We start from the raw sequence: 72,089 nt of genomic DNA, 5'->3' as shown, positions 1-72,089 counted from the left end.
GTGCCTTGCTTCCACCTCCTCCAAGCAGTGCTGCTTGTTTCCCTTTCTCTGTTCCAAGTTCTGCAAGCATCTGCTTAATGTCTCCACTCACATTGATGTTATATGTTGGATCTGATTCCATTTTTTTCAGTTCTGATCAAGAGTAAAATATGTCAAAACCTAACCAAAGAAGCAAAAACAACCTACAAGCAAGAATTTAGTTTAGACTTGTATAATACCTTCATCGTCAAGCTGCAAGCCTTTTTTTACATGATCAAACTCATTTAGAACTTTTTTGGCATCAAGTTCATTAGGATTCTGCACACAGATTCCAGAAATGTTAGTGGAGTTAGTAGAGACAATAAGCATAATTCAAGAGCATGCATACAGAAGAATGTTTATATAGCTAAGTCACCTGAATTGTTATAAGATCATCCCTGGTAAATGGTTCCTCTGTGAGCAGCTCTTTCCAATTCTTCGTTTTGATGTTCAACTCTTTAATTGCCTGTACAAGTAATGCATTCATACTAAGATGTAGGTAGCTTTTTGAGCATATATAGAACTTGCAAACGCATCAGAGTATCCTTGAAGTTCCAATATCTTATTGTTACAATATCTTGGTAAAATATTTAGGGGTTGTTACAAGTTATCAGGAAAAGAAAAGAAAATCAAGTCTCTCAAATCCCTTTATAATTGTTTGGGTTCACGCTTATATGGTTCTCTTTCACCCTTTCGCCTTAATAGGTTCTCCCCGGAATTTAGATTCCCTCTATTTGGACTATTAAGGTACCACCCAACATGTTAGCACTGCCGCCAGTAATCGCCATGCTATACCAGCAGTGCCACCCTACAATCGTACCCCATCATAACCTATATTCTAACTCTTATACCCAACATAACTACAAACCCTAACCAACATACACCAACAATCTACCATCTGCTTAACCTTTCAATCTTCATCCACCTCCCTAAGACCAGCAACCTTTCATTTGCTTAATTAAAAAGCCACCGCAAAAACCAAATATACAGAGAAGGGGAGAATTAACCTGACCAAGATTAAAGAGAGATAGTTATCCAACTAGCTTCGGACTTCAGATTTCCAAAGTAATATTTTTTCGATAGGAGCAAGCGTGTAAAATAAGAAAAAGTGTACTGCTGACATGGTCATTCTCAATATGCATGCCAAAAAATATGAACATTTTTTTCGTAAAGGAATTGTTCATGGTGAAGTATGCCTATTATTTGAGCTAGAATACCATACTTAAAACAGGAATCAAACTCCCTCTATTTGTTGGAGAGGAAAACAAGACCACACATCCCTATCTCTATGTTCCAAAAGATTAAAAAGATAAACTACAATTCATTTATCAAACTTTAGTCAATAAAGACAGCAAAGTCTTTATTTTAATGTGACTTCTTCTCCAGGGTTGTTTGTTATCACGCATTAAATGTTTTACCACATAAAATTAATTTTAGCAAGGAACTGTAAAAATTACATTCTTTTCTCAGGAGTTAAATCACAAATTTCAACAAAACCATTTAAAATATCTGAGTTAGAAATGCAAATCAGTGAACATTTGGGTTTCCAGCAGTTCTCCATATCTATCAACACCCTTAACTAGTAAAATGTTCAGTAAACTAGGAGTCTAATGCCTTGTCTAAAAACCATTGTTATCCTACAACTTATTATGGAAATGTTTGAAAGGAAAGAGAATAAAAATAAACCAACCTCGTAACAAAATACATTTCCAGTAGTCTTCACAGCAACTATGTGAGTGAATTCAGTGAAAACCTTGTTCAAAACTGGGCAATGGAATTCCCCTAAAAAAAACAATAAAATCAAAAAATCGTCAAACTCTGCAATGACACGCACGCATAATAAAGCATCAAACTGAAAACAGTTGCAAAAAAAAAAACTTCTATCCACTCCTTAGTACTATTCAGATTTTGTTATCTGCTAACAAGCACTACTCAAAGTTGCTAATACCAAACAAAACCTCAGCCTAAATCAAGCATAGATCTTATACTCAGATAGCAATTGCTGATCAGCACATGGAGCTGAAACAAACAACTTCAATTGTCAATTGCCAATTGCCAATTTCATTTCATAGTGAAAGAAAGTGAATTGCTGAACCTCACCCCAACCATATACACCAACTAAACATGGAATGCACGATAATCCAACACGGAGGAGGTCGCATTTGCCAATACATATTATTAATCCATGTTTTATCTGACAATCAAATACTCTGATGCAAGAGCAGATAAACGTATTTGACTCTCATTCATATTGATAAATTAGTTGCAAGTGAATAAGATATCACTAGTTGTTAAGAAATTCACCTTCAGAATTCTTGTAAATGAAGGAATAAGATCCCCAAGCTTAAGCGGCGCTCCGGTAACTGGGTTTTTCCCATACTTCCTGATGTAAGGTATTATATGCCTACAAGTACCACCCACAAATTTCAAAAAAAAAATAGTAACAGTAAATTCAATTCTCAACATCCTCAACAACAACAACAACAACAACAACAACAAAAAATAGATAGAGAAACTAACATTGTATCAAAAACGCAGCCATCCTTAGTGCAAACTGGAATCTCAAAGGGTGTAAAAGTGAGACTGAAAGATCAAATATGAAAAAACAAGCACAAAAAAGATGAGAAATTGGAATCTATAACGAACAAATGATATATAGAGAGAGAAAGAAGGAGGTATAAATTACGCGCAGCAATAAAAAGGAAGGCGTTTGAAAGGAGTACGAAGTTCTTTGGACTTGGCACCACCCCATTCAGTAGCCCACTCTGTGGTGGTGATGTACATCCGATCTTTGCTATGCTGCTTCTTCCCCATCTTTCTCCAATTTCGCCCAAGATTTTACCAATTGATTAAACTTCTCTAGGGTTCCGGTGATACTTCGCCGGATTTATTTCTAGAGCGGACGCTGTCAGCGAAACACTGATAACCAGGAGAGTAGTGGTTAAGATTGAGGTGTTGTGAAGCATCGGTCATAACGGGACCAAACCAGCCGACTAGGAGCAGCCTTATTAGTTATTACTCTTCCCTTCTCAATAATTGGATTTTGTTTCGTCTTTTTTTCTTCTTCTCATTGAGCCGTCACTCGATTGGAGCTTGGCTAGGCGTTGAACCGTTTGAGTTTCTTAGGGGATTCAAATAGGGGCAATTTGGTCATTTTATGTGTTGGAAATTTCACGCGCGCGTGACAAGGTTTTGCTTGGTACCAATGCTAGGTTATAATGGTACCATTATCCGAAAATATTGATATCAAAGTAAGGTTTGCTTGGTACCAGTCCCGATAACAATTTGGTACCAATGTCAGGTTATAATGGTACCATTGTATTTTTTTTGGGTGTTTGAGTCTCTTTTGGACTCAAACAGTTGGTTACAAAGGCTTTCTCACTCGATTGCGTTATATGAGATATGAATTGAATCCTATATTTTGTTATAGAAGTAAATAATGTTATATATATAGTTATAAAATGTTATAAGGTATCGAAAATGTGACCTCTTAAATGAAAAGTGACAGTTTAACATTGATCCAACATAATATTATTATTATTTAGTATTTTAAAATAAAATATAATAAGATCTTGTAATTACATTTCATTAAAAAACTTACCCAAATAGTTATATACATAGCATATTAATGGTAATGATAGTAGACTTCTGTAGATATAAACTCGTACTCTAATTTCTTGTATTCTTCAAATTATGACATCAACTTTTTCCTCACAAGACAAAAATTTACGAAAAGAAACAAGGTAGGACATCGCTGGATACACTAGTGGTGTCAAAACAGGTTAGTAAACAGGTTCTGGGTATACCCACGGCGAACCAGGTCATACCCGGACAGGTCAGGATTCTGATTGTCAGTGCCCCGGGTCATGACTGGTCAGGTTTTGTTCAACTGGGTCGAACACATTTGAATCATTGGATTCCCGGGTGCCGGACAGGTCTGAACGTTCCATTTACAAGTCGATCCATTCCCGGGTATAATCGTCCATTGACATTTTTTTTGACGGGTTTGCGAAGGTCGTATTTAAGTTCCATGTACGGTTGAGTTAAGTGAAATGTACTCGGGTTGAATTAGGAATGACCTTAGTTCGATCATTGTGAAACATCGGGTCCATTCGCTATTGTACGCCAATTCAGCTTCGGGTAACTCCTGGTCGGGTCATCTTGATTTTGTTATGTATTTTGTAAACGAATCATATTAATAAAAGTATTAAGATCGATATATATATGTGTGTGTGTGTGTGCGCGCGCGCGTGTATAAGGATGACAACGAAAAATCAATAAAAACACTATTGATTACCGTTATTTTAATGTATTCTTTAGTCAACTCTTATTTCTAATAATCAACTGCGTAAAACGACTCTAATGAGTAAAGGAGTATAACGACTCTTCATATTTTTAATATTATATATTATAACCAACGACAATAATCGAGTATACGATCAATTCCAAACTTCATATAAATGATTTATTATTATAAGCTTATGATATATACAAGTTTGTAAATAGCTATGATGGTAATGAGAACAATACTACAAATAAACATCAAATGAAAATGATAATAGTTAATCATAAGAACATGTAACAAGTAACAACCATAAGTTAAGTAAAATAGTTAATCATAACTTATTAAAATAAGTTAACTGTTAACAATAACAATCATAAGTTAACTAAAATAGTTAACAAGTAGTAACTTGTTAGCATTTAACAACCATATAGTTTGATACTAGTACAATATTAACAACAATAACACTCCCTTGTCTTTATAAGCTATAAGATTATTTTAAGTTAATTGTTTTTATGTTATACTATAGTTTAATACTAGTATAGTATTTGTGGTCTTCTCTTAACTTTGTATATATATGTAACGAATCGTATTAATAAAAGTATTTGTGGTCTTCTCTTAACTTCTCTTAGTCAACTCTTATTTCGATAATCAATTGCGTAAAATCACTCTAATGAGTAAAGAAGTAGAACGACTCTTCATATGTTTTAATATTACCTATTATAACCAACGATAATAATAACGAGTAGACAATTAATTTCAAACTTTATATTGATGATTTATTATTATAAGCATTATGATTGATATATAAGTTTGTAAAATAGCCATGATGGTAATGAGAATAATAATACTAATAAACATAAAGCGACAATGATAATAGGTAAAAATACAAATAATAACAGTAATAATAACAAGGCTAACAATAGCAATAGGAATACAAATAAGAACATGAATACTAACAATAACAATATAATTACTAATATGTTGAATCATTTTAATATAAGATTGATATCAAAATAATTGCAAAACCAGTCTAATACACTATTGATTATAAATTAGTATAACGAATCTTAATATGTTATAATACTATAACAAATGTCAATCATACATCCATGTGTTTACAACGACGGTTATGTTAGGCCTAAGTGATTATAATGAGGTCGTATTCATAAGTAGCACAACCATATAGTAACCTAACTCTTAGTCAGTTACTCGGTTATTCCCTTGTCCATAAACATTATCATTTTTTAAATCTCATATCATTAACCAAAAAACAATACGAGTATAATGTGATCACAATTGGTGATAATGATGGTTAAAGTCGATCAACACAAGCTAATACGAGTAGAACGCGACGGAAGCCAATGTAAGGGGTAATAATCACTAGGCTAAACTAAATTAGTATATAGATTAATGTATTTTAGATAGTAGTCTTCATGTTAAATTTAGAAACTCAATTCACAATTATAATTAAATAATAATAATAATAATAATAATAATAATATGCTAATTAATAAATGATAGTTATGGCTTAAATACTAATCATAATAATTTCAATAAAAAAAACCAAAATTTCAAATTAAAGTTAGTAAGTTACTAAACCAAGACAATAACTAGTAAGATTATAACTCATAATTAAATAATAATACTTAAACACTAATCACAATAATTTCAATAAAAATACTTATACACTAATCATAATAATTTCAATCAAAATAACCAAAATTTCAAATTAATAAAATAATTGACTAATTATTAAAGTTTGAAGTTACTAAACCAAGATAAGAATTAGTAAGAATATAAAAAATATAAGATTGTCAATTATGTGATAAGTCATCAATCCATATGTTAGATAATTTTCTTTTCCTATTGGCCAAAGATTAATGTCATGGATCATGAATTACAACCCTTGATTTGAGAAGGAACAAAATCTAACCATCAATTTCTCCAAGACTCAAACTCATCTTCCATTTCTGATTTTCCTTCTCTCTTCCATCTCTCCTTTCTAAAACCCTAATCCCCATCCCTCTTTCATCCAACCACCCTTTATTCCTTCTGTCATTCTCTCTCCCCATCCTACCACCCTCACAATCACCCCACGACGCTACCCCCTCCCACTCCATCCCTTGTCGATCTTCGTTCGTCGCTTGTCGTCGTCGGTCTTCACTCGTCTTCGCTCGTCGTTGGTCTTCACTCGTCGTTGGTCTTCACTCGTCTTCGCTCGTCGTCGGTCTTCACTCGTCTTCGCTCGTCGTCGTCGTCGGCCTTCGCTCGTCGTCGGTCTTCGCTGGTCGGTCTTCGCTCGTCACTGGTCGGTCTTCACTCCTCGCTGGTCGGTCTTCACTCGTCGCTGGTCGGTCTTCGCTCGTCGCCTTCGGTCTTCTCTTGTCGCTCGCCGTCGTCGTCGCTTCGTCCGGCCAGATCTAGTTTTGTTCAAGTTTTTTTCGATTTTTTAGTTTGATTTGTTAATTTTTGTGTTGATTAATTTTGTTTTTTGTGTAATATGTTCAATTTTGTCCCCAGATTTATTGATTTTTATGTAATTTCATATAATTTCACATTTATTCTTTTTGTGTGATTTTTATTTAATTTCACTAAACTTTGATTTTTTAAATATAATTTATTATAATTGCAGATTTTTTATGAGCTCATATGTTGTTGTTTAGTATAGTGTTACGAGCATGTGAGATATTATTTGGTAGAATATTAAAATTGGATAATTTGGTAGAAAAATGAGGAAAATTTAGTAGAATATTAAAATGAAATAATAAATTTGGTATATAGGATTTAATAAGATATTTTTTAATATTATTTGAGAATGGGGACATTAGATAATTATAGATAATATAAACAAGTAAATGATATTTCAAGTTTAACTCTTAAATTAAATATAATTTTTTTTTTATTTAACTAAATTATTAAGTATAACAAAATTTATAAATTTATATATTAAATGATTTTATAGATATAAAAAAATAATTGAATTTTAGTAATATCTGGTTAAGTACTGTCGGGTTTGAGTTTTAATGCAGGTCTGTCTGGTCAGGTCAACATATAATCTTGCCAGGTGCCGGTCAGGTCTGGGTAATCCCAGGTCAGGTTTCGGTCAGGTCTGGGGACTGACCCTCACAGGTCGAACCAGGTTCAAGTCAGGTCAGAATCAGGTTGACCCAGCGGTCAGATCTGTTTCTGACACCACTAGGATACACTCACTAGTTTCAACTTCATTCCTCAGTTGCAAACCAACATACTATGTCTTTATATGGTATGTGCTCTTTACTTTATTTTTACTTGACTTATCTTATCTTTTTTATTTGACAAATGTTGGTATGTTGGCTTTTTGGTCGGAATTCATGCGTAACGTACTGATTATTTTTTTAAAAAAAATCCCTAACTAAAATACTATTTTCAAAATAAAACAGTATAGGTATCAGTTGACAGATTCAGCGTTATAAAAAGTTCTAACTGACAATTTGCTCTAAAATATATTGTTGGGTCAGTCTTTAAATGTATTTCAAAATGTCATTTTTTAAATAAGTTTTTACTAATTAATAATTAAAAATATCAATAATCAAATTAGTGATTTGTCATGCGTAATAATCAACAAGTTGCATGTATTTAGAAACGGGATGAGTACATTTTATGAAAGCTCAACTCTAACTTTAATAGTTACAGAGAACGTATTGTGTCGGACGACTTTCAGGTGGTTCCAATTTTTGTTCAGGTACTCTTCATTTTTTTTTCAGGTAGTCTTCTTTTTTTTTTAGGTAGTCTTCATTTTGTTTTCAGTTAGTCTTCTTTGTTTTTCAGTTGGTTTTTGTGCTTCAGTTAGACTTACTTGGGTTTCAGTTGGTCTTTATTCTTTTTCAGGTAGTCTTCATTTTTCTTCAGGTAGTCTTCATTTTGTTTCAGTTAGTCCAACTGAAAGAAAACAAAGTCCAACTGAAAGAACACAAAGTCCAACTGAAAGAACACAAAGTCCAACTGAAAGAAAACAAAGTCCAACTGAAAGAAACAAAAGTCCAACTGAAAGAAAACAAAGTCCACCTGAAAGAAAACAAAGTCCAACTGAAAAGAAAACTAACCTCTGCTTTCTCTCACTTTCTCCTTCTTCTTCATTCCTTATAAATACTCTTCCGCACAGGCCTCGTTAGCTCATTATCATTAGCTTCTACAATTGCATCTTCTTTTATCAGAAAACTGGGATCAGAATTTTTGTGCTTCCCTCTCCATGGCTTCACCTTCGTTGTCGTTTGTTGTTGTTTAGCACTTGCACTTAGATGAACTGGTATGAAATTATTTAACTACTTTCAAGGCTTGCAAATGTTTCCTATTTGTTCACGTGAACAAGTAACCACAACAGGCTAATATTTAAGTTTGTAGACTACTGGTATGGATCCACTTACTAGAAGACATGTTTGGGACATTATAGAAAGTTCAAAAAGAGGGCGAGCCATTGTTCTAACAACACATTCGATGGAAGAAGCTGATGTTCTAAGCAGAGGGGTAGATGAGGGTGTGTAAGGAGTCCAACAGCACAGGGGCCCCAAAATTATAAAGGCCCCAAAATATATTATTTCGAAAATTTTACTTCATATTTGAAGAAATCACCCTTGTTTCTCACCCTTAATAAATTTGTTTATGATTTATCTTGGGATTTTCAACTTTCTATCTTTAGAACTCTAACCTTCCATCTTTATTTTTTATAAATTTAGGGGTCCAATTTTCATGTTAGAACCGGGGCCCCAAAATCTTCAAGACGGCCCTGGTTCTAAGTGATCTGTAGTGTCGCATCGAGAACTGAGGTGGTGGCGGTGGAGATGGATGAGGCTTTGTAATGTGGTGGTGGTGGTTGTGGTGGTGGTGGTGGGTTTTATGTAGGAATGGTGGAGAATCCTTCGACCGCCGTCGTTGCTGTATATTATAGTACTGGGCTCAGCCCGTCTGACGAGAATATTGGGTCAGACGGTCTGACCCAATACTTTCATATAGTTACATTACAAACTATTTAAAATATTACAACACAAAAGCAATAAACTTTCAGGAAGTTGCAGCCTTAAACAACCTTCATTATTAGAGGATCATATTGTGGTCGTACTGTGGATTTTTGGAGTTGCAACATGTGGATAAAAGATTTACTTGTGTTATTTGATTAAGTCTATAGGTGTTCGATAATGGATTTGAGATAATAGGGATCATAGAGTCGAAGGAAACCTTTGAACGAATTTCTTTGAGGTAGACTACGCCAAACTTTTTGATGGAAGATGAGATAACTAATTTGCTTAAAGAGCAATCCCATGTAGGGGTGTGCACAAACCGGTCTAGACCGAAATTTGGACCGGAGATTTCAGTCTGGTCCTCGGTCCACAAAAAATCCCGTTTATGGGTTTTGAGTCTGGTCCGGACCGGGCTGGTTGGACCAGAATTTTATTATTTTAGTAAAAAGAAGGTTAGATTCGTTAATATTTACTAATACTTAATTAATTATATTTAAGGACAGGAAGTATAATTTTTTTTCACACTCTCATATAAGAATTGGTCTTGCAGTAATTATCTTTAACTAATATATATTCCATTTTGGTTAAGTTATAATGATTTTGTTCCTTGCAGGGCTGATCTTTTAAGAGTATTACATTTTTTGTCTAAATGAATATTATGTAATGTCTAAAACATGATTGTATTTTTACCAAAATGGATTATTGTACCATTTTTCTCACGTTCTCATGTAAAAGTTGTTTACACATTAGCTTTATTCACTATACTGATGTAAGTTATACAGATTGCTAACATACATCCATGGGAACTCATTGAACTAACGCCAATAGATATCCAAACATTGATTACATTTAAATAAGTAATACTCCATCTGTTATGTTTTAAATTAAATATTGGGTGACATGAAACTATTCATTGATCAATTTTGACTCTAATTTATCGCCATTATATATATAAAAAAAGGTAATCAAGTGAGATCTTGTTAGATTCGTCTCGATGTATACTATCAAATTATAACTTTTTTATATTTTTTTATATGTACACAACTAAGGGGGCGTTTGGTTAAGGGGTTACAGGAAAGGGAAAGGGAATTAGTTGATTCCATTCCCTTAAATATTGTTTGGATTGGGGGTTTTGTTTCCCCTCTTTTCCCTCCATTACCCCAAATCCCTCTATTTTGATTCCCCACTACCCCCTCCACTTAGAAATGGGGGAATGAAAACCCTTGACCATCACCTTTGACCACCCAACCTTATAAACAACCACCTCCACCACCCCACTTCTATCACACCACCCTACCTCTGTCAACCCAACCCTACCCCTACCTTCACCACCGCACCTACCTTCACCACTGCCACAACACCCATAAAACCAAAGTTTGCCCAAACTCGCCACCACAACCACTGCCACAACAACCACCTAGCCTCTCCCCCAAAAACCACCCGCAACCCATGAAAAACCACCCAAAACCTCCCGAAACCAACCCCTTCCCACCAGAAAAGCACCCCAGACCGCTGATGTCCCACCCCTACCATTCGACGACCCACCCCAGCCCATCGATGACCCACCCAGACCCACGAAAAAAGATCCCAACTGCACCATGGATCTGTTTCGTTGCCGGAGAGAGAGAGGGAGGCGACGCGGAAAGTAGCCGGCGAGAGTTGGTTGCCACCGGAGAAGAGAGATGGCTGTCAAAAGAAGAAGAGAGGGGAGGGGTTTTTTTTAAAACCCTTTCCCTTGTTTTTACTACCAAACATGTGTTTTAATTGAGGGATTTTTGATTCCTTTCCCCTCCTAACCCATACTTGATTCCTTTCCTTTTCCCCTCTTCTAACCAAACGCCCCCTAAATATATTTATGAATAAAGAAGTGATTGCGTGAAAAAAAAACGTTTCATTTAAAACAAAACCTAAAAAGTATGTAAAGAAAGTTACACTCACGTACTCACTTTAGATTTTGTTCGATTTGCTTTATTGTAAACTTTTAGATTATAATCTTTCGATAACATTTACTTATACTTAATTAATTATATTAATGATTAAATATGTGCATTAAAGACTATGCAAAAATATATGAATTAGAAAAATTCGACGAGAGTAACTAATTGTTTTTTAACCTAGTAAATGGGGGAAAGACGCAAATTAGATGGTAGACACGAGTCTACCATCTAAATGGTGCGCACCATTATATACGGTGTCTTTTCGCATTATAATACAATCAACAAATTAAAACAACATCCTCAATGAACTAACCAAGGAACATGAAGATGAAAATAGAACAAAAGAACAACACACGAGACTCAATGAAAATCTGAATCAGTAATGAACAACAAAGAAAAAAAGATGAATATAAGAGAAAATATCTAATAAACAACCACTCAGCCTAATGAACCGACAAATAAAACACAATGAACAAAGAAATATTTACAATAAACAAACTAAGAAACATAAAAATAAGGTCAACAAAGTAGAATCGTCGAGATCGATGTTGCTTGAAAAATAGTTAATGTACATTAGTTTCACATGTTCATTGGAGAACCGCTAATATACATTAATTTCAACCGTTTTATGTTTTTTGAGTTGCGTTTTGGCCCGTGTAATCCACCATCTACCAATTGGGGAAAAGTAGAGGAAAGCAAGAGCCCAAAAGAAGTGGAGACAAAGAGAGAGTACACAGTAGCACTCTAGCAGCATGGAACACGAACATCACAGCAGCAGCAGTGAAGATGAAGACGGCGATGAGCAATGGAAAGCCGCCATTAACGCCGCTGCGTCCGCCTTTTTGGGTACTCCTACTCCCACTCCTGCGTCTGATGACGATGGTGTAGACGCCAAATCTCTTCAACCCCACCCCATCAAACACTATCAAATCAAGGTCACTTTCTCCCTCTTACTTTATTTGTATTAATACTATCGCCAAATTATTCTACTTTCGTTGCATAACAAACTAAAACTCACCCATTTTTGTATTTTTAACTGTTTTTTAATGTATACAGTTGAGATGTTAGAGGCAATTGTATTAGTACTACTAAGCAGGTTTATGAAATTAATCACGCATTCTAGCAAGATGATATCTTTGAAGTTTCTTTCCTAAAATGCGACTGTGTTTGTCATTAGATGTTCCACTTGGGCAAAAGTGGCTAAAATGGTAGGAAGTGTCAGTCATTTTTCCACATTAACTTTAAGGGAAGTTATTTAGGGTGTCAAATCAATTTCCAAGGTTTTCTATAGTCCATATTAGCCTTATGGATTTACTGCAACAGAAATCGCCTTCGAATTGCTGATGACTACGAGATATATATATTTTTTGAGGCTTGGTGGAAAATTGTTTAGGGATGTACATATGCATGGGCGTGGATTGCTTGATGAACATCCAGGACATTTATTGGCACCAAAATCATGATTGCTTACCATTGTATTTTTGTAAGTTAGAGGGATTTGTTATACGATGATAAGAACTCGTTCAAGGATCCCTGGTGGTATGGCGTTGGCCTAAATTTGCTTTAGAATACCCTTTTTGAAGGTTATACTTCTTCCTATGAGAGCCTTTTTTGGGGCTATTGAAGATCTTGAAGTTAATAGGACAGGATTTTCATCTAGTAGCCTTTTTCCTGAATTGTAGACATACTTCTTGTGGGCGATTGGGAAACCTATGATATCCCTTGTTGTAAATAATAGTCATCTATACAGTCGATGACACAGCCTAGAAATGTTTGAGAAAGCCCATTCTAGAGGGTATAACTCTTGCTCGAAAGACTCTTTTGGGGTAGTGAACATTGCAATGAAGTACGAATAAACACTCCTTGGCTAGCTCAATGGCCATCACCCACCAGGACCATCGGCTGTATCTATTCAAGATTAATTAACCCGCGAGTGTGATAGGCTGTAAGTTAAGTTATAAATTAGCAGAGTTGTTCTAAAGGCCTAGTCAGAAACCAATGCAGAGTTTGAAGATAAGTTACAAGAAGCTGCCTGGGTACCTCAGTCTGATTTAAAATTATGCAAAGCTCTTTGAGGTGTAATTGCGTATGGGATCCTTGCAGATGAGGTTTGAAGTGTTAGGAAAAGGCGGTTGATGTATGTGATGCACAATTTTCTTAAACAAAATTATTTGCATCATATGCCTATTGTGTAGCAGAGCTGCAGGCCTTAGTTACTTTTAGTTTGTGCAAAATTTTGATGATAAAAGGAATCCAAAGCTGGCAAATCTTCGGCCATTGGCGTACAAAGTTAAGGTTGTTTTTCTTTAAGGACCAAAAACCCTAACATTTCACTGTTAGTTCTCTTTGGTTGAAGGCTTAATTATGAACGTGGAACCATATCTTTAAAAAATTTGCTAGCCGACCAAAATTTTGCTTGAAGTAAAGTGGGAGAGAAAGGAGATAGTCAAAAGTGAGATACAGAATAGACTAATGATAAACTGAGAGATTTGAGAGAGAGGCTCCTTAAATTGAAGATCTGGTCATCAGTGGATTGCTCTTGGTAGTTTAGTCACTTGGACACATGTCAAATGTATATTGTTAATGTTGAATTACTAGTTCATAGTGGTACTGTTTCAAACTTTCAGTGAATCATAGTTAAGGAAGAAAATAGAATGTGGGTTGTTTTGTCAGCCAGGGTTTATAAAATTGTCAATTTCCTAAATAGATCTTACCCCTTGGTGAATGTGACCGTTTCTTTATAATGATTGTGGTATTCAAAGCGTCTGAATATGTTCTCGACACCAAGCTGTAGGGGCTTTGAGGCAAAGTGCACTTCGCAAAGGAAATTGATAGGGAGCTACCAGTAATTACCAACAAGTTCATTAGGGCATCTATCTTTTACTTGCAGTCAGCCTTTGGATAGTTGTTGTTTCATTTGGTAAATCTGATCATGGAAATGCTGGGGAAGCTAATCAAAGTGTCTCTCGAGTTCTTAGTTTCATGCTTCAGAGTATTATGTTCAGGAAGAAGTAGCTTAAAATGTTCAATTGGCTGGAGAACTTGTACAAAGTTAAGTTCTGGCTTGTGAGAGGGGGGTATCTTCCCTTTGCTGGATGTGTAAGATGATATCTCAAATAAAGGTCGTGGAAACAAGGCTAGATGACAAAGGCACACCTGTTGTCTTGCCCGGTTTCCCCAATACTCTTCCTTGACTCGCTCTGCCTAGCTCTCACGCAATGAGGCTAATGCCTCTCTGTTCCCTGGACCTCGCTTTTGAAACTAGGATGACTATGTATTTTGGGGTATTAAGAGGATAGCTGTGCTATAGACTAGTAAGATTCTATCACAAACAAGAATTAAGCAACAAACACAAGAGGAAAAGATTGAGAGAAGAGAAAGATTGTATTTTGTATTTCAAATACCAAGAAAAAGTTCAAAGCTTTCCAGTGGCTGGTTCATCCTCAATGATTACTCTAATATTCTCCAATCTTCTTGATGCCTTTCATTGGTTCCTTCCCCCTTATTTATAGATCCTAGAAATATCATTCCCTCTCACATTCTGACCCCGAGATATTTCCCCATGTCACCGTCCTCAACGTTGCTATTCTCCTAACTAACTTCATATGGAATCCCAAAACTGCCTTTTCCCTTGTTGCGTCTAACATATGTGAATCTTATGGATGATTTGGCTGGTGCATGACAAGCTGCCTTTTTTTTTTTACCTATCCAAAATATATAGAGAGTGATAGAGGGAATATCTTGATCACATACGGACATACCTCTATGCTCTCAAGTGTTGTCCTTGTGCATATTTTCGAACACCGTGTGTAGTGTGCCCCTGTATTTGCTCATGTTTATGCACCATCTATGCATGTACCTTTTATTAAAAAATATTTAAATTTTGTTTCCCATCAATGGTAATTTGTCTAAAGTCACATAGTGCATGAACATAAGATTTACTTAATAGCATCGGGTACAACCATACAAGTGAAAAATTCTACAAAGGAAAGTAGTGTTCATTTGATCTTATCTTTTGTTCTCACTCTGCTTGGTACTATATTAGAAATAGAAAGAAAGTAGGGACTTAAGGAGAAAAAACTCAAATTAGATCCAAGAACTAGAAATTCTCGAAGTTCTCATAACAAAACTTATTGTTCATGAAGATTTGAACGTTTACCAAAAATTTATATGCAGGTCTAGCACCCCTTTATTTGACAAATGAGATTAAGAGTTACCTAATAGTAAAGGGAACAAATAAAACATCCACACACACACACACACACAAAAAAAAGGAAGAAATATATACAGCAACTTATCATAATTGTATCCTTTGTTCTGACTACTTTTTGGTATTCATTGGAATTGGAAGGAATATAGAGATTCGAGGGAGGAAAATCAAGGTGAAAAGCTATGAATTTTTTAATTAGAAATTGATTTGTAGACTTGAAACTAAAAGAGATACATAGGTTATCAGGATTTAATGTCTACATGTATGCGTGACTCCAAAGTAATATACATTATTTGCAATAAATGATGATCGTCTAATTTGTTTGCTAACTGTTTGTATTCAAACTGGCAGGCACAAAAGGTCTTGGATGATATATTGATGAAATCTTTAGACATGGTAAAGAACTCAGAACCCGTTGATAATGTTGATGATCCTTCTGTAACAAATGGAGGTGGCATTCGTTTATTCAAGCAAGCTCCTGTTGGGATAGTGTTTGATCATACAGGTATACTTGTAACTCTTTTGTAACTTGTCTGCTTCTTCATATGCTGGATTTAGGCCTGGAGTTTTCAGAATGAATTCTATCATTGTCTTTCAGATGAATACAATGGACCAAAAAGGAAACCGAGAATTCTTCCTGGAGAGGATGTCAACGAAAAATCTAAGAAGGTTTTTTCTTTCACTCCTTAGTTCTCCTCCGTTCTCAAATAGATGTTCCATTTGACTTTTGACGGTTTCCAATGCACACCTTTGACCATTTATAATTTTAGTCACGTATGAAAGAAATTACTATAGAAGTTGATGTTTTGGATATACACGTCGAATTCTTACAAGATTGCACATGATAATGTTATATGAAGAGTATTTGATTGTTTGAAAATATAGCAAAAGTTTATGAACTTTGATTATAAATAATCAAGTGGAACATCTATATATGAGACTTGAGGGAGCTTATAGTTTTTTTTTTTTTTAGTTTCATTTGCTTAGACGGCACACTTCAGAGTATGAGTGGCTACTGAATCTCTGGACTTATGTTTGGTGGCAGTTCAAAAGAAGATTGCAGTGTGTTGTGGTAGAAGGAATGGAAATCTTAGAGACTGCAAAAGTCTCATGCCAAAAATCTCTATCTAAATTGAAGGCCAAAGAAGCAGCTGCAAAAGAAGCTGCTAAGAGAGAGGAAGAAAGAGTGGCGCAGCTGAAGAAAATCAGGGGGGAGAGATGGCTGCCATCAATTGCTAGAGAGATGCAGGTGAAGTCCAGAGTTCGTTAGTTCAGGCGCAATTTTGAGATGAAATACGCATAGAACCATCCACAAATGCTGAAAGGATGCCATTATGTTCCTTGGTGCATCACCTATATGATTTAGCATGTTATTGAGATTAAAAATTCTTGTAGGCTAGGCAGGGCCGGCTTTTAACATGTGAAACAGGTCCCCTTAATTGTGAGGGCATCAAAATGGAGAAAGTCGAAGTAGTAAAAAGAAAAGGTTTGTTGACTTTTCAGTTCCCACAATAGGCGTATTTCTAATCTTCTAATTCTCAAAACCATTCACCTTCTCATTTTTTTGGGAAATGCATTCACTTTATATTGATTATTATTAATTCAAGCCTCTAGTTATCACATCAACATAATTTTTCAATCCATATTTCCAATTAACCTCAAATGAAACACCGAAAAATATTGTTTAAACTGGGAAATCTTATTATTACATATTTATTTGCAATTCATTTTCACTTACATTTATCTTATAATCATTAAAAAAAATGGTGTCCAAATAATATACTTATTTGGGCTACTCTTTTTTCATAATCTGATTATATGAAGAATCATGAATGGACGAACTATTACATTATTAAATTCTTTAAATATGAATTTGCACAGGATCTCTATATAGTTCGAGACGAGTCTCTAGCTAGGCAAAATATATTAACAAAGCTAGGTGATTCGTGAAGTATGGTCTTACAATGGTTTCAATATGGAGTTTTGAGCTTAACTTGAATAGAAAAAACATCAGACTATCCCGTTTTCGGATCGAGACAAATGAACTGGAAGAGAAAGGGTATATCTCTCTCACCCTCCATGTATTGTAATTTGTAATGAATTATACACTCTAAAAGTTGCAAATTAATGTGAGTGAGATAAGGTAATAATCTATGCAATAACTTCTCATTTTAGGTGTTCCCCACTTGAGGAGGTCTCCTAATGTTTTTGTTTTTCCTTTAAAAAATACAACTAAAATAAGTTACAAAAAGAAAACTCCTCATATATAGGAAATAATTTTTCATGTGAAGTTGGTATTTTATGAATAAGTTATAAAAAGTCGAGCTATTACAGAATAATGTGATGAAAGAATGGCTCAATAGCATTTGAATTTTGAATAATACGTTTACTACTTCATCCGTCTAAAATAAGTGAGATACTTCTCACAAAAAACTCTTATATAAAAGAAAAAAGTGTTTTAATTATTTCTGAACGGAGAAATTTAATATATGATTATTATAATACCCTTGGTATAGGCAAACTAGGCTTATCTTTGCTCTAAATAATTCAGAGCTTTTCCTTTCCACTTTAAAATAATACATAGTGGAGTGTTAGTGTTAGTCTTACTGTTCTTTTATTCTGTCTTAGTGTCTTGAACCTCATAAAAGATGGAAAACACCTTCTGCTAAAACACATACAAGATTCCCAACTGATATCCTCCTCCTCCTCCTCCTCCCTCTCCTTCCCTTCCTCCCTCCACGCACAATGGCAATCTCGCTATCGAGCATCGTCGGAGGTCTGGGTTACTGTATGACTACACTTTGGGGACTGCAAGAGAGGAGATTCTCTGTAGTGTATGAAGTTGTAAGTTCAGGTGCAAGATGTATGACTATGGGGCTCATTTTCTGTTTCGTTTCACTTCAAACAAGAGAACTGGGTTATGCATTCTTGTGATCTTGATTCTTGATATTCCATTGCATCAAATGTAACATTTTTTTTGTCTTTTTTTTTTTGCAAATTTGACTTTATTCAAATAAGAGTTCGCCTAATCAATAATCACCTAGTAGTCAAACATCTAACAGGAAATGAAATGTCATTTGTGCTTTTACGCCATCACTGTTTAATGCTTTGATGCCGTAACATAGCAGAATCAAATTCTCAGCTACATCAACCATTTTCAAGCACTTCTTAACATTTTTGGAGTCCGACCTGCAAAACAAGCTGCATTGTTCACCACTGCCCGCAGCTGGACCGGAAAGGAGGGGGACAGCAAACCGCTTTCAGGAGAGTCCCCCAGATCGATAGTTGAACAAGATTGACCCACGAGTGAAATCTATCCTTTCATTTATGGATGATTTGATTTCTCATACACTGGCCCTTGATTATAGGGGTATATGTTTAATGTTTCACTACATTTTGCTCATTAAGAGCATTTCATCCCTGTTAGTTGCCTAACTATTTAGACAAATAGACTTTCTTCATAGCAGGAGTACTTTTGCCTTTTTTGAGGCATAAGCAAAGTAGAAAATGACTATCATGCCCTCTTGTGCTCAGATGCAGAATGCCACTTCACTACTTGACCATATGTTTATACAGATGATTGTAATGCATTGGGTAATTTTCCAAATGATTGATAATTTACATACTTTACATGGATACAATGATAATCAATAGAACCTGACCAGATATAAACTTCTTTATTCATGTGTGCACGACATTAACTACAGAAAATATTGAACCTCTGCTCTAATTTCATGCTAGCGGGAGAAATGTTCCCCACGATCAGCTAATACATCGAATTACGATGACCAAGAGAGGCTCATGAAACTTGCCTAAAATTACAGGTGTAGGAAACGAGTAGTTTCCCATTTCAAAACACAAAAAATTGTGGGAAAATAAGTTTATTCGGACTATAAACAGGTACACAGGTAGGTCTTGCACCAGAATATCACGATACGTCACATTAGGCCTGCAAGTATCCATGTTCTTCCAAATATGATACTACAATTTCAGCCATTTCACATGGAGAAGTGCAAGTATCTGGCTTCTGTTGCAAGACGATCTGCAAAATATGATTATTATATGCATGAAGACTATGACTTTGTATAGGACTTGGAAAAAAAAAACTAAAAGAAAAAAACGATGTTTAACATCTAATCTAGAGAACTGTGAATATAGTTGGTCAAGTGAAGAACTCAGATTAGAGCATTTACACATTGTCAATGTCACATGACTGATTGTGTGTATTTTTTAGATAGATAAGATAAATGACCCAGCTGGACCTGACCCCTCAGTCCAGCCTCTAGTGAGTCAGGCTCCTTGGAAGCAGAGGGAAAGGGTAAAGGAATCCCCATCCCCGAAGTGCCTATAGTGGGTTTTCGATCCCACAAGTCACAACCTCCAAGTAATGAGACATAAGCCTGATCACTAGACCAATTACTCCTCAGTATCAACGGATCAGCTTCATGACTTCCAGAAAGATGACCACCTCTCATTTGTACATATATCCCGGAATCCAATTTGGATTTAATTGATTGTGGTTCTCAAATCAACATAGATGAAAATTCAATGTTAAAGGAGCAGAAAACAAGATAAAGACCATTGAAGAATAGCTCAGACCTCAGATCATTCTCCTCAAAAAAAAAAAAAAAGAATAGCTCAGATTATTGTACCTCACAATTTAGTGGTCTTTCATAAGGATCATCTACCCCAGTGAAACCTGCAAGTTGTGCACAATGAATGTCATTTGAAATTTCCATTTCATAAAAGCCACAAAATCAAAATGATACAGCTACTTGTCATGTGCCATTGCCTTGCAGACTTGCCAAAGATATCGACAGTGCAGGTTCTACAATTTGACTAGAACATCCAAAATGGTCACAGCCATCATAGTATCAAGCAAAAATGAGCAAGAAAAAAATCACAAGATATGCCTGCTTTGCAGGAGTCTGATCATAACTCATAAGGCAGCAAGGACAGATCGCCTAACAATTTAACAGTCTAATTATACAATAATTCGGATATAACATGTATTTAATTTTTTATCAACGGAAACTGAACAAAATTAGGAAAGCTTTCCCTCAAAATTGTGCCCTAATCGATCTAAACTAAAAAAAAAAAAAAAGAATTTACAATTCAATCGGGGTCAATGTCTTGAGTAGTCGTGAAAAAATTCCCGAAAGAGGCAAGATCGTCAGCTCAAAATTGGCAGCTTTAGTAAAAGCTTTTGTTCCTTTTTTTATTTTGTCACTTGAGTAGAATAACAGCTTGAGCTAGTATAGCAAAACAGAACCGACTTTTGAGTAAGACAGCTTTTGATTATGACAGAAGCTAACAAAACTCAAGCCTCACCTTGTATCAATTCATACAGAACTGAGTTCCAACTCCATTTTGGGTTTAGCAACAAGTAACAAGCACTCAGATTCACCTGGGGCCATGGCTTTAACTATTCTACAGGGTATAATTTTCTGAGCTACTGATAGCAATTCAATCCTTACTAATAACCCACCTTGATCAAGTGCTTAATCTGGTCACATAGAGTTCTTACTTCAAGTCATCAATTGGATATATCATCAAAGGACCCCACAGATCTGTGTAATACGTTTGGTTGGGAAACAAAGCAGCCAGCTTCAAGTAGATACTCATCTTTTGACTTTACGTTAAATCTTTTACTCCATTAACTTTTAACTAGATTTAGCCAAAGGAGGAGACTGACAAAAGACACCATACAAGCAGTGAGACAAACACCAAAACACCCACTAAAACAATTGCAGAAAGTACCTTTAATTTTTCCAGCTCGTGCCAACTTGTACAGGCCCTTTGGGTCCCTGGCTTCACAAAGTTGAAGTGGAACATCCATGAAAACCTGTGAAGTTGATTGGTGAGTCATTGTACAACCAACACCATAGTAAATCTCTCTTTTCAACTATAGAAAACAGCAAGAAGACAAACCACCTAAAAAGGAGAAGCATACCTCAATGAAGTCTCCCTTCTGTAATAGAGCACGGCAGGCATCACGGTCCTTTCTATAAGGAGATATCAAACTAGCGATGCAAATGACACCAGCATCTGCAAAGAGCTTGGCTACCTCACCTGGAAACATAAAATATTAGTTGTGGTTATATGAAGAAGAAAAAATTGATTTAAAAAATAAAGTAAAATTCAACAAAGCACCCACCAACTCTTCTTATATTTTCTGCACGATCTTCTGCTCCAAAACTAAGATTCTTGTTTAAACCATGCCTAATATTATCACCATCTAGGACATAAGTCAATTTTCCCCTTGAGTGCAAGCTATGACTCAATGCACAAGCTAATGTGCTCTTCCCTATGATAAAAGCATGCAGTCAAATCAAGGAAGAAACAAATGACAATATATCAAGAAAAGTTGTTGAATAATGAGGTAGGACCACAAGAGAAAATCACTAATGCAGAAACAGAATACAAAATCATGATAAACTACTTTAGCTTGTAGCTAGACCAGTCTTTCTCTGAGTTCTTATTATTTATCTCCCACTGGAAATCCTATCTAAGCATCACTGAGTTTACAATGGGTGGACGATGATTCATAGTTATTCGATATGGATCCCCATAAAAGAGTCAGTAGGTATTCATTTATATAGTACCCCTGGGTTCTTAAAAAATATATATATAAAAAAAGCAACTAAGATAGAAGGCCCGGACAGAAGTCACAAACACATTACACTGCAGTAAAATGGACTGCTTGTATATCACAGCTACTATAGTAGACAACAAAATCTGAAAGCATTAACATGTGGAGCTAGAACCACCAAGTGAAGATATCACTGTGGAACTTTCCTAACAGACAGTCAGGTGCATACAGAATACCGTAGAATGCGAAGAACCAGACTAATGGAAAGAGGTGCTATTCATATTGCATTATTATTCAGTAGAAACATCTTGAGAAAGACCAAAGAGAGTTAGATGAGAAAGAGGAAAAGAGATGCTATAAATTGAGGAGGGTGAAAAGAGAGGGAGGCATATAGAAAATTAAGTTGTAATTCAGATTCGTTTAGCCTACTCTGGATATGAGTCAAGCCACTCAGAAGCTTAATAGTCTACCTTTATAATCTTTGATTTCCAATATTATAATCAAAATCATCATCTTCTTCCCTTAATTTCTATACCCTAATCTCAGCTTCCACCTAGAACTTGCAAACAGCAACGTGCTTTAAAAAGCCACTTCTCAATTTTTCATCTAGCATATACTATTTTTACTTGGGAAAATTAAAAGTTAAACCCTTCTTAGCACTGAATTTACTCGTGCATCTCATACACATTTATAGGATACCACATCAACATGATGCAGACGACAGAGCTTGAACAAGCTTGAATGGTCATTTTCGTTAAACAAACTTGTTCTTTTTAAAAAAAAATATTCAACAGATAAAACCACCACGATCACCTTCTATGACTCCTCCTACTAAGGGTAGGGACGTAGGGCAGAGAGAACCTGATACCAGACCTTACCCCTCACAAGAAAATTTTAAACAAAAGATGTACAATCACTACAAAATTCTAAATGCAATAGCACCAAGATTACAAGTGTCCATAGACAAACCTGAACCACTGAGACCAGTTATCCATATTACACAGCCTTTTTGTTGTAGTAATTGTTCTCTGTCGTGTTTTTTGACTGAACATTCATGCCATAAGATGTTGGTAGAATTCTCTACTGTTGACATCTGCTTTCGTATTGTACCTAGTCAGTAATCTTTTATCAGTTCCCATGATCATTAACTTAAATACCTGTATAATTGGGGCTTCAGTATATATCTACATAACCAGTATTCAGGAAACATAGTGAAGCAACAACAGTTAGGCATTAGTCTACATTGAGGTGGTAACTGGTAAGAGATGGAATAGTGCTCTGGAGACAAAAACTCTCTTGAATACTCACAAAAAGTGACCATAATTCTAGCACATCCTAGACAGTCATGAGACAATGAAAACTTACCCATTGTCAACAAACAACCATCTAATCTATCGATTAACTCTTAACTAGCAGAACGTATGTATTACATCGGTAATGGACCTACAGAAGCACTCATAGACCAGAGCTTCAGTTGGTCCGCGACAGTTCACCTCATTAACTGATCAAAACTTCTATTCAGGGACCAAGTTGGCCCTCTATTATACAAACTGGGACAGCAAAAAGTCGGAATTCGAATCAACGCTGAATCAGAATCATAAACTCCTGTGCAACAACATACTCAAACTATTTCCACATCCAATAAAATCAGATTAAAAGTAAAATCAAGCATGATTAAAGGTGCTTACATCTATGTAGGGACATTCCTCATCATTTCTAAGTCACAGAAAATAGCAGAAACTAACACAGAACCATATCACTTACAAAATCAGCCATACAATCAGCCAAAGTTTCGATTGTTTTAATTCGATTTCCGAATCATCTTTAAAACAATCTGATCCCCCAATAAAACTCATTAATCATCCAATAAAAAATTACACAAAAAAATATTCCATATAAGATACACCACATAATTTTATTACAAAAAAAAAAAAAAAAAAAAAAAAACACCATTAAAGAAGAAGACAGAAATCTATAACTCAGAAATTTCTTCTCGATCACATATCAAGAAAAATCTTTTAAAAAAAAAATCAGTGGCGATGAAATAAAAATATTTAAAATAAAAAAAGAGAGCAAATTTACCAACTTTTTCGCTAAGTTGAGAAACACAACAAAAATTGCAGTGGAAGTCAAACAAAAGCTAGAATTTCCCCTTTTTTTATGTTGAGTAATTTCCAAACGAATCACCAAAAAAAAAAATTACTAAATTTACTTATATTCTGGAATATATATATTCCTTTTTGTTCTTTTCCATTGTATTAAAAACAATATTCTCTTTATAAAAAAAAGAATTTAATAATTTTCAGGATTATCATGAATATAAATTTTCAAACTAAAAGAAAAATAAGGACTAAAATAAACACTTACCATTTCTGTTAGGAAAGCCGTTGATAAAGTCAGGATCTGCTTGACCATAAATATAATGAAACGATGACGTTTCATCTACCTTAACCACCGCTTTGACTAGCTTGAATTTCTCCCCAATCTTTTTCTTCTTCTTTTGTTGAATAAAATCAGAACCAAATCGAAAACAATTACTCGCCGGAAAATTCGGAAACCCTAACTCCGGCGAAGTAACGCCGTCACGAGATCGAGTTCCGATCGACGGCAGTACCTTTAAAGACACCGCCATTTCACTTTCTCTCTCCTCTCGTAACGACGGTGAGATCGGAAGATTCAAAAGTGCCGACAAAAGTAACGAATTTGATGAACTTAAATTAAATTCGTGGGGTTGAGGGGGAGGAGAGAGAATGAGACGAGGGCAGAAGTAGAAGGTTAAGCGAATACGGCTGGCGGGAAATAATTTGTCACGCACCGTTTAATAAATATACAATCATCAATAATCAATAAGTACACATATATATACTGATGTAGTAATGTTTGCTGCTCATTTTTTAATTTTTTTTGGCAACGTGCTAATGCTATTCAAGATTCCTTGTTCGATATAAGTTGCGGGAATAAAGGGGAATCTAACTTGTTAAGGATGAGAATCGATCACATGACCTCTTGAACCGACAGGAAAGCTCTAACCACTAAATGATCCCTCACTTAATTATTGAATAATATAACTAAATTACAAATATTCAAAAGCTAACTTGAAAATCTTTGTGGAATTAATATTGATTAGTGGTTAGGAGTTCCATTTCAAATGAGTTGACTGAGAGGATCTTGAGCTTGATAGGAAAGATTTCTCGTTAAGGTTGGGAGAATGCTCTCTTCTAACCTTGTAAAGTTCTTCTTGTCAATCTTAAAAAAATGAGTAAATAAATCTATGAATGTATCATGTGATATTTGACTTTTCTTTTCTATGAATGGCTCTCCTACTAAAGCAGAATATCGTTTCATGACTGCTATTACTTGTAAGTTTAAGTGGTTGAAGGACTTTTATTGAGTTTGGGAGTTCATCATCCTAAGTCTTCCTCGTTTCTGGATAGTCAACTTGCTCTTCATCTTGCTAAAAATCCTATTATATTGAAGCTAATTGTCACTTTGTGGTGAATGTCATTATTGGCAGTCTTATTGAACCTTTTTACGTGTCTACTTCAGTTCAGCTAGCAAATATTTTTACTAAGATCCTTGAGAAGTCTCAGTTCAATTTTTGTTGTCCAGGTTGGATATTCTTCAACCTAATGCTCCAAATTGAGGGAGGGTGTGTATAGAATATAAGAAATATATAGCTTCTAAACAAGAGTTGTATATGTATATTAGGAATTTTTTTCATTATAAAATTCCTAAAATAGCTTGTACTATATATTGTGATAACTGATAATCTAATGAGAATACACAATTTTTGAGCCCTAATCTTATTTTTGCATTGAAAAGCCATGGAAGTTGACCAAGAATTACACTTACAAATCAGGTTTAGAATATATCAAAGTGCACGAATTGTTTTATTTGGACCTGGCCCGTTTGCAAAACAATCTAATTCAACAATAGTAGTCAATATGGTCATTCATTTCATCACCCAAAACAGAGAACACGCCATGATTGAAATCTTAGAAGAGGGTAAAATAATATGGATAAGATACAAGGAACAAATGATACAATTAGGTTCATAATTTGATAAAAAAAAATGGCAATATGTATTTTTCTTAAAAAAGAAAATTATATAAAGCAGATTAAAAAAGTAAGAAAAAATTTCATACAACTACCTTTTATAGTCGATTTTTTTTTCAAAAAACTACTTTTTAAAAAATTTCTTTCAAAAAACGACCTTATATAACAACTTTCTTTAAATATTCTACTACTAGCAATTTATGCACGCGATGCATGCTTTAATTACTTTTTTTGTTGGTTATTATTTCACAGTAAATCCTTTGAATTTTTTCTTTCCAAGTCAATTTTCTATAGCATTTGAATAACTTCTTCTTCTTGATTATGCTATTTTATGAATAAATAATTTCAAATCAATGAAGCACGTATAATGCATAAAGCAATTAGAAATTATATATCTCTAATTTTAGTTGTTTTCAACATAAAGTTAGAGTTGAAACTATGTGATGGTTCGATAATGTTACTTTCGATAAAAAGTCTTATTTTATTGATAATCAATATAAGTTTCTAAATACATTATAAATCATCATCAAGTTTTTACATACTACTATATTATTGTCGATAAAGTAATTCAACAACACACTTCTAATTTTGGTTATGGACTTTTCTGATCAATGTATAATCATATGTATGTGTCATTTTAAATTTATGTTAAATTTCCTTATATAAAAATTATTTTGTCAATTTTATGTTGATTATGACGACTTTGAAATGTTTGGGAATTTCCTTTCATAAATTAATTTTGTCAATTTTTTGTTGATATGCATTGATTGTGCTGATGACTTTGAGTTGTTTAGGAGTGTTGTTTAAAGTATTGTTCTTAAATATAAATTATTTAACAGGGGTAAAAATGTGATTTCAGATGGGGACATTGCTGCTCCCATCTTCCCTTAGAGTATAGAGATTTTAACGCAAATGGGGTTTAATCACTAATAAGTGAGTCACCGTAAATATTTTTTTTTATTCCCCCCTCGATTCTCTCCTCTTTTCTCGTTGCCCCAACGGCAGCACCACCTACATTGATTGAAATCTATTGATTAGTACTAAATATAAACGTAAAATGATATTATATTGAAAGGAATTGTTATATAAGGTAGTTTTTGAAAAAAAAAAAATTATAAGGTAGTTTTTCGAAAAAAGTTGGTTATATAAGATAGTTTTTTGAAATTTTGCCAAAAAATAATATACTTCCTCCGTTTCTAAATAAGTGCAACATTTGCATAGTGTTTACTATTCACAGTTTATACTTTAATTAGCTTTGGTGATTTACATTTTAGGAAAAACATAGTCATGTGTGATCTTGTTAGATTCGTCTGAATGTGAATTTTTTTAATATCAACTTTTTATAATTTTTTTTTTTTTTTTTGAATAGTAAAATTAATTCATAAATAAAAAGTCATACGACATCTACATAAGCAATCGAATCAAACAAATACATAAGTTGAATCAAACAAAAATTTCCTTCATAAAAACTACGATCGTCAAACAAATCTTGCAATGTGGAACATCTCCCGCTTATATCGCTGGAAAATACAGCCTTGTTGGAGAGACAATCTAACGATCCCTTGTAGTCGAGAGGATGATTTCCGTCGGATTCATCTAACCGTATTCGAAAAATTGATAACCTTTGAGATCCCGCATAATTCTTCACCAACAAAATAATTTCACGGCAATCCATTAGATCTAGTATCCCGGATTGTAACCTGTAGAAATTCCCCCTCTAAAAGAGGAGAAAAACCCTGTCTTTCGAAGGAGGTCGAAAAACCTTGTCTTTCGAAGGAGATCGAAAAACCTTTTCTTACGAAGGAGATCGAAAACCCTGTCTTTCGAGGGAGAAATTGTTATTGGAAACCTAAAAACAAATTAAAAACCAAAGGTGGGGGCTTTCCAACGGTAAAAACCGATGGAAGCCCCTTTGAAAATCAACAATGGAGGCTAGGGTTTTTGAAAGTAGAGAGGAGAGAGGGGAGAGAGAAAAAAAGGGTATAAACGCTTGATTTACTTACAACTTTTTATAATTTTTACTTATTGATAATGGAAGATATTAATGGTTAAAATAATGCATTGGCAAACGTGAAAACAAGAAATGTTGCACTTATTTAGAAACAGAGGAAGTATATAGTAAGATATGTTCTTTTGACAAAGTGACTCAATAATAATACTCCCTCCATTTCATGTTAATTTACTCAGTTCACTTTGGGGGAGAACCAAGGAAGAAGTACAAAAGTATGAGAGAGAAACTGAAAATGTGGAGAGATAAACTGAAAACAGAGAGAGAAACAAAAAAGCGGATTAAAATATTAAAAAGTGAATGACATGGGTGGAAAAAAAGGAGAAAGTAGATGTGATATGTTGCCAAATATAGAAAAAGCAACATTGTGTAGATTAAAAAGAAACGGACTAAAAAGGAAAGTGTGTAGATTAAAAAGAAACTGAGGGAGTAATAACAACTAGTTTCTAACCGGTTACGCTCTGAATAATATTATTTTTTATCTATCAATATTTTACTTTAAAATAATAACATCAAGTATTATTTAATTTAATGATTAAATTATATATGTTTATAATCACGAATCGAATCTTACACAATGCCTCCTAATAGATGCAAACTAGTTATTAGCCCGGGCTATGCCCTGGGTAAGAAAAAAATTTATTTATTAATATAATATTTTATGATAATAACAGTAAATACAATTTAGCTTAGTGGTTCAAACTTTAGTATATGCACTTGAGGTTTCGAGATCAAATCCTATACAGCTATACTATGTAATTTCTTAATTTTTTTAGTGTACATGAATTAAAACTCTCTAGAGAGAGCGCCACGTAACACAAAATATTATTTTCACACGTCTTTTAATATATTTGTGTAAATGTATTACTATACATCATGATAATATATTTGTCATATTATTATTATTGTTTAATTTGTAAATAAAGAGAACCACAACTCCACAAGTCTACAACCACGACTATCGCGTGGGTTGACAGGCTGTTTCTATTATGGTGTATGACCCCAGTATATTTATTATTTAATTATTTTGTAGCAGGTGGTGGCCTATTTCTGTGTTGGGCCAGTATCTTGTATTGGTGAGCTTCATAAATCTGATTATGAGTGCAAACTTTGTTTTTTGGTTGACGTGTCATCCTTTCAAGCATTATGATTTATGCATCCCTTGTTGGCTTGTTGCCCAGCGACTCAGGAGTGCTTATCGATTGAGCCGAGCTTGAATTTTATCAGATCGACTCGTGTTCATTTAAGTTTATTCGAATTTGCACCGAACTTAAAATTTGACGAATCGAGTTGTGACATAGCCGAGTTTTGACCAACTTTGACCGAGCCGTTATTGAATTATTCACTAACAAACTTGACCTATTATTATCTTTAGTTTACTCGTCTGTTTCTTTTTTTGAATATTTTTATTTTTTGAGTTTAATCTTTCACAATAAAACTATTAACTTATTATTGTGTAATATATAGAATAAATATATCTATGTATATATACATAATACATTATTTCCATGTATAAAAATGGGTAATTCTGCATGTTCACGATTTTTTTATGTCGAGCTTGTCATAACTTCTAGGTTTTGAGCCGAGACGAGCCAAGTTTTGACCAAATCGAGCTCGAATTATCCCAAACAAGTCAGACTTATTATCACCCGTATATAAAACTACTCACTATAGGTGAGAAATATTGACAATATTGTTTCATTTGTAAGTTGGATAGATCGAAAAGTTGAAAATGGAAAGCATCAAGCATGTCTAAGGTCCAGAAAATAAATCTTTGGGCATAAGCTGAAAAGTAGTCAGCCAGCCACACCCCAATAAAGGCAGTTTTGTTTTAGGAGCAATCTTGTATTCCACTTTTTATGTTTTTCTACTTGTAATATTTTTCAATTTTTTATAAAGAATGTAATATTTTCTATTTAGGAAGTTGCATATAATATTACTTGCAGAATTAACATTTTGACAATAGATTATCTTTTTCCCTAGCACATGGAGGTCCTTTTCTTGATTTTTTTTCTCTCTTCTCCCCTTAAATTTTGTGTCAAATTTTAATATTGCAAGTAAAAAACTAAAGGAAGTATATACTACTCCCTCCGTTTCCTAAAGATCTTCCTTCTTTCCGTTTAAGGGTGTTTTCAAAAGATCTTCCCTCTTTTGCTTTATTCCTTATTTGGCAAAACAAATTTCCCTATTTAACCTCTCATGTCACTATCATATGGTCCACCATTACATTATTAATTCAATTTTACTCCCTTTCTCTCTCCTACTTTAACCCCTTTTTATTTGTTTATTTATCTTAACCCATTTCTCTCTTCCACTTTACTCACACCATGCCCCACACAACTTGATTTTCCTTGGTATCTGTAGAAACAGTAAGTGGGAAGATCTTTAGGAAACGGAGGGAGTATATACTAAAATGGTTATATGTTTTTTAATCAAATTAATAAAAACAAATGCTATATGTAATACGGTGAAGTTGGTTTTAAGGTCTGTTTTCCCTAGCTTATTTTCAATTCAATTCAGTTCAGCTCTGGACAATACTTTTACTCTTACATATCACTATTTATTTCGGTTAAGTTCAATTCAATTCACCTATTTTATGTCGAAGAAAATAGGCTCTTAATTAAATATTTTATTAGTCAAATTTGTTGTTGTAAAGTGCAAACACAAAAGTATTGAAGGTAAAAAACTATCAAAGGACCAATACAACTAAAAACAAATGCTATATGTAATACGGTGAAGTTGGTTTTAGGGTCTGTTTTCCCTAGCTTATTTTCAATTCAATTCAGTTCAGCTCTGGACAATACTTTTACTCTTACATATCACTGTTTATTTCGGTTAAGTTCAATTCAATTCACCTATTTTATGTCGAAGAAAATAGGCTCTTAATTAAATATTATATTAGTCAAATTTGTTGTTGTAAAGTGCAAACACAAAAGTATTGAAGGTAAAAAACTGTCAAAGGACCAATACAACAAAAAACTTAAACTTATGGTTGAGAGGTGGATGAGATTTGAACCTGTGACCTATTTGTCACGCTCGCTCTGATACCATGTCAAATGACCAATTCAACTAAAAGCTTAAGCTTATGTTGAGGCCCAAGGAATAGATTTATACTCTATAAAAACAAAGAAAGTATATCAAAATAGTAACACGATTTTGCTACATTTATTGATTTTAGTTAGCTATATAAAAATCAGAAAGAGACATAGATTCCATTCAGAACGAATGACAAAAAATGCCCAAATAACCAGCTAATTGGATAAAGAATCTGGCTAATCAAAATATAGCCATATGAGTTATAATCGAGCTTTCAAGTTTTAAGAACAAAAAAGAAAACAAAGAAGTCGTGGCACGTCATTGAATGATTAATGGTAATTGTGATTAGTACCTTGGCTGATTGTGAGATCTGCATGTTTCTCCACTAATTTAGTTGGCCAAGATATATTTTTTCCAAATTGGTGGGTCCATGTAGACTCACATAGTCACGCTATCTTCTGCAAAAACAAATTTAGATATGATATGATTTTGATGAAGTAATCGGAGCAAATTAATTGATTAAAAAGTTTTATAACGGATGTGAGAGAGAAACAAATAATGAATTCAAAAGCAATAAAAACAGACAACAGATTTACGTGGTTCACCAATTTGGCTACGTCCACGGCAGAGAGAGGGAGAATATTTTATTGATGATGATGAGAGGAATACAGAGTTACTGAAGTTATATAGACTATCTTGTCAAATAAACGACCTAGGGCTAATCGGAAATTTAACCCGTCTAATAACAATTAATGAAAATACGCGTCGCAACTTATCCACAAAACCGCGAGTCGCGGTCAGCTCTTCGTAAAACGATCATAACTTTCTCGTTTCTCAGCGGAATTGAGCATATGACCTATCGTTGGAAAGCTCTTGGAACAAGCTATCACCTCCAATTTGAATCATAGCAAAACCATTTATAGATTGAGAGATATGTGCATTCAAAGTCAGCCTTATGTCATTCCTTCTTCACGGATTCTACCAAACACCTTCAAGCTAAGGCACCATTCAAGGCACTATTCTTACAAATCTCCACCTTGACTTGAATCCTCTCATCATAAACTCCAAAACAGATGCATTGATCACAACGCCCAGAATCTCCCTTCAACCAGATTTGTCCCAAACGACAACCAGAACAGATTAGTCCTAGGTCGTTTATTTGACAAGATAGTCTATATAACTTCAGTAACTCTGTATTCCTCTCATCATCATCAATAAAATATTCTCCCTCTCTCTGCCGTGGACGTAGCCAAATTGGTGAACCACGTAAATCTGTTGTCTGTTTTTATTGCTTTTGAATTCATTATTTGTTTCTCTCTCACATCCGTTATAACAAATTGGTATCAAGAGCTTTGGTGATCGATCTGAGTGAGAAAGATGTCTGGGATGAATGTCAAAATTGATAAATTTACTGGGAGGAATAGTTTTAGTCTGTGGCAAATCAAGATGCGGGCTTTACTGAAGCAACAGGGGTTGTGGGCACCGTTGGCCAAGAAGGCAACGGATTCAGTTACCGCTGAGATGGAAATTCTGGAGGAGAAAGCGCATTCAACAATTATGTTGTGTCTGTCTGACGACATAATTACTGAAGTTGCGGAGCAGGACACTGCTGCTGGTCTGTGGTTGCAGTTAGAGAGCTTGTACATGACGAAATCTCTAACCAACAAGTTGCTTTTGAAGCAACGTCTGTTCAGCCTGCGTATGCAGGAAGGTACGTCCCTAAGAGATCACTTAGATAAATTAAATACCATCTTACTAGATCTGCGAAATATTGATGTTAAAGTAGATGATGAGAGGAATACAGAGTTACTGAAGTTATATAGACTATCTTGTCAAATAAACGACCTAGGGCTAATCGGAAATTTAACCCGTCTAATAACAATTAATGAAAATACGCGTCGCAACTTATCCACAAAACCGCGAGTCGCGGTCAGCTCTTCGTAAAACGATCATAACTTTCTCGTTTCTCAGCGGAATTGAGCATATGACCTATCGTTGGAAAGCTCTTGGAACAAGCTATCACCTCCAATTTGAATCATAGCAAAACCATTTATAGATTGAGAGATATGTGTATTCAAAGTCAGCCTTATGTCATTCCTTCTTCACGGATTCTACCAAACACCTTCAAGCTAAGGCACCATTCAAGGCACTATTCTTACAAAAAGCATGAATCTTGAATTGAGATTAAATGGGGTACTCATATAGTAAGTCTAAAATTGAACGTGGACCTCATGAATTCACGATATTGCGTAAGATTTAGATGTCATGGATAACTTCTACTTGGCCTTAAAATCAGCACTAAGCGAAAGATTATTAATGAGGATGCAAAATTTCCATACATTTAAGTCGTGTATAATGCTTTTTCACAAATTGGTGTTTCACTAACGAAGAATGTTTTGATCTATTGGTTGAAATTGAAGTGTTGTAAATGATAGGTCACATGTTCCAATTCCTTTTCCCTTATGTGTACTTTGTACTGCCTTCGTGGTTCATATGGATTAAAAAAAATGTTTCACTTAGAGTATATACTACTCCACTGTAAGTCCAACGCTATAAGACCTAAGGGATATGAGATGGGAAGCGATGCCACTACTCCACCACTAGTAACCACCTTAACCTCAATTCGACTTGTTACATGCTAATTCATATAATACCTCCATTTTTTAAAAAATGATTATAGTTTGACATTTATACTATTAAAAAAATTCACTTTGACAATCGTTTGTGATTTATAAGTGAATAACAACATATATAGTCATGCTATCTTGTTAGATTTGTTTTAATATGTACTTTTTATAATTTTTTTACAAATACAAAATTAAAGATATATATCATCATTGACATCCGTGACAATTAGTGGATGTCATAAATAATAAATATTAAGTTATTTAGACTTTGGTGTATGGTAATATACAATGAATAGTACTAATATTAGTTGATGTCATGATTAAGTTTTGTATGTTTTGTTCTTCTGAAATTTATGGAGAAAATTGCATATATGAAATAAAGTTATACTACGACAATAGTATTGACGTGAGATTCTATTTACAAAATGATATTATTCATATGTACAATTGAAAATGAACAAATAAAAATTATTATTATTTCTCTATTCTATTCTAAATAAAACGTAAGATTATGACACGCGGATTAATTTAGGATAGAAGAGAGATAAATAGAATAAAATTATGTGAGATTCTATTTACAAAATGATATTATCCATACGTACAATTGGAAATGAACAAGTAAAAATTATTATTTCTCTGTTGTATTCTAAATAAAACGTAAGGTTTTGGCACAATGATTTAGGATAGAAGAGAGATAAATAGAAAGAAAAACAATTGCCTGCTTATTGAAGCAATTGATAGTTCCTTACTTCTTTACCACGACTTATCCAACGTTCCAAATGGCTATACAAGCAATCCATATGAGCCACGAAGGCAGTACACAAAATACAAAGAAGGGGAGGAGGGATTCGAACATGTGACCCATCGTTCACAACACTTCGATCTTAACCATTAAGCCAAAACATCCTTGATATATAAGCTTATTATTACTACTACACTATTTTATTATCTTTTAATATGTCATTGATGTCTTGCATGTCCAAGCTATATAAAGGCAATGATGAATATGAATCTTTTTATCCAAATTTTAAAATCAAGAAAATAACTATAAGGGGCATGTCATAATTAAATAAAGAAATATTTCTTAAATAAGTATTTTTATGATTCTATTATAATCCTATAGAATCAAATCAGGATGGTTTACCTTTCTTTTCTCCATCACTTATCTTTATAATTATATTGTCACATCTAAAATTGGAAAGAATAGAATCCAATACACTCTTTAATCTATACATTTCTTGTCTCCTATCTATACATTTTCAATCGTTGATATAAGAAATAATATTGATAAGATCCACATAATAATAATAATAAAAAGCCTTAGTGCTACGAAAAAGCAATAATTACTTTTTTTTTCAGGTTAACAAGCAATAACTACTCATGTAGAGTGCTATTTCAATAACATTTTGACAAAATCATGCGTCAGTTTAAGGCTATAACGATCTTCCGTGAATAATTTTTTTGCTCTTGAACTTATTCTGCCTGAAAGTTGGAATAAGTTGACTCAAGCGAAATAATAACTCTCTACTTGCTTAGTGTAATCGTCGTACTTTATTCTTTGAGGATTTCCTCCGTTTCATAAAATTACGGGAATCTTTATAGTAAACTTAGGTGTATCATGTTCATGTACATCCAAGGCTATTTTTGCCAAATAAGTAAAATGGGCAAATGAGCAAATGAACAAAATGAGCAAATGAACAAAATGAGCAAATGAGCAAATGAATAAAATGAGCAAGTATTTTTACTCATTCAAGAAAATGAACAAACACTTTTACCCAAATGAGCAACCTTTGTCATTTTCTTATCATCATCTTCCTCACTTTCAGATCTGGAATTTTTTTTTTTTTTTGCGAATTTTAAATCTCCATTGTTGGAAGATTTGGAAGGAGGAGAGAGAAGAATTGAAACAACAACAACCGAACAACAACAGCAGAACAATTGAACAAATGAGCAACGATTAAAACAACAACAATCGAACAAATGTGCAACAATGGCGTCTGAAAACCCTAAACCCTCAATCATCATGAGAAATTTCTTAAAATTAAGAAAAATGGCGAAAAAAAATTGGGGAAAAATGATGAGAGAGAAAACGAAGAAGAAGCAGGAGAAGAAGTGGAGGTACTGGAATGAAAATGAAAAGTCGAAAAAACTCGCATCGTCATTAATGAACAATATTGGAACTGGAGAGCAAATGAAATGTAGGAGAGAGAAAGAGATTGATTCGTTGATGATGATGATTAATACGAATTGCGGTGATAATCAGCGTCATGTTTCGAGATTTCATGGAGATTTAGATGAAGAAATGGATGAAGAAGATGATGATGGTGGTGAAAGATGCCGGAAAGAACAAATTAGGAAATTGAAGTTTTAATTAATTACGAAAATGCCCCTGGGTGCACCATGAGTGGACTCTAAAATTACTCCTTCCCTTTCATAATATTACTCCATGTCTCTATCCGTCTCGTAATTCTATTTTTACACGGGATTAACAAAAAATAAGAATTGAACATTAATGTTGCATGTTTGTGTAGAGGAGTTCAATAAGGTAAAAGATTTCATTTTATCATTAATAATGGTACATTGGAAGCTGAAATTATGAGGACTTTTTGAAAATTAAATTACTTTCATGAGGGTATTTTGGGAATAATTATTGATTAAAATAGAAACATGGCTTATATTTTGGGATAATACTTTAAAAGAGAGACTTATATTATAGGACGGATGGAGTACAATAATAATAATAATAATAATAATAATAATAATAATAATAATTATAATAATAATAATAATTATAATAATAATAATAATTATTATTATTATTATTATTATTATTATTATTATTATTATTATTATTATTATTATTATTATTATTATATGGGAAATTTCCTCAGGTACCCCTGAGGTTTGGCGTAATTCCCAAATTACCCCTCATATTTGGGGAATTCCTCAGATACCCCTGAGGTTTGTGTTTGTGCTCAAAATACCTTTATTATGGATGGAAACCTAACGCTGTTAGATTTTCTTCTCCTTCTCCCCAACTTTCTTTTTCCCTCTCCATCCATCATCATCCATTGATGAACATGGAAGCTTTCTCTCTCTTCCCACCCCACTCTAAATCCCTAACCACCCAACCCCCACCACCTCCCCTTCCCCCCACCCCCTGCGTCGCGCTCAGTCGCAGCCCCTGCCTCGGCCGCCGCTCGCCGGAGCTTCGTCGACCACCAACATCCTCGTACTCTCTCTCTCTCCTTCGTCGCACACTCTCTCTCGCTCCTCTCCTTCGTCGATTTGGACGGGTTGGGGTGGGGGGCTGCGGGGGAAGACCACAAGTGAGGCGAGAGAGAGTTGCGAGCTCCGGCGAACGGCAAGCGAGCAGCAGCGGTGGTCTCCGACGGTGTGGCGCGCGCGGGTCACCGGTGGTGCTGTACGTACAGCAGCTCGACGAAGGAGAGGAGCGAGCGAGAGAGAGAGTGCGACGAAGGAGATAGAGTACGAGGTTGGTGGTGGCCGGCGAAGCTCCGGAGAGCGGCGGCCGAGGCAGGGGCTGCGAGAAAATTGGGGAAAGTTTGGAGGATGGTGAGGGATGGTGGGAGGAGAGAAAAAGCTTGGAGATTCATCCATGGAGGAGGGTGGGAGGAAGGAGAGAAACTGAAGAAAGAAAGAAAAAAAAGTTAACGGCGTTAGGGTTCCGTCAAGAGTAAGGGTATTTTACACCCAAACACAAACCTCAGGGGTATCTGAGGAATTCCCCAAATGTGAGGGGTAATTTGGGAATTACGTCAAACCTCAGGGGTACCTGAGGAAATTTCCCTATTATTATTAGTTGAGTTTCTTTTAGGATTGACAATCAGGTCGAGTTGGGTCAATTTCAGGTTAACCTGATTTATATTTAGGTCATTTACCCAGAATCCAACCCAATTCTAATTTCAGGTCGAAAATCATAACCGAAACCCGATCTTACCGATTTTGGGTTGACCCGAAACCAACCCAAAATGACCTGAAATGATATTCAACTATACACGCTAAGTTATGAAAGTATGGGTTAATGACCTAAAATGAAATTTAGGTGATCCAAGAAATGGGTTTGGCCCAATACAAATAAGAATAACAAAAGATAGGTTGTTTAAGTTATGAAAATTTGGGTTAATTTTAGGTTGACCCGACATGAAAATAATCCGACTTCTAAATCAAGTTATTCAGATTATTTTGCGGTTCAAAAAGTCAAACCGAACCTAACCCATTATATTTTCAGGTCGGGTTGGGTCGACCTATTTTTTATTTCAGGTCGAAAATCTCAACTCAAACCCATAATTTTCAGGTCAGTTTCAGGTCGGGTTATCGAGTTGGGTCAACCTTTACCAGCTCTTGTATCTTCTGATTTAAAAGAACAATAACTTAATAAATGTTAAAACTGGCGAGAATTTTTTGGAATTTCAACTTTGCAAATTTTACTTTTCACCTTTACAAAATTGGCACCACTTGAAATTTCACCTTTTTCGTCACAAAACTGAAATTTTACCATCTTTTAAGGCTCTTTTTGAATTGAGAGAACGAAACGGAAATGAACTAAATTAAACTAAATTGAACAGAAATAATGAATTAAATTGAACTAAACTGAACAGAAAAATTGAACTAAATCGAATAAACTGAAATAAACTAAATTGAAAACAAATTAAAAAAAAAAACATAGTGTAATGCTCATACAAAACATGTGAGAATTCAACTTGACAATCATTATTCAGAACCCCATGGAATTTGTACCGTCTACTTTTTCAAAAGAAACAAAAAAAATTGCACCATTATCTTGGAGATTGGCATCAGATCCTACATTTACTCAAAGTGCAGTATCAATTCAGCCTGGAGAATGGCCTAGTTCAACCACATCATCATGAGGAGGGCTCAGCAATGAAAAAACAACGACTTGTCCTTAAGTTTCTTGATAAATGAATTTTTTTAATACCCGAGACATAGCTCGGATCTAATAACTAGTTTAATATTTGTTAGAGGTGATCATGGGCCGGGCCGGGTTCGGGCCGGGCCGCGGCCAAAAAAATTTGCCCATTGGCCGGGCCGGGCCTAAATTCGGGCCGAAATTTTGTGTCCAAAGCCCGCTATTTCGGGCTTTAAATAGCGGGCTTTTCCGGGCCAAAACGGGCCGGGCTAAAAATAAGACTAAAAAGTCGTTTTTAGCTTGTCCAAAGCCCGCCCAAAGCCGAAAAAATTCCGACTGGGCCGGGCCCCCGGACCCAAAAATTCTGCCCAAAGCCCGGCCAAAAAACGGGCCGGGCCAAAATGATCACCTCTAATATTTGTAAGTAGTAAGTCATTCCTTAGTGTCTACTGTTATAGTGCTACCTACTACCTATTTGTCTACTGCTCATGTATTAATTTAAAAAATGTGATTAAAACTACAAACTAGGAAAGACTCATTTAGGACTCGTGAGTCGTGAACCCACTAAACCCAACAAATCTAGATACGGGTCTGAAATTTCTAGACCCGACAGATTTAGAACGGGTATGAATCTGTGAAAAATAAATGAGTTTGGCGGACCCGACTCATTGCCATCTCTAGTACAAAGTCCTATAAGTTGGGAGTCCTTATCATGAGTTGGGCCAACCATGATATTGGCACGTTTAATTCATTAACCCTTGACCACGGTGTTGTTTAAAACCTCTGAGAACTTATAACAATTACAACCACAAACTTTAAACACGACAACCAGGCCCAACTGTTGGAGGGAGAATTTTTTTGCCCAAACGTTCAAACTAACGGTGGTCCACAACACCAAATAATAATAATAATAATAATAATATTAATAATAATAACTTAAATTACCATGACAACAAACTAAGTAAAATTGAAAGTTCGATATACGGTTTGAAATAAGGCCTAATCTAATTCGCTACAAATACTAAAATCTAAACTTGGACTACTGGTAAGGAAATAATTTTCCAACCTCAAGGCTCAAGGTTGGGACTTGGGAGTTTGATCCTCACTTGGGGCACTTTGGGAGAGGGTTTCCCCATACCATCCCCCAAGTCTCAAAGTCTTTGCCTACAAACTCATATTGGGTTAACTTGTGAGAGGTTTAAGTTTGATAGATCAATTCATCTTACCACGGGGTTACCCAACGGGAACCAAAAAAAAAAAAAAATTGATCCTAACAAAATTTGAATTTTAAATTTCCAACCCAAATGCAAACTAATTAGAGTTTGAGTACAAATCAATCCAATAAGGATCCTTTTTACGATTTATCTGGTTTTTTAATCTATTTTATTTCGATAGAATAATTTGGCACAAACATCAAAATAAAGTGTTCAATAATAAAAGTTTTTCATATAATCCCATAAAAATTCATTAATCAACTAATAAAGTTTTTCAGTACAAACTTATAATTTATTATAATAGAAGCTTCAACAACAGACAACATAACAACATGTACAACTATATAGCAGGTTCAACTTTACAATTCAAGTTAGGGTTATAATTTTTAGGGGAAAGGAAGGGATGACAAACCATTTGGGCTTTTTTAAAAAAAAAAACAATTAAGCCCAATCAACAAATGTAAAATATATGGCCTATTAACTATTCGAATGTTTTGGATTTTTGGATCCAATCACCCTCAATCCAATCCTATCTGAAAATCCTATTTTTCATAACGATAGTTCCAATCCGAAAACTTCCATTCCTAAAACTAAGAATGAATTCTTTTCCTAGGTTTTCCTTTCCTTGTTAAAAAAGAATGAATTCTTTTCACCTTAAAAAAAAAGTTTCATGTTAATAAGTTCAAATAAGTTTTAACACCCCGACAATTCTCTATTTTTCAAAATACCTTTTCAATATAAAACTTAGAAAATTATCAATGTATTATCGCCCGTGTGATAACTTATCAGCTTATTCAAAATTTTGCAACGGAAAACAAAATAAATAAACTTTATGAATAAAACTTAGTCAAACAAATAGCCAAGTCTAAAAGTCAACCTCAAAAGTCAAAGTCAATAACAATAGTCAAAGATGAAAAGTATAAGTCAAATAAAATATATAGTGAACACAAGCTCTCCAATCCCGAATCCATGATGCATCATCTTCAAATCAATGGACGATGCATTATTGATCCCTAGAGATGGCTCAACAAATGGGTCATCACAGGATCAATAAGACATAACCATGATCAACACATACACACAAAGCACGTAATCAACAAAGCTGAGTACTACATAATAAATAAATAAATAATCCTAACATGATACTAATATATAAGAAAATAAGCAGGGATAAATAATAATAAAATAACATTGCAGACTACTTTTACTGAATTAAACTTCACAACTAATAGATTAATATATTAATTTAGATGAAATAGTCAATAGAACGAGTTGTCTAAACCAAAACTAGTCTTCAATTTAGAAGACGAAATACGGACGCGACTTCGTATTCCCCTGGCCTACTATATCGAGGAACCTTTAAAAAAAAATTAGGACACGGTAATCAATCTGGTCCCAATTCAAGAAAAGCTATGGGCTACCACTATGTACTCCAACCCGTACTTTTCCAACACTTCAAACGTGCACAAGTTTAAAGCTATTGTTATTCATGTTCCACTTTATATGATTAATAATTTATATTCACTTGTTATGACTCACAAGTAGGACAAATGATATAATCATCAAACAATCATAAAATCCATTTTTATATTAAGATTAGATAAGGTGATCAATAACTTACAACACAAGATTAATTCCAACTTTTAATCCATAATCTTCCTTTATTCGTTGAACCAAGTCAATAACTAACCAACCTTTCATAGGTACAATAATCCACTCACCAAATAAGGCACTCGTTCCTCCTAAAGTAATTAAATAATCCAAAGGAAACAACATGATTCAATCATGATCCAAACCAGTATAGATATTAATCCCTCATGTGAATTAATAAAAGTAAAGTTCCCAATCACGTATGCTTGCATCAAAATTCCATACAAATATATATAAATATCATAACCAACATGATTCATACAAAGGCATAAAACATCCAAATCCAATTTAATACAAATCACATATGAACTAGAAATAGTTCCACATACATGTTACTACATAATTCTCATCCTTAGGACATGATACTAATCTAATCACACATAGGTATGTACGTAACATGTGCAAACAACTCGAGAGACCACTTTCATAACCATAAAAGTCGCCTAAAGAAAAATATCCACCTAAAAATAACCAATAATATATGATCCCCAATAAATACTTTATAAATTTCAAGCAATAATAAATTACTTTAAATCCTTCTTAAAAGTGTTTATAAACCTTTTCCATCTTTAGAACTTAATTAGTAAAACCTCATAGTATAATACTACTACACTAGTTGTTCAAAATCCTAAAAAGCTTATATTTAAATCATAAAAAACTCCATCATCAATATCCTTTTTAAATTTTCAGCAACATATAATATAATAAAACTCTTTTTAAGCATACTTAAACATACTTAAAATCATAAGAATACTCAATTTCATAAACTTTAATATACTACTATGATTTTTCAACTCATAAAATCCTAAAAATCCATACTTTGATAAGTAAATTTCCAATTCAAGCATAATTAGTAAATTCGAAATTTAATTACTTCATTAAATAGAAATATAATCTTATATTTATAATTAAATCACCAAACTACAACTTTTAAACATAAACATATTAAAACAAACCCTTAAAAATAAAATATTTGCATTAAAATAGAACTTATGAGTAGGAAGAAATAACCAACAAAGAAGAGGAGGAAAGGGACGCCAGAGAGGCAGAGAGGCAGAGATGATGGCCGACTGGCTGCTGCAAGTGGTGGTCTGATCGCACGAAGGAAGAGGAGGATCGAAGGAAGAGAGAGGAAGAAAAAAAGAAAAGAGATAGAGGAAACAAGACGAGGGCCGAAAAATATGAGGGAGAAGGAGGAAAGAGAAAATAGTGTGTGTGGAAATTTTGGGGTTAAGGGGGTTTATATAGTTTTCTCCTTTTAGGTTAGAAAAATATGATTGGGCCAAAACTAATATTTGATGATTAATAATGATTCGAGTGACATGAGTTCCTCATTATACCCAATTTAAAAATCCTTTTCACAAGCCAAAAAGTGTTTTAAGCTTTTCAAATATATTTCAAAGTATGACTAAATAAAATGTTTGACTTATTTAAATCATTAAAAATAATTCATTTACCTTTCAAATAGTCAACCTTTGAAGAAATAAATTGTTTGAACACTAAATATACTTAATTATATATAAATATACACTAAAAATATATTCATAAAATTCATAAATTTACGGAGACTTACATAAACTGTTACAATAAGTTTATGAAAGATAATAAGGTTAATATGTATAGTTGTTCAAATAAGAATTTATTTAAACTTCTAATTACTTATACAAAATCTAAAGATTGATAATACACAAACTTGCACTAGGGAAAGAAAGCTGTAAATTTAACTCAACCAACACACACATATGTAGCTTAACAAATACAATCTTGTTTCTGTACTACAAATTAAGGCAATGGATTAGAAAAAAAAGTAAGTAAGCCTATAAAAAGAATAAAAATCTAAGATTTAACATCAATATCCTCTGAGCTTAGAATTACTAGAAACACCAAAAGCATTTCTTAAACCCCTAATAAACCTCTGCCCAAAATTCTTCTTGACAACTTTGGACGAACTTTGACCATTAGTATCTTCCAAACACGAAGATGAACCAATCTTGATATCACAAAAATCAATACTATTATTACTACTAACACTCCCTCCAAACCTCAAAAAACTTGAAGAAACAGAACCTCTTTCTCCTCTGATCACCTTATTCTGATTATTAGCGTTACTAAAACGGCAACTAGAAGACATCCTTTGATCATGGTCTAACAAAATACTTGATGATCCCATTTGTTGTTTATCTCTCTCTGACTCCAAAAGAAGTTTCTTCATGCCAGTAAGTTCTTTCTCTAGGGAATTGATCCTAGAACAAGTGGTGTCGATGGCAGCTCGCAGCTGCGTCACCTGGCGGAGGGCTGCGTCGCGCTCGAGGATCGCCCCCAGGGTGGCTGGGGAGTCTGATTGAGAGGCGAAGTTGTGGCGGGGGACGGTGGTGGTGGTGGTGGAGGTGTTAAGGACGGAAAATAGAGAGCGGTGTGTGTTGAGCTGTTCAATGAGCATGGCTTGTACGATGAATCTTAGAGGCATACGAGGGTTTTGTACGGCGTGCATTAGAAGGGAAGCTGATAGAATGCTGCAGTCTATGCAGCTTGTGATCTGTGTTTTCTCATCTTCTGACATTTTCCCATTGTATACCTGTATATACATAATACATTAGATAAGATATTCATCAACATGTGATTATTAGTATTTACATGCATGTACGCCAACTAATAGCATGCAAGCCAAATTGCCAACTAATAATCCAGTTAGGAACAAATAAAAGGAGTGTATTCTCAATCATCACTCCATATTTGTATTTGTACTCGTTATCAGTTAGTAGTTAAATTTGTAAATTAGGCTCCGATCCATTTGGTAGGGCATAAAATATTTTCAGTGTAAAATGATTTTCATGGAAAATAATTTACAATGAAAAACACAATTCCAAAATTAGTTTTCCGTTGTTTGATTCGATGTAAGAAAAATGATGAAATGAAAGAAAAATGAAAGGGAAAGTAAGGAGGTAGTGAGAGCCTGAGAGGAGTGTACAAGGGAGATAAGGAAAATAGTTTTCCCTTCATGTTGAAAGGAAAATGGTTTTCCATCATTAGAAGAGTAATTTTAATTTACCCCAAGGGAAAATGGTTTTACACTCTTTTGCCAACCAAATAATGTAAAACTGAAAATAGAGGAAAACAGTTTTCTGGAAAAATGTTTTACGCCCTATCAAACAGAGTCTTAAAGTCTTACAGAAGTGATATAGTAATTAAAACTCAAATTTAATTCACTTTTATATATGAAGGCTTAGGTGATGCCGTACTTTAATATTGTTCAAAATGATGCATAGATGAATATACAATTATACTTTGATTGTTATACTTCTTTGTATCGAATACTCGTTACACTTTCAAAATTCCACTATTTATCTATAAGGCTTGAGTGCTTGACCATGCATTATTTATTATTAGATAAAATCAAATGTTACTGTATGGGTATGACCCAAGTTTGCTAGCGGACATTACTCGTTGGCCGGGAACAAACCAAGATGACGTGGGCTCACAAAAGGGGAGACAACATTTTTTACCTTCGGGTCGAGACTGCCGTCACGGTCACAGAAAATGACAAAGCAAAGGGAATCTTTCCTCTGACAGATTAATCACAACAGTACAAGTGTCACAAGATTACACGCCCTGTCAGGTGAATAGTACGCCTATAAATAGTCATCCAGTACTATTCCTGCAGGTACATTCTCTCATACTAAAAATAGCCTATCTCTCTCTAGAATTCTCTTAAGCATTTAGCTGACTTGAGCGTCGGAGGGGGTTTCCTCGAAACACCCCCGAGGGTAGCTCACATTTGTCATTGTTGCAGATCCCTCACGGACATCCATCTCATGTCGGACAACTCTCAAAGGGTCCGACACCGTTTTCGATACCGAAACAGTTACGTTATAATGTAATATATTATTGGATTCGTCTCAATGTATATAATCGTTATAAATATTATAATATAAATTTACATACTATTTTAATATTGACCCTAACATATTAGTACATGTTTTTTAGTAATACAAAGTTAAATATACATCAAGTCATCAACCGATCAACGTTATGATTGGTAGAATATAAAGTGATAATAATACAGAGAGATCATATTAATCATATAATTGAAGTTACCACTCGTGACATTCTGCAACCATTGTCGAAGAAACTGTTAAGCCAACTCATAGCTACTACTATATTCTCAAGCATCCTTAATAAATGCTAATAGTACTTGCTAAAATGCTAGGTCTAGGACGACACTTTCAAATTTTGCAATGCGAGCCAAGTCATCACATTTCACAACACATTATTTACAGATGGATTGTGAGATCTAGTCGAATAAAAAAGAATGGAAGAATTATGTTGGGGGAGGTATCAATAAAAAAATTGAGTTGATGATCTGATGAGCTTTTTAAAATTATGATACACCATATAAATGATTGTAGTCTCTAATTCCTATGCGAGTTTTTCTTACTTTCTATAGTACTAATATCATAAAGTATGGATTAACCGATAACTTTACTCAAAATACTAAAGCTCTTTTCTTTTAGACTAAACTTGTTTGAATTGAACTGGATTGAACTAAAATAATAATAATTTAACATAATAATAATATTAATTAATATTAGTAATTTTGATAAATAATAATAATTAAACATAATAATTATATATAATATTAAAATAATAATAATAATAATAATAATAATAAATAATATAATAATAAGTAAATAATATAATAATTATATAATAATAATAAATAGCATAATAATAATTTATATAATAATAAATTATAATTATTATATAATGTAATAATAATTATTAATAATAATAATCAATAGTAACAACATTAACTAATGATAATAATAATTAATAATAATTATTAATAATGATAATAATAAAACAATTATAAAAAAATAATGGAAAAAATTTAAAAAGTATTGTTATTGTAATTTATTAGTCGTAATATTAAAAATAAATCTAATAATTAAAACATTAGACAAGACTGAACTAAAGTAAAACGAACTGAACTGAAATGAATTGAACTGAAAATAAATCCAAAAGAGTAGGGCCTAAATGCATTTTCATGTTATCAAAGTCGAGTTTTATCAATTTTGATCATATTTTTTGCTAATATATAACAAAAAGACTATCACGTAGAAGCATCTTATTAATATAGCCCAAACATGTATATTTAAAATATTATTAGAAATTTCATTAATAAGTACTTCATAATCTTATTAATTGTCAAAAATGTGTTTTAAAGACTCAGTATAAGATAAAAATCACACGTATTTTATATTTGAAAGGAAGAAAAATAGTTAATTTGCGAAAGTTTAAATCTTTCACCACAAGATTTTAAATGTGTAGAGGAAAAGAAAAAGAAGAGAGTAAATAGCAACTTAAGTTGTACCATTGCTAAGTTGGCCTAATGGTTCGTGGTTTATTGATTATTGACCCCCCTATGAAAATTGTCTGGCTTCTACTCTAAATACAAAAAACATATTTCCTCCGTTCCATAATAAGTGAAACACTTACTATTTTAGAACGTTTCAAAATAAGTGAAACATACCTTAAATGGATAAAAGAAAGTGACAAAATGACAAGAGTGTCCATCACAAACTTGTGTGGTTTGCCTTTCTCTCTCCTACTTTTGATGATAAAAAGGGTATTTTATGACTTTTTGGCTTTTGAAAGTGATGTTTATTAAATCTTGTGCACAATCCCTATGTTTCACTTATTATGGAACGGAGGAAGTATGAATTTTGTTAAGACATATAGGCTTCTCTTATTATAAAAGACATAAAATTTTGTTGAGATATCTTAACCTAATGCTCATTTGTAGTGGTGTCAATTCAGTTAACCAGTTCAGTTCTGGTTCAAACCAAACAGTTCAGTTGACTTCAGTTCAGTTAATTCAGTTTATTTTTTCAAGCTTAATTGATTCAGTTTAAACTTTTTCGGTTTCAGTTTCAATCCATACAGTTAATTCAATTTTCAGTTAAGTTCAGTTCAGTTAACAGTTGTCTTTTGGTTTGACCCATACAGTTTTGGTTTAAACTGTTGACTTTTTACCGATTACTATCAGTTAAAAAGTTATTTTCAGTTCGATTCAGTTTTTTCGGTTTCTTAAGGAAACCTTCATTGACTCGAGTGAAAGTTATTATCGGTTATGCCGTGTACATCTTTTCTCTTCGGGTCTCTCTTCGGGTCAAGCCGTTATTCACTGCAAGAAATTCCAACTCAGTTGGACTTTTATCACATAGGTTAAACTTGTCGAACATAACGATAGCACCAAGAGACGTATCTATATTTGTCTACGAAAGGGCATCTTGAAGTTGTCATATTTTCTGTAAAATTATTTTATTAAAGGTTCAACATTTGGCTGATATTGAAAAATTCAATTTCAAATTCTTCATTATTCTATAGTTTTTCAATGTGTAGCCATCACTGATTAATTGGTAAGGGCGTGGTTGTGGTCGAAGATTAAGATGATGATTGATAATGATGAATTAGTTTATAAAGAAGTTAATGTAAGTGGTTAATCATTATGTCTTCCAATGTATAATGAAATTTGAAACACAAAACATATACTTAAATAATCCAAGTATTTATTAGTGTACATGATAGCCAATGGTATTTTAACATCTATAATGAATGTGCCAATGGTAGCCGCTAAGTTAATGTAAGATAACAATACGATATTTGAGTTAATCGTCTTTATGTTAAATGTATTTTGAAACATAAAACATATGATTGAACTAATGTGTAGTTATTGGGTTAGATGGACGATGTATAAATATAAGTCATTAAGTTTATTGAACATAACTATATTCTATTTAACCTGGTCATATTTAGTTTCAACTAATTTTGAAATTAAAAATATCTAATTGAAAGTAGAATAAGTTTTTGTCATATGAGATTAATGAGCAGACCTATATAAGTCGAAACTAATTCAAGATAACAATCATTATTTAAGTTTAATAGTCCGTAAGTTAAATTCATTTCATAACTAAACATCTAATTCATTTGATGCAAGTTGTCTTCTTCATTATAGAATGTCTTAATGTATAGAATGTCTAGTCATTGATCATTTCCATGTTGATTATACTTATGTTAGTGATACTAAATGTAATTATGTATAATAACTTTGTAATGTTACTATGTAATCTTATGTTTTCTATAGTTTTCCAACAATGTATATGTTGACTTATAACTATTAATGATGAATTGATGATTGATGTTGATCAAGGTGATGATGATTTATAATGGTGAATTATCATAATTAGCGATGATGATGATGATGAAAGTCGATAAACACAAGCTAATACGAGTTATAATTTGACAAAAATCAGTGTAGGTGGGTGATCATTAGGCTAAACTAAATTAGTATATTGTGTAGATCGATATACTGCATTTCGAGTATATCTTAATGTATAGAATAGTGTATAGATCAAAGTATTGAATCTCGAATATAAATTAGGAAAGATTTTTTTAAAAAGTAAAATTGTTAAATTTAAGTATAATCTCATCCCTAAATCAAATTCATAGATATATGAAATCCAACAAAGAAACCATCACTTCATCTAGACCATCGATCAAATAAAATCTATGGCTATACTACACTAACATAACCACACATGGATCGCCAATCTGAGCCGTCTGATATAACCCAAATCAACGATCTCTTTTTCCTGTATATAAATCCTATTCTCTTTCCTCACCTCATTCCCTTTTCTGAACCCTAATTAGTTCCGCCTCTTCTGTAGCTTTCTCTTTATTTTTCTCTCACCCGGAATCCTGGATCTCTTTCTCTCTGTTTTTCTTACTTCATTTTTTTGTGTTTGGTTAATTTAACGATTTAATTGGCAAACTTTGAACTTTTAGGGGTTGAAGATGAAGCGGTGAAAACAAAGGCTTGACAAGGGTTAAGGACGAGACTTCAAAAACTGAAAATGACGCTTCAAGTTATGTATTTCCCACTTTCCTCTGTTTTTTATGGGAATATGTGTCATTTTTGGGGTTTCAATTTTAGTTTGTTGGATTTATAATGTGTAATTTTTCATATGGATTATGACTGTGTTTATCTGAATTAGTCTTCATGTTTGATTTATCCTTGTTCATTTGGATTATGTTTGAATTATTAATTTTAGAATATTTCGATTTACATTTTTTCGAAGTTAGCATTTGTTCGCTTTTTCGTTGATTTTGAATGCTTGAATTATGTTTTTATTTTCGTTTTCTTTCATGAAGTTTTCTCATGCTATAGCTTCAGATCTTATTTTGATTCTTGATTTACTGTATCCAAGACCTAGAATTTGTTAGTTTTTTCGTTTATTTTTCATGTTTGAATTATACTTTAATTAATTCTATGCTTGAATCTGAGTTGGTTTAGTTGTGCATTTTTACTGGTGTTTTGTTGTTCTATTGGCCTTTTGTTGTTATAGGCTCGTGGATGAGTTGTAAGGTTTGGCTTTAATCCGTGTATATTATATTACTAGTTTATTTAAATTGTTTAAACTCAATGGAAGCATGTGGTTCAGGAGTTCTTGGTATTATTAGGTAATTCTTGCTTTGATTTTTTTTTTAATTTAATGTTTTATATTTTAGAACGATCACTGAACCAATTAAGGATAAATTTCATGTTTTCATCCTTTTTTTTTTTATCTTATGTTATCTATGCTAACTGTTTTTTGTATTGTAGGGTGCAAAGTGGAGGCAGATATGAATTTTAGGATCTTTATATATTGTAAATTGAAGTGGAATAGGTTTTTTGTTTTTATGTTTGTTGTTTAGTTGTAATTTGTAAATTACATTGTGATATAAATAAAATTTGTATTTGGTTTTTTACATTTGATCCATGAGATTTGAATACAATTTTTTTATTCTTTGATTCTATATTTTTTTTTTAATAATAGTACAATAAACAATCCTAGAGTATTAAAGGGCTTTGATAAAGAATTTGCTATTGCAAGTAATTAATATTGTAAAAGCAAAATCGAGCGGAAGTGATCAAAAACAAAATAATCCTTAATCAAAGTGTGGTGAGTTATGGCGGAAGGAAACTATTATTAATTATGATGAATTTCATGAATTGTATTTGAAGAATCAAAACATATGATGTTTTTGATTTGTTGAAATTGGTTATATGAATTTATAAATAATCATAACTTCATAGCACATACAACTGTATAAGTGATACAATCATGTAAGCATTTCTCTTTGTTAACATACACAAAAGTCTTGTATATTATATTTTGATTATTGAAATAACATTTTTTTTAATTTTTGTCTAGTTATTATTAAGGTGTTATGTTATTGTATGTTAATAAAGTAGGTAAATTAAAAAATCACGAAATTAGGTGTTATATTATGAAACAGTTGAGTTTGAGTGTTAAAGACAATTGTATTTTATATAGTTAAAAACTGTTTTGTTCAATTTAATTCAGTTTTGTTTAAAACAGTTTTATTCAGTTTTATGCAGTTTAGTTAAAAATAGTTTGATTCAGTTCAATTAATAACAGTTTTATTCAGTTTGATTCAGTTCAGTTAAAAACAGTTTTATTCAGTTCAGTTAGAAACAGTTTGATTCAGTTTGATTCAGTTCAGTTATAAACAGTTTGATTCAGTTCAGTTAGAAACAGTTTTATTCAGTTTGATTCAGTTCAGTTAAAAACAGTTTGAAACAGTTTTCAGTTAAATTCAGTTCATTTTCAGTTCAGTTCAGTTCAGTTTAAATCGGTTTTTCGTGCAGTTAATTTCAGTTTGGTATGTTTTCGGTTGAGTTGCAGTTCAGTTTCAGTTCAGTTAATTGCAGTTTACTTTAATCTGATTGACTTACCGGTTTTAAACTTTTCAGTTATGGGTCAATTCAGTTCAGTTTATTCAGTTCAGTTGATTTACAGTTTGCGGTTTAACCATCGGTTTTCAACCAAACTGACAGCACTACTCATTTGTGCCATGTTCGATTTGATGGTTGTGGACTTGTGGTAGCCGTAGCAAAACTGTGATTCGTAGAAGTTTCTCATGTCCTCTAACCATTTTATTGTACATTGATCTCCTGTTTATGCCGTTGTACCCACTCTACTGAATAGCTTAATTCACGGGTAAGACAACAAAAAAATTGCAGAGTACTTTCACCTTCTTATTAACTTCGTCAAATCTCTTCCAACAAAAGGTCTATATTTGTATACTACATAGTATTATTAGAGGGATATAAATATCTACACCTGTTTTTTTTTTTAATCCATATGAGTCACGAAGGCAATACAAAGTACAAAGAAAGGGGAGGAGAATTCGAAAAATATCTACGTTAATATGAGCATATTGTCTTAAAATTTTGGGAATTTTCTTCTGTACCTTTTTAAAAAAGAATTTATACTTTACTTAAAAAGGGAGTTTTAGTTCATGTAATCCATGTACAATACAAAAATTAGAAATTACTTAGTATAGGTTTTTAATTCCATGACCTCAAGAATTTTTTTTCCTACCAGACCTAATAAATACTACAAAGACATGGAGGGGGGATTTGAACCGGTGACCTATTATTCACAGTACATCAATCTTAACCACTAGGCCAAGACATCATCGAACACCAGTTGAACTACATAAGTTGTACATATATGTTTTACAATTGATATTCACATGGTGTGAGTCCTAATACCCGGCAACACCATTCAAGGTTCGTTTGATTCAACTTATCTTATCTTATAAGATCTTATAAAATTTTATCCGATCTTATCTTATCTTATAAAATAGTTTATTGTGTGTGTCTAATATCTTATTTTATCTCATCCTACAAGATAGTTTCAATCATATATTAACTGTAAAAGATAACATATGAGACGAAAAAATGATGCAAAAGAAGTACTTACCAAAAAATAAAGATCAACCACTCTATACAAGAGATCATGGCTTGTTGTATATCTCCTTTGCATGGAGTCAGCAATGACTCTAAATCCCTCCGGCGAAACCGTCTTAAGGCCGTCGGCGCAACTAACAGCTCCGTCGCCTTCGGTATCGTCCAACAAAGCTTCAATACATCTACTTGTAAGAAATGTCATTTGCTCAGCCTCAGGGAGCAATGACAAACACGAATGAAAAACGTTACATGTTAATGTCCTATTAACAATAACAACTTCTTGAAAATAAGACTCCGTTAACTCATTGAGGCTTTCTTTGCCATCCATCTCAAGATATTGGGCTGTTGTGCGAAGAACCACCACGTTGGAAGGCGTTATAACGATGTGATTGTTGTAACAAAACTCAATTACTTGCTTGAATGTGTCTGCCGCAACTTTTAACGGTGGAGAAAGGGTGAATTCTGAAACTCTTGTTAAATGGCGCTTAAAGTAACTGCTTTTTGAAATCAATACGTCCTAGATAAAATTGCAAAAAACACAAGTACTTTAATTTAATTGCATGGAAAATGACTTCTCCTTAGAATTTATTGCTTAAAGTACAATAACTTTTGCCTTTTATCTTGACCCTCCATTCTCTATGATTTGTTTCAGGAGTATAGAATAATTTAAACAAGATACCCTAAAACATGCATAACTTGTTAGGATAAATTTGATCATATATATGAGACAAGAGAAAATTTTAAACTAGATTTTAATTCTTATCTTCATTCTTATCATTTTACTATCTATTAAGTTTTTTTTTATTACACCATTTCGATTTGACAATATTTATTAACCAACGTTGTTAAATGATCAGGTATCATTAAATAATAAGAAAAACCATAGTCAAGTAGGGTTTTTTTGTATTCCTTCAAATTTACAATTTTTATTATTTTTGCTTATATACAATATATAAAGATATTAACGTCTAAATAATCTCTGGAAAAAACGTTCAAATAATCGTCTTGACAAACGTGAAAATCAAAATGATGCAATAAAAAAAACCAAAGAAGTATTAATAATTATATAATAGTTGTTATGCATTTTTGTGTTTTATTTCTAGCACTTATTATCACCTCTATACAAAGCCATGTGATGAACAATTGTTACTAGCTTGTGATATGCATGGATTTAAGTATATGACCGTTTGTGAATAAAAAAAAGGCTTTTAGGTGTTGGTATTTTTTTTGGTAGCTTGGTTGGTAGGTTATTTTCATTCATTTAGTAACAAATTACCACTTGGATACTCATATGGAAATATAACTTTCTAAGGAAATTAATCATCGAAGAGTGATGACCCTACATGCACAAAAATGAATTCTTAGAGAACATAGGGGTCATAATTTTCAGAAATGTCAACAAATTATAACAGATATGGTATTGGGGACAATTTCTATATTTGTTGAGCTTTCATATTGTCAACATCAAATATTTTTTTTGATGAGATTTCATTTTTCAACATCATATATTAATACAACTAATTTTTTAGGCCCGCGTTAAGCTCGAATAATTATATCTTTCCTTTATTAATATTTTACTTTGAAGTAATAATATCAAATATCATTTGGTTTAGTGGTTAAAATATTAAGGAAAATGATATATGTAGCCCTTAGGGCTATGTATAAGAAGCTTAAAATAGAAATAAAAATTTGAATAAAGCATTTATTACCTCAAATGATGTGAAATTTTGTAATGAATTCATAAATTGTTTCCATTATAAGACATGTATTTAATGCTTATATGTAGCCCTTAATATTAATTAGTATATATGCTTGTGATCATGGGATCAAATCTTACCTAATGTATTTTCTATTTTTTTTAGTGTATGTGAATTACATGACATAATACAGCGAATTGGCCTTTTAATTAGAGGATATTCATGTTTATAAAAATTATTTTCTATTAATACTTTAATTTGGTATGATGAGATGGATTTTTATAATAAACATGAATATCTTCTCATTATAATATGATTAATTTCACAATAATGGGACGATCTCTATTGACAAAGAAGCTATAATCCGCCATTAATTGAAATCAGTTCATTAGAATCAATAATAATGTAGCATGTATAGTGGCAAAAAAGAAAGTACATGTTCAAATTCTAAAGTCAAACTTTAACTCCCAATTTCTCTATATACATTCATATCATCATAATTATATTAGTTTAAAGATCATTAAAATTATATTAGATGAAGAATTAGTGTGAAGGAGAAAGCAAACGTACAGACCTTATGTAAGTCAAAACATATGCCGCGTACTTGTATTTTTACGTCTGGTTTTCTCCCTGTGGCTTCCGTCCTTAATCAATTGAAAAAAAAAACAACTACTAATTAAATTAAAGAGTGAAAAAATAAACGCAGATTCTTGTATTAGACGGTATATATATACGGTTTAATACAATTAGATGAGTATCAGTTTCAACAAATTTATCAAAAGTTAAAGATTACAAAAAAATAAACGCAAATTCTTGTATTAGACGGACAAACGACTTCATAAAGTTAGATGAATATCAGTTTCAACAAATTTATCAAAAGTCAAATTTCATATAAAGTTACAAAAAAACATTTTAGAAGTAGAAAAATCATATATAATATTATTAACGGCTTAATACAATTAGATGAGTATCAGTTTCAACAAATTTATCAAAAGTCAAGTTTTATATAAATTTTTTTTTTTAAAAAACTCCTAAATTAAAGAGTGTAAAAATAACCGCAAATTCTTGTATCAGACGGGCAAACGACTTCATAAAGTTAGATGAGTATCAGTTTCAACAAATTTATCAAAAGTCAAATTTCATATAAAGTTACAAAAAACACTTTAGAAGTAGAAAAATCACATATGATATTATTTAAAAAGTTCGAAAAAATAGTGATCTAGTCAGGTCAGACAGTCTGATAAGAGACGAGTTAAAAATATTGGAAAATACAAAGACACAAAGCATGTCAATAGAATTGCTATAAGAAAACAGAAAACGTACCAAGCATCAACACCAGACTGAAGAGGGGAAGAAGGAGAAGATAAAGGAAAAGAGAGAGGAGGAGAGGAGAGAGATTGTTCATCATCATCTTCATCATCTTCATGTTCATCTTCATCTTCAAAAATTGTCTCTGCAACTCCTAAATTTCTCCAACCCACTTTCATGTTTTCTTCAACTTTTGTTTCATTAGACTCAGACATAGATAAAGGATACAGATTAATTAAATTAAAAACAGTAGAGAAAAATGAAAAAAAAGGAGTGAAAAAACAGATTATTATTATTTTTCACAGGGGAAAAACTTGAATTTGTTCTTGCATGATGAATGGTCTGATCTGGGCCTTATAATAATTGAGTTTGCAGTAAATAGTGCAGAAATTTTGAGTAGGGTGATAAATAATTTGCCAGTTATATATAGAATTTGGTTGCAAATGGCATTTATTATCATATCTCTTTCTGCTTGTGAGAGTATTTAATGCAAAGAACGACTTTTTATTGGTATTGAGATTTTTAAAAATATAAAATGTTTAGAATATGTTATTTTTGTAGGGATCATATGACACGAAATTTCTATTAGTTTGGTAGTTTCAGACTTGTTTGGTGAGAAGAAATGCTAAAAACCAAAATTGTTTGGAGAGAGAATCATGGAAAGTAAGGTGAGACGTTATTGATAATAATTTTAGTATTGAATTTTAATTTGTAGGGTAGTGTTATTTATTATTTGAATCTCTTTTAATTTAATTGTTTATCATAAATTTTGTTGTTCCTTTTATATTAAAAATGGAGAATTGTATAGGATTGCATGTTTATAATAAGCTAGTACTGGGATTATGTGAATATTTAGTACTCTCTCCGTTTCCTAAAGATCTTCTTCCTTATTATTATTATTACAGTAAAAAAACTAATATGAACCCGGTGCACACTAATTAGTGTGTACCCGATCCATATCACGTGAGTTTATGATAGTGTATATTGATATGATATAGTGTATTAAAATGATATAGTGTATGTTAAAATGATATAGTGTATGTTACAGTGATATAGTGTATGTTAAAGTGATATAGTGAATGTTATAATGATATAGTGTATGTTAAAATGATATAGTGTATGTATGTTAAAGTGATATAGTGTATGTTAAAGTGATATAGTGTGTGTTAAAATAATATAGTGTATGTTACAATGATATAGTGTATGTTAAAGTGATATAGTGTGTGTTAAAATGATATAGTGTATATTAAAATGATATAGTGTATATTAAAATGATATAGTGTATGTTACAGTGATATAGTGTATGTTAAAGTGATATAGTGTATGTTAAAATGATATAGTGTATGTTAAAGTGATATAGTGTATGTTAGTATTGTTTAACGGGTCACGTGCCTGGGCCTGGTCCACACTATTTTTAATGTGAACCGGGTCCACGTAAGTCGGATTGTTATTACAGATACCAATGAGAATTAATTTGTGTGGGATGTGGGATGGATAAAGTATAGAGATAAAGGGGTTAAGATAAATAAACAAATAAAAAGGGGGTTAAAGTAGGAAAAAAAGGAACTAAAATTGAATTGATAATGTAATCATGGAGAGAATATTTATAGTACACCTGGGTGTACCATGCTCATGGTACACCCAAAACTATTTTCTCCAAATGAGCAAAATGAGCATAATGAGCAATTGAGCAAATGAGTGTCTACTCATTTAAGAAATGAGTAACCTTGAATGAGCATAAATTATGTACATGAGCATTGCTCCACACCACCACCACCATGAACAAACTACTTTAATTCTCTCTTCTCCTCCCACATCAATTATAATCCGCCATTAACAAATACCTCAACAATGGTGGTTGATTCTCTCTCCTCCACTTCATAAGTCTTCACTCCGAACAACCAACAAAATAAATTGAAGAAAACGAGCAAAACAACAACAAACAAAACAAATGAGCAAAATGCAAAGTACTCGTATATGGGAATTGAAGTTTTACTTTCCAAGTTTTGATTTCGTGATTCCGGCGAGAAAGAAATGAGCAAGAAAGATGAGCGAATCTCCGGTGGAAATTTGCTTCGCCAGCGTTGAATTTCGCAAAGCAAATGATGTTCTCCTCGGCAAAATGAGCGAGCAAATACAGTAGGATTCCAAAAGATGAAGGAAGATCCGTCAAAAATGGCGTCGGAATTGGCTTATCAAGATATCGGGGTTGGACTTGTCAATCTTCGGTGCACACTAGGTTTATACAAGTTTTTTTATTAACCAATATGTACAACAAAATCCAAAGGCCAAAAAAAAAAATCGGACAACAAAGGACTGTAATATGTTAGTTTTGCGGATGTTATTTTACTATTTAGAAAGTGTTTCATAATATCATGCCAACGTACACCAATAAAATGACAAACCTCCTTTTTTTGTCTCTTTTAAATTTTTTGGTTGAAGGAAGGTAGGAGGTGGTTCTCAAACGTCATAGTATATGGGGTGTGGGGATAATCATAAGATATGGTGGATTGGTGGTTTAAAGGAATCTAAAGTAGTAATATGTGTGTTATTAATGAATTTGATTGGATTTGCTTCATTAAATATGTATGAGGAGATGTATGCTTTGCTAGGTAGAGGTGATAAACGGGTCATACAGAATGGGTTAAAGCGGGTGAGGTCATAATCGGGACAATTTTGTGTTTGTATTACGTTTGGATTGGGTACGAGTTTGCTTGATTTTGTGTCCAATCGGGTCAATGAGATTTCGAGTCATGCCGATTCAGATGGGGATAAGACATCCCTGGTATAAAAAATAATGGCAAAACAACCCATAATAAAACTGCTATAGATAATTGGAATTATTATTGTAGATAGTTCTTATTCTATTGCTTGGTTACATGGACAATCATGACATATCTATTACTAGCTTTTTTATATACGCAATACGTGCGTTAATTTCAAAAATTGTTATTCTATTACGTACTCTATCCCTACTATAGTTATGATCACACTTTAAATGTGAAAGATTAATAGTTATATGACTTTAGATATATTAATTCACTAATGTAAAAAACTAACAAATGTTGTGAGTGATTTTTAATATTAATTTTTTGTTTGTGAATTCTGAACAAAAATAATAGACATAATGAGTCAGTTTAACTGAATAATAGAGTATCAGAAGTAGTGAGTGTTCAGGTGGACGTCATGTACCGTCTTCTCTTATAATGAAAAGGTCAAGATATTTTGTCTGTTTAATTCTTTGATTGAACTATTCGAGGCATATATCATTTTTAACTTGTTTAGAAATGCAAGTTGAAATGAAAAATGATTCATACATTGTTTCCTGGTGTAATTATTTTTTTATTCCATTAGATTATTAAGGGTAATTTAGTATTTTGAAAGAAGGCTTCAAATCTATTGAAGTCAAAAATATGTCTAGATACTTCTTCTATGTCTATGGATAAAAAATATATCTAACTGATAGAGAGGAAGCACCGTAAAAATCAATTGATAATGTTTTGGGCCAATATATTAAGAAAAGAATAAGAACCGCTTATATATGTATATATAAGATAAATAAAAGGGTATACAAATTTAAACCCAATTCAAATGTTTGTTACTTTGTACATAGCCAAAGCATCCAAAATTTAATTCATAATATTTTAAGTAATGATTATAATTACCAAAAATTTGAACATAGCAAGATCCATCTAATAACAATCCAATATTACTAGAATAAAAAAAATCGACTTACATACATTTAATCCCTCAATTTCCTAATTTTTTGGGATTTAACTTTATATCCTTTGAGCGAAAATGCAGCCCAAAAGACTAATTGATAAGAAACAAAAGCTTATAATTTGAGTATTTGACTCAGAGCTTAACCTTCAAATGCATGGGAAATTAAAATTTCTAGAAAGTAAATATATGTGTTATTGTTTGGTTGGCAAAAACATGGGAAGTAGAACTTCTTAGGAAGTTCTATTTCCTACAAAATGAAGGAAATAACTTACTTAGGTTCCCCTAGGTAAGTGGAACATCCCATGGGAAATAGAATTTTCCATGTTCAACCAAACAAAAAAATGTACTTCATAGGAAATAAAAATTCATGAACAATTCAAATTTATATATTATACTTCCCGATTTCAACTAAATGAACCCTCAAACTATAGATGGCCAACAGTGCGGGCCAATCCAGCCCAGCCCGCCTCGTGGGCCTCATGGGTTAGGCTTGTAAAAAGTCTGGTCCAGCCCAACTCGAACCGTGAAATTGGTGGTGGGTCGTGGGCCAGATTTCTTGAGCCCAGCCCACTAAAGCTCGGACCACAAAACCGGTTCAGCCCGGCACATGAACCGAACCAGCTCAGTCCAAGTAAATATTGAACCAAATTGTGAATATATGAATCAAATTTCATATATTCAATCAAATTTCATATATTCAATCAAATTTTAAAATAATGAAATTATTCATTAATATTAATATTGTATATATTTTAATCATTTTAACCATTTTATGTAACAATAATGAGTAATTTTTTTAAAAAAGCTCATGCTGCCCTCCAACCCGGCCCAGGCCCCTAGACCGGCAAACTGACAAAACCGTTTCTCAAACCGTGAAAATCGATAACAGACCGGTGTGGGCCAAAATTTTTCAACCTGCGGACCAGCCCGCCCAACCCCTGAATTTTGCGGTCCGGTCGTGAGCCGTGAAATCTTAGCCCAACTCACGGTCCGGGGCCTGCGCAGTATGCACCAGTGGCCATCACTACCTCAAACAATGGACATAAACAACTAGCAATCCACATTATGATAACTTCCACTCTTGCTCCAAACGAAAGAAAAGAAAAACCCCAGTATACTATCCTCCAAACACCCTATGGCCCAAATACCAATTCCTCTTAACCAAAAAAAAAAAAACACCCAACACGATTCACAGCCCATGAGAGCTCAACAAAACCCTCAACATTTCCGCGGAAACCCCAATATAAACCAACCCTAACCCTAATATCTTCCCTTCACCCTCTTCTTCTTCCTCTTGCCGTCATTTCCTCTGAAAAACCCTTAATCTTCAAGAGAGAGAAAATGAAGTACAACCCCAGAGTTTCCTCCTCCCGCCGAAAATGCAGAAAAGCTCATTTCACGGCACCTTCAAGTCTCCGCCGTGTGATTATGAGTTCACCACTCTCCGGCGATCTCCGCACGAAATACAACGTTCGTTCTATGCCAATCCGCAAAGATGACGAAGTGCAAGTTGCTCGCGGTACTTTCAAAGGTCGCGAAGGGAAGGTTGTGCAAGTTTACCGGAAGAAATGGGTGATTCATATCGAGAGAATCACACGGGAGAAGGTGAATGGATCGACTGTGAATGTTGGAATTCATCCATCCAAGGTTGTCATCACCAAACTGAGGCTTGATAAGGATAGGAAGAGTTTGTTGGATAGGAAGGCGAAGGGAAGAGCTGCTGCAGACAAGGAGAAGGGTACTAAGTTTACTTCTGAAGATATCATGCAAAACGTCGATTAACTTTTTGTAATCTGAGGTAATCTAGAAATCTTCAGGGATTGAGTGATTTCTGGGTTTTATGTTTTTTGTTTTATGTGTTTTTTTTTGGAGTATGAATCGGAATTAGTATTGTTATCAGAAGAATACATTGGATCTTGTTTTTATGGATGGTTGATTAAAGTTAGGGTTTTTGTTGGACTACTTTAAGTTATGCGATATATTTCGGCAATTTTATTTTTTTTTGCGTATATTGTTATTATAATTATTATTTGTTGTTGCAATTGTTTAATGGGGTGTGATTTTTCCCTGATTTGATGGTTGTTAATTAGGTTAAGTGCTGATTTCATGTGTTGTTTTGTTTTGTGTTTCTGAGATGAAGGATTTTGATTTGAAATGTAGGGTAAATGTTTTGTTTAGCAAGGTTTTGATACTATTGTGCTTGTTAAATAGTACTATAAATCATAGAAAGGAAGTTATAGGGTGTGGACGTTTGTGTTTTGGTTGAATTTCGTATGGACTTGCGAAGTTTTTTGGAAGAAAGTGTCAATCTATGATAATCGTAAAATGTAAGTGAATTTTTTTGTGTATGTATAGCTAGAGAATAGATGGTTATATGTAGTTCTTTGGAAAAAAATGTTTTTGAACAATGTGAAAATTGCATTTCAAAGTTGTTTTCAAATGGTTAGTATGTCGTTTGAAGGTGTTTCTTTTCAGAAGTCAGGACTAGTTATATGTATGCACATTGACATATGAAGATTTTCTTTGTGGTGAGTTTAGCTGCTTGGAAAAGTAGACAGCAAATATGACCAGTGATTCCGGGTTGTGTCATTTCATTGCCCGCCTCTCTTTTGTTGCATCTGCATCGTGGTGATCTTGGCGATAATCTTTTTAGGTTTTTAAAAGACTGCATATATAGTCTACAAGTTTTAAGCTTGGTCACACTTGCACATTATGTCGAGTTTCATTTTAGTAGCAGAAAAACTTGTTGGGGTTTAGGATCGGAAAGATTTTGGAAACAGGGTAAACCTCGTGTTCTAGCCAGTGTTGGGATTTATATTTTATCTGAGGCTTCTGTGTTTTGTAGAGTTTCAGAATGTGGATGTGATGCTGATCTTCACCTGTTGTTTCTCTGGTTTAAAAGTAGATGTGCTTCTTTATGCCATGGTGGTTTGTTGGCGTAGTTATGGTTCATGTTCAATCTAGTTTAGAGCTTGAACTTTGCATTATGTACACCCAACATAGTTTGGACTGGATGTGAGGGTGTTCTTATGGTTAACGTCTGATCTAGTTTAGATCTCGAACTTCCCACATTGTAGGCCTGTTCTAGTTTGGACTGGATGAAGTTTTAACACTTCTTTTTCCAATATTCATTTGATTTGTGATTAGTATTTAAACCATTGGAAGGCCTACATCGCTTTTCGGGTATTTTTAGTTTGTTATGGACTTGCCATTCGAGGGGTAAAATTTCGTAATTTGATTTCAGGCATTGTATGTTTGATAAACTCTCTTAACATGATGATCATTATAATATCTCTGAACAAATGAATGTTTTAGTTCTGTTTGTTGAAATATTCTTGGAAAAGATGATAGTTGTTTTGACACTTTGTATGTTATTAGCGATATGTTTTTTTTTTCCTCGAATTTTATTTTTGAATCTCAATTCTAGATATTTTGAGTATTGTATTGCAACCTTGTAATTTGATGTCATGATAATTATGATAATCATGCTCACCAGTCACAAACTCACAATAAAATAAGTTTTTCATCAAAAGAGTTCTAGGTGAAAATTATTTTCCTATAAAAAAGAACAAAAAACACATTTTCTTTCTTCTCCTCTTATCCATCTTTTTCCTTTCTCTTCTGTTTTTCTCTTTTACACAACTTTTTTTTAGATAGAACCAAACAAAGGAAAATTGGATTTTTCATGTAAAATATTTTACATCCAAATAAACGGAGCTTTGATAGAAGTCACGAATTTCACGTATATGTCTGTCAGCGCAAATAATACCTCGTGTGAAGGTTTCCAAGGCAAACATTATTTGAACTTTGGTATTTATCTATTCTTAATGCGACCTCAATATTATTTACTCGTGCTTCCCTCAAAAAAATAATGCATTAGATTTTTTTGTAGTATTCTATTGAAATATTCTATTGCAAAATGTGCTTTCGGCTCAAGTGACTAAGTGCTAAGTATTTGAAAAATGGTTAATAGTTTACATGCATAATTGGAATGGAGCTTCAGTAAAAAATAGTTGTCAGGATAGACTTTAATCTGATCATTTTGGGTCATGCATACTTTTTGTCAAAAAGACATGGCCTCTGCGAATAATAACCGAGGAATACTCTAGTAAAGGCTTGCAAAGGGTGTGTTCTATTTCATTTGAATTTCTCTGCACTTATATTTATTGAAACTTGTTGATTTTGAACTTACCTTTAGTACATATGTATTTAAACCTATTGTCATGAACGTAGCATATCTACATTCGTAAGACAATTATAGTTGTGAACTTAAATTGCTCGTATCAGCTCTAAACTCACCTTATTTGACCCAAGGGTTTGAATTAACATGTCAAGTTATAAAATGGTATAATACGATACTTCGAATAACGATTGAAAATATCCAGTGTTCTGAAACACTCAAAACAACGAGATTAGCAAACGAACCTGGTAGGATAGACTTGATTATCAAGCATCAACAAGACAAACTAAATTTATCGTCAGGTAAAAAAACCAATTCCATTTCTAGTATTCATTTCAAACAACAGAGTATCAGCAATTGATTCATCCAACTAAATAAATTACTACCAGGAGAAATCTCTGCAAGTTTTAATGCCTCCTTGTAGAAATGACAAGACTCGAAAAATCCTATAGACAAAAGATCAACAACAGAGTATGATAGCAGGAGTCTAGAGATCCTCAGCCAGAAGGAACCTACAAATGAATATATCTGCAGAACTACTTATTGATAGCTCCAGCAACAGAGCCGTAGTGGGGCAAAAAAAGGAATCGTGAAAATTATCTGAAAGAAAGCATCATCAAGGCTTAAGAGCGAGTCCCAAGCCAAACCTTGGAGTTTTGTCCAAGGCTAGGGTATCGAATTCACTGGCAATAGTGAGCACTGATTTAGGAATCACCTCATGCTGAAGGACAGCGCCAAGTTTCCCGTGGTTATTGAGCTTCGCCTTAACAACTGTCAACTTATCAACTGCATACAATCCTCCAACAGTGAAAGTATTCTCATTGGTTGAGAACCTTCTGCTGAATTCAGCAACTGCAGCACTTTTGTTCAGCTGATCCAAATGGTGTAGGTATGATGCCTTTATGGTATCTCCCTTATCACCCCTGTTGCAGGAAGACACTCTTTAAGTGTTAGAGAGCATAGCATTCTCATAGCACCAAGCCACCAACAATTACAATAATTTCCAACAGCATCAATCGGATGATAATATATAGAGAACTTACAAAAGAATTGAAGCACATGATTCGGGCTTTGACACATTAACACCGGCAGTATACTTGGTAAAGTTACCAGAATTGGCGTCATAGCCTGCTTCCACACCAAAGGCAATAGTAGGTGTGCCAAGTGTAGCCGTCACATCAACAATAGGAGATTGTTTTAGCGCAAAAGCAGTTGTAAAGGTTGCATGGTTATGGAAGTATTGAACCTCCAGCTGTTTGACAAATGGAAAGAGCACTTAGAATATAGAGGTGAAGTACAAAGTTCCCATTTTTAAAGGGTGTATTATACCTTGCCAGAAGAGTAATCTGGTATCTTGAATGAAGCAATAGCTTTTGTTGATGGGAGTATATCGGCGATTGTGAATGTAGTGGAGATCTGCCAAAATTAGATTGCTAATTAAATGCTATTACACAATCATAAAGGTCAGAAATCCATACAAAAATAATAAACCTACACTTGACTCTGTGTGAAGTTTGACATCGGCCATGACGTTCTTGTACTTATACAAGGCACCCACATCTCCAGCTGACAATCCTCCATTCTTCACAGCAGTTGAGGTGAATGCCTATAGGTTTGGTAATGAAAATGACAAAAATGACATTAAATTCCGCAGTTAGATACATATATCAAATAAAACATCAGCAAGGAAATGCAACAACCAGAAATCACTGTAAGGGAAACAAGGGTGAGCTCTTTTGTAATTTGAGTGACCGAGACAAAGGCTTATCATAGTCCCCAAAAGACATTCTGCTAGTGCAAGAGGTAGGAGAAAAGATACAAGACTATATTAAATCAAAGGGCAGATAAAGTTGGTATATGTATCATAAGCCTAGATGATGGCCTCAACAATGTCGACCTAACATCATTTGTATACAAATTTCAGGCAGTGTCCTCTATTCCCTAATAATATTATGTGGCCCGCCAATAGTCGATGATTTCCAATAAAAAAAACCCCTAAAGGTAGTCTGCATCTTATATGGATTCTTTATATACATCAAGACTTCTCTATTTCCCTGTATTCCTATTTTCTTTATCTCACAATTTTTTTTTATTAACAAGCTGCAAAATTCAATGGAATTCTTTAGTCTTAAAGGGGGCCTTCAAGTCAATATTGCAACTGTACGGCCTCTCTCTTTCCTTATTCTTATCTCTCCCTTTTTGTATCATTACCCGTAGTCTGTACCTTAAGTCGATTTTTCTTATACACCAAGAACTCTCTCTTTCCATGTACACCCTTTTCATTATCTCACAATTTTAAAAATTAACAGACTGCATTCAATTCGATGGAATTCTTTGATTTCAAAGCGGACCTTCAAGTCAATATTGCAACTTTAAGACTCTCGTTCCTTATCCTTATCAGTTATCCATCCCTTTTGTATCATCCCTCAGATTTAACCAGTTTTAAAAATTTGTCAAGACGCAAGGCCAAATCGATTCGGCTATACATTGTGGAGTCTCTATGCTCCAAATTTGGGGGAAAGATGAGGGAAGGGAATGCTAAAGCAGAAAAAAACTGCAGAGAATCATGCAAGCTCTGCAGCAGCCTGGAAGCCCATGCCAACGTGACTCAAACAACAGCCGGTGTCCATAAGCCAACATGGATAATTATGCTAAATGGCTTCCAATTAGTCTAACTTCTTCTTCGTCTTTTCATTTAAACATTTTGTCACTTTTTGGTAGTTTACCAAGCCCCTTGTATTATACCTAACTAATAATGGACTGCAATAAAGAAATTGGCAGATGTTATAGTCTGTTAAGAAATTTGGTAGCTAGATCTAGGCAGAATCAATATTTTTAACATTAAGTTGGTTTCGGTCTAGGAAATTAGAAGTCCTCAAAATTAGGAAGTTATAAGGTCAATTGTAGGCTACCACACAAGAAAGCCAATTGTGTAGATAGAAAAAAATTCACCAGAGCATAATAAATAATAACTTCACGATCTCTATATGGGATGGAAAAAACTTCCAGAGAGAATTTTGAGATGATCTTCAACAAGAGCATTAGAATTTGAAAACTATAACTTAAGACGTCCTGAAATCCTTAAAGACACTGATAGGATCTGGAAACCAAAAGGAAAATTACAAAGCTCCTAACATGAGCACAACCTGATGAGCCCTCAGTCTCCTTACTTCAGAGATCGGTACAAATCTGGAGGAGAAGACTCCAAAAAATTGTAGTATAAGTTAAAGAGTATGAAAATCTATGATCTATGTCTCTAGTTAGAAATATTTATTATCTAATTAAGCTTAAGATATGGGATGATCTCACCATAATAGATCACTAGAACATGTTCAATGGACTGATCATATCATTGAGAAATTTAGGCGAAGATTATAAAGGTAATTGTAATCATGTTGTAGCATCCAAATCCTCTATCAAAGAAACAAGGTACAATTATGACAAGTTTGCTTGCTGAGAGCATAATGTTGCCCTTGATTTTAAAAAATTGTTGTATTACTCGAGTTATACAAAGCTCATGAGGCCTAATAGTGAAGAGGGTACTTTGTAAGTCGAAGGGGGTAACAAGAGGAAAGGTGATTTTGGAAGAAATTCCAACTCCGCTATGAAGTGCTACTACTTAAAGTAGAAGTTAAACAAGTATCCTTGGGAAACAACGGGCTTGGAGAAGGTAAGGAACGTTAAGGTGAAACAAGTTGCAATGACCACAATTTTTGAGTATTTAGTTCATGCCTTACAACAGGAGAAAAGAAAAAACTACTCCTATGAGAAATGTAAAGAGTAACAATGACTTTTGTTTGATTAAGAATTAAGATTGAAGAAGGTGGTCATTACGTTTCAAAGCAACCATGTGGCATGATGAACCAAAGTAAGAAACGTACCAACGCTAGATAGAAAAGGCATCTGGAGCATTCAATTTTGTAGTCATGCATGGTAATGGCTACATTGAATGAGAGGGATATTAATAAGTTAACAAGATAAAACCTAAGGATATATGCTAATTAACTTTTCAGGACAAAATTCAGAGAAGCTGAAGAACCCCTTGGAAAAAGGCAGCATGGTTTGTTGTGCCAGCTAGCATGCCTATGCCAAATGTGCCCAAACTATCAATGGTGACCAAAATTCCAAATTGGTTTAGTACAGATCTATGAAAGAACTGGACATACAAGGGTGAATAGGCTCAATTGTAGATGGGAAGAAGGGAAAACTCAAAATTGCAGTGCCTATCTATTAAAAGACTGCAAACTTTCTGGGCAAAAGCGAAATTGCGTATATCAAAGATTTGTTCTTCGACGTAAATTTTAGTGTAATAGCAAGTTTAGTTAGACTCTTCTTTAAACAATACCCCTCTCTATCCAAAACAAAGCAATTAGAATATACCCACTCAACACCTGATGCCACCCCATTTAGAAGATTATCCACTAAGCCGTATTCCAGAAGAAAAAAAATTAATCAATGTAAAACAGAGGTAGTACAAGACTAATTAGCCTAGTAACAGCCATTTTTTAGATCACAACACCAAAACATGCTCCCACTAAAACTCTTCTGCCAACGACAGTGTAGCCACTATGCAACAGCATTAATGTTACAACAGAAAAACCAATTTTGCTACACTCCTTCGATATCACGGACAATCTGATATAACACCTCTAACTACTACCCAGTAATGAACAAAGCAGCCCCCACTATTCTCAAACAACCTCTAGATGCTAAAAACGCAAATTGAAATGAAGTTTCTAGATCCTATATTGAGAGTTCTTGTGTAAGAGATGCCAAAAGTTAAGTATTAAATAGAAGATCCATGAGAGTGTAAACAAAATCCAAGCACAACTTTAAGAAGTACAATCTATGAACTCCACGGAGATAAATATTGTACATGCCAATATAAAATACCTATGCAAAATAAACATTGTAACTGTTTGCTACTATTAATAACTTATCCATCTTTGCCAAACTATATCAATACCATAGTAGAAGTGTAGAACTATAGCTTCTCTTTATAGAATATGGACGTGAGGTCAACAAAAAAAGAAAAGAAACACAAAAGGCCAAAATACAAGTACACTGCCACTTTATAATTTATACTACCCATGCTTTCAAGTCCAATCGAAGAGGACGTAGGGGGGATTCAGACACATCAGCATAGAAACATTGAATATTCTTATATCATCATTTAAAGAACTATGATGGATGACTAACTTCTACACCACCGTCAAGTTTGTTCCTAAATCTTTGAACAAGTTGGAGAAAACAATTAACTAGTATGGACACTAACGATATGCTCCCCTCAACATATTTTAGTAAGTGTCAGCAAAAATAAGTTAAGTTCACAAAAATAGGTTAAGGTCAACAAAGATAAGTTCAATTACACAAAAATGAGTTGAGTTCAACAACATAAGTTCAGCAAATATAAGTCAAACACATATACATTTAGCAAAAAAAAAAGTTAAGTTTAGCACAAATAAGTTAAGTTTAACAAAAATAAATTAAGTTGAGCAAAAATGAGTTAAACAAGAATAAGTTCAACACAAACAAGTTAAGTTTAAAAAATAAGTTACCTTCAACAGGAACAAGTTAAGTGAAGCAAAGATAAGTTATGTTGAACAAAAACAAGTTGAAGAGAAAAAACCCTAACTCTCCACAAGGCAAAAACAATAGATCTTTGATATCTACATAATATAAAATTGATGTTAGTCTGTTTATGACGCATCTTTGCGCAATTTAACTATTAATTTGAGTAAAATGGGACAGACAATCCCATCTCTAACAATTCCGGAATTTCCTATTCTAAAAAAGGATTTGATATCAAAAGTTGTTCTATTCATCAATTATGAGATCAATATACTGAAAGGCCTAGAAGCTAAAACCAGAGCTGCAAGTGACTTCATACAGAACCTTCACTCAATGACTCAATCCTGAAGATTTATACAGTTATAAATACAGATTTTGCGAGAAAAATCGTAGGGTCCTCCAGGGAATGATTTCAGCATATTCATGCCTTATCACGAGTGTGTTAGAAAGACCTATTATATACCTAGTAAGTTCACTTTAATCAACTTCGGAGTCACATAACTGCAATCTTTTTCAGTGCCAAACTCCTATATGGTTGCCAAGTTACCAGAAAGCAATTGAAGATTCTGATCTAATATGTCTCCATCTCATTCAATATCTGATTTAAATAAGAATCCTCATACATAAAAGAACTCAAACACTGAATTGGCAATAGAAAATCATTGGTCACTCGCCTACGTTAAAGACTTGTAAGTAAATTGCATGTATCGGAAAGAGTGAACCATATCTGTCACATAAAGGAAACTAGGCTTAATTCAGATAGCCGATATCAATTCCAAGCCCACTCGACGTCCTATTAACCAAATGGCAACAGACTAAGTAACTCACTACGCTTATGAAACAGTTATCTTCCTTGCTATTATCCAACAACGCACAAGTTGAAATGTGCACATAATTGAATCTCAATGAAATTAAAACTCATATATTCACAACTTCTTACCAAATAGCAGCATTTTGCTACAAAAAAATCATCCAAAAACATAAGAAATTGAACAAATAACCTGAATCTAGTGAATACTTAAAATGCAATTGCATCAGATTCAATTTCAACATCATAAAAATTGCAATATAAACATCAACAAAATCGAAAACACCGCCAATCAATGAAATCATATAACAAATCAAACGCAACAACATTAACAACAGCTCGCAAGAAATAAAATCATACCACACCAGTTTCGCTGCATGATGAAATGGTAAATTTCTGATCTAAGACGTAATCCTTCGAAAGAAGATCTACACTCACAAAAATCGTAACAATAATTTAGAGAATACAAAAATCAAAATCAAGCAAAACAAACAAAAAAAAGCTGAAAATGAGAAAATTGAAAAAGTACCTTTAGCACGCTTTCCGATGTCGGAGAAGAGGCCAGGACCGTTGACCATTTTGGCAGTGACGGAGACGGAGAAAGAGAGGAGAGAGAAAATGGAGGAGAGAGAGAAGAGAGAGAAAGGGAAGGAGAAGGAGGTGTTAATCTTGATTCGTGAAAGAGAAAAAAAGAGGGTGACGACTTCGTGGAACACCAACAAAAACGACAAACACCAAAATACACACACGAGGGACACTCAGCGATTGAAAGGTGGCATTTGGAGAAATCTTGTGAACCCTGGTCATAGTGAATTTTTTCTTATTTGTCCTAAATTGGATAACCAACAATTTATTAGTAAATTAATTTTTATTACCCAAAAAATAGAATCAGTTATTCATAATTCATAAAGTTTTAAATTGTAGATTGCGTTAGAAAGTTAAGATTTTTCGGTTCAATGCATTGATGAGGTTAAATAGAAGATTTGGCTCCATTTAAGTGTCGATAATTGTTCGTAAATGTTATATAATACATACTCAGTTGTTTGCTACCATCATATTAACTATTTTGTGTTTAAATAACGATAACCGGAGAAGTCAGAAGGAATCTAAGGAAATAGTTTGACCTAGTTATAATAGTTAAACATTTTTATGTACTTTAAGTTACTAGGGTCTAGGAGTAGTTTGTATTACTTTATTGATCTTTGAGTAGGTGATGTTATGGTTTTATATAGAGTTTTCCCCCCTATTTAAATACAAGTTAAAATGTGTGTCAATGGTGCTCTTAAAAAGCCATTTTATGCTAATCTTCTCCATCTCGTTGAGAATTTTTATTTTGTGATAATTTTTAGGTTTTAGGGAACTTTTTTCCTATTTTTCTACTACTCTATGACTGCCACAGTGGATCTGAGAGCCTTGAAGGCGCATATGATGAATTCTGAGGTCCCAAGAATACTTTTGAGACTTGAACAAAAGGAGAAGTAAAGACTTGGCGTCCGAAGCCAATGAATGGAGAAACGAAGCCTCGCTCAATCCTATTGGGCACCTCAAGCCCGATTGGGTGATCATCCTTGCCAAAAGTGAGATTTGTTGCGGGCTCGATCAGGCGGTAGCAACCTCTATCCTAGTTCGTGGACCAAGCGCGATCAGGTGAGTGCTTCGTCCCTGTGTGCGCTGCTACGAGGCAAAGCTTGCGACGCTTGTACTGAACTTCAATGGCCCGATGAATAACCCGATCCAATCGGGCGAGTTTTGTACGTGGTTGTTGCGATGCGATGCGCTAAGCTTTAATGGTCCGACTCTATCATGCATGTATGCTCGATCCAATCGGGCGGGTGTTGTGCAAAATGTTGTAGAGAAATCTAATGTGTTGTGAAGTAAGCTTGCAATAAATTGCGTGAGCCCGATGTGATCGGACATGTATGGCCCGATCCGGCGACGACCCTTAAATCCCTTTTTAAAATATTTCCCGGGTTATTTTCATATTACTTTTCCGTTATGTTTTAGGTTTACTATAAGGAAAATGTTATAGTAACTCTTAGGGGTAACTATAAAAATTTTAGAATGGAATATTAATCAATAAATAAGCATTAGTTATATCGACTGACGTGTGATTGTACCATTAATTCTTCAAATAATACTATATAAAAAAATGTATTTAATGCTTATAGTTAAGCCTATGGGATACATATAACATTTTTCCTTAGTATAAATACGAAAATTTAAACATTACTTAGGGATCGTTATCATTTTTTGTTTTCAGTTTTCAGTTTTTTTGAAAACTAAAAACCACAAATAGGAAACCAGAAAAAAGTGATTTTCACTTTTTAGTTGTCAGTTTTCAAAATCATCATGTTCCCAATAAGTTTGACTAATTTTTTATTCATTATAGGATATATATCATATGACTTTGAAAATCAAAAAACCAAAAAACAGAACACCATAGTAATACCGAACAACCCTTAGCT

General features: G+C 33.6%; 6 protein-coding genes across 9 annotated transcripts in view; 2 read left to right on the top strand and 4 right to left on the bottom strand.

Annotated features, from left to right (window-relative positions):
- Positions 1–3,016, bottom strand: part of LOC104894956 (peptidyl-prolyl cis-trans isomerase CYP65) — a 6,651-nt gene extending 3,635 nt beyond the window's left edge. Inside the window, 8 exon segments of the mRNA XM_010681339.4 lie at positions 1–132; positions 219–297; positions 395–484; positions 1,709–1,800; positions 2,323–2,343; positions 2,346–2,422; positions 2,539–2,601; positions 2,705–3,016. The exon segment at positions 1–132 is cut by the window's left edge and continues 236 nt beyond it. Coding sequence (XP_010679641.2) covers positions 1–132; positions 219–297; positions 395–484; positions 1,709–1,800; positions 2,323–2,343; positions 2,346–2,422; positions 2,539–2,601; positions 2,705–2,832 — 682 coding nt within the window. The 5' untranslated portion in view covers positions 2,833–3,016.
- An 8,888-nt stretch (positions 3,017–11,904) lies between these two features.
- On the top strand, positions 11,905–16,991 carry LOC104894955 (hypothetical protein). Of its 2 annotated transcripts, none has more exons than XM_010681337.4 (4): positions 11,905–12,169; positions 15,796–15,949; positions 16,043–16,113; positions 16,418–16,991. In XM_010681337.4, the coding sequence occupies exons 1-4, from the start codon at positions 11,987–11,989 to the stop codon at positions 16,712–16,714; spliced, it is 705 nt and encodes a 234-aa protein (XP_010679639.1). In that variant the 5' UTR covers positions 11,905–11,986; the 3' UTR covers positions 16,715–16,991. The 2 variants fall into 2 exon arrangements, with proteins under 2 accessions (XP_010679639.1, XP_010679640.1); XM_010681338.3 differs by having other exon boundaries at positions 11,912–12,169; positions 16,490–16,956.
- A 2,097-nt stretch (positions 16,992–19,088) lies between these two features.
- LOC104894954 (adenylyl-sulfate kinase, chloroplastic) lies at positions 19,089–24,859 on the bottom strand. 3 transcript variants are annotated; one of them, XM_010681334.4, is made up of 7 exons: positions 24,404–24,859; positions 23,006–23,146; positions 21,602–21,751; positions 21,398–21,516; positions 21,205–21,289; positions 20,097–20,143; positions 19,089–19,486 (listed from the first exon to the last, which is right to left on the bottom strand). In XM_010681334.4, the coding sequence occupies exons 1-7, from the start codon at positions 24,666–24,668 to the stop codon at positions 19,388–19,390; spliced, it is 906 nt and encodes a 301-aa protein (XP_010679636.1). In that variant the 5' UTR covers positions 24,669–24,859; the 3' UTR covers positions 19,089–19,387. The 3 variants fall into 3 exon arrangements, with proteins under 3 accessions (XP_010679636.1, XP_010679637.1, XP_010679638.1); XM_010681335.4 differs by lacking the exon at positions 24,404–24,859 and adding an exon at positions 24,119–24,273; XM_010681336.4 differs by lacking the exon at positions 24,404–24,859 and adding an exon at positions 24,123–24,147.
- Positions 24,860–43,141: 18,282 nt separating this feature from the next.
- Positions 43,142–56,044, bottom strand: LOC104894953 (BTB/POZ domain-containing protein At3g49900). Its single transcript, XM_010681333.4, has 4 exons — positions 55,358–56,044; positions 54,609–54,678; positions 52,351–52,854; positions 43,142–44,093 (listed from the first exon to the last, which is right to left on the bottom strand). Exons 1-4 carry the CDS (start codon positions 55,555–55,557, stop codon positions 43,368–43,370), a joined length of 1,500 nt encoding a protein of 499 aa, XP_010679635.2. The 5' UTR covers positions 55,558–56,044; the 3' UTR covers positions 43,142–43,367.
- Positions 56,045–60,303: 4,259 nt separating this feature from the next.
- On the top strand, positions 60,304–61,010 carry LOC104894952 (60S ribosomal protein L26-1). Its single transcript, XM_010681332.3, has one exon. The coding sequence runs from the start codon at positions 60,407–60,409 to the stop codon at positions 60,845–60,847; it is 441 nt and encodes a 146-aa protein (XP_010679634.2). The 5' UTR covers positions 60,304–60,406; the 3' UTR covers positions 60,848–61,010.
- A 2,526-nt stretch (positions 61,011–63,536) lies between these two features.
- On the bottom strand, positions 63,537–70,378 carry LOC104894951 (mitochondrial outer membrane protein porin 2). Its single transcript, XM_010681331.4, has 6 exons — positions 70,154–70,378; positions 69,985–70,052; positions 64,741–64,851; positions 64,575–64,661; positions 64,289–64,497; positions 63,537–64,168 (listed from the first exon to the last, which is right to left on the bottom strand). The coding sequence occupies exons 1-6, from the start codon at positions 70,200–70,202 to the stop codon at positions 63,862–63,864; spliced, it is 831 nt and encodes a 276-aa protein (XP_010679633.1). The 5' UTR covers positions 70,203–70,378; the 3' UTR covers positions 63,537–63,861.
- Between the last annotated feature and the right edge of the window lie 1,711 nt (positions 70,379–72,089).

The sequence above is a fragment of the Beta vulgaris genome, chromosome 6 (assembly GCF_026745355.1).
Source record: "Beta vulgaris subsp. vulgaris cultivar EL10 chromosome 6, EL10.2, whole genome shotgun sequence".
NCBI classification, from domain to species: Eukaryota; Viridiplantae; Streptophyta; class Magnoliopsida; order Caryophyllales; family Amaranthaceae; genus Beta; species Beta vulgaris.
The sequence above is the reverse complement of the archived record's forward strand: the minus strand, read 5'-3'. Positions and strand labels throughout refer to the sequence as shown.

What these genes read in the sequence shown, in the direction of transcription:
- LOC104894953 (XM_010681333.4), bottom strand. Translation starts at nt 55,557, where the DNA reads ATGTCTGAGTCTAATGAAACAAAAGTTGAAGAAAACATGAAAGTGGGT. An exon ending in CAGTCTGGTGTTGATGCTTG is followed by an intron (nt 54,679 to 55,357) that starts GTACGTTTTCTG and finishes CAATTGATTAAG; the next exon opens with GACGGAAGCCACAGGGAGAA. An exon ending in TGGTTGATCTTTATTTTTTG is followed by an intron (nt 44,094 to 52,350) that starts GTAAGTACTTCT and finishes ATGTATATACAG; the next exon opens with GTATACAATGGGAAAATGTC.
- LOC104894951 (XM_010681331.4), bottom strand. Translation starts at nt 70,202, where the DNA reads ATGGTCAACGGTCCTGGCCTCTTCTCCGACATCGGAAAGCGTGCTAAA. An exon ending in AACTTCACACAGAGTCAAGT is followed by an intron (nt 64,662 to 64,740) that starts GTAGGTTTATTA and finishes TAATTTTGGCAG; the next exon opens with ATCTCCACTACATTCACAAT. An exon ending in CAGATTACTCTTCTGGCAAG is followed by an intron (nt 64,498 to 64,574) that starts GTATAATACACC and finishes TTTGTCAAACAG; the next exon opens with CTGGAGGTTCAATACTTCCA.
- LOC104894952 (XM_010681332.3), top strand. Translation starts at nt 60,407, where the DNA reads ATGAAGTACAACCCCAGAGTTTCCTCCTCCCGCCGAAAATGCAGAAAA.
- LOC104894955 (XM_010681337.4), top strand. Translation starts at nt 11,987, where the DNA reads ATGGAACACGAACATCACAGCAGCAGCAGTGAAGATGAAGACGGCGAT. An exon ending in TCAAACACTATCAAATCAAG is followed by an intron (nt 12,170 to 15,795) that starts GTCACTTTCTCC and finishes TCAAACTGGCAG; the next exon opens with GCACAAAAGGTCTTGGATGA. An exon ending in GATAGTGTTTGATCATACAG is followed by an intron (nt 15,950 to 16,042) that starts GTATACTTGTAA and finishes ATTGTCTTTCAG; the next exon opens with ATGAATACAATGGACCAAAA.
- LOC104894954 (XM_010681334.4), bottom strand. Translation starts at nt 24,668, where the DNA reads ATGGCGGTGTCTTTAAAGGTACTGCCGTCGATCGGAACTCGATCTCGT. An exon ending in CGGCTTTCCTAACAGAAATG is followed by an intron (nt 23,147 to 24,403) that starts GTAAGTGTTTAT and finishes ATTACTGACTAG; the next exon opens with GTACAATACGAAAGCAGATG. An exon ending in AGAAGGGAGACTTCATTGAG is followed by an intron (nt 21,290 to 21,397) that starts GTATGCTTCTCC and finishes TCAACTTCACAG; the next exon opens with GTTTTCATGGATGTTCCACT.